Genomic DNA, 72089 nt, shown 5'->3' with positions numbered 1-72089 from the left:
CTGTACTGCAAAAAGCCAAAACAAAGGACTCATCTTGCTGTAGGTAGAAAGAAGCAAAATGTAAATTGATAAAGATAATCAGATAGTGCCAGGTTGTTTTAAATAGCTTTGGGGGGGGGGGGGGCTTGAATTCAAAAGAGGTCAGGCTCTCTTTCCTCCCAGGGCTTTGGAAAGGAGCAACTGGCATGTATAATCTTGTCCACATTAATTTTACCACCATGGTCAAAGAGCCCCACCCGACTGAAACTTGTGAAGAATTTTCTTTCTTTATTTGGCTTGATCAGAGAGGAATTAGCTCCCTTGGTAAACCAATGTGAAAAGAAGCTAGTTTGGGGAAATAACAATGTTCACAGGAAAGAGGAAGTTTGAGGCAAACATATGGTTGAAATGCTCTAGTCGATTTCAGATCAAGCTGAGAGAGTTGAGATCCGTTGGTTCAGGGATCCAGTTCACTGCACATTCCTACTGTGCCTGACTGCTAATTGCATCCTATGTTTGTCAATCAAATATTTGCAATTAACAAAAATATTCCCTTAAGAGACATAGAGAGGAGCTGGCGAAGGATCTGGTGTTCTACTAAGTAGAGCTGGCTGCACAGAGAAAATTTAAAAAAAAAAAATACGGTATGAAAAATATTCTGCTGCTGATGACACTGCTAGACACTCCCAGTCAAAACATTAACAAGCAGAGTAGGTGGCATGGGGGCTTTTCAAAGGGATTTTGTTCAAAGAACAGAAACTTTGATCTCAGTGTCTCTGACCCCTCCTCCACCTCTGATTCTTCAATCTACAAGTACATATAGTGGTTTAATTTAACTCTGTGCATAATTTGCCTAAGGATAAAAGTTGATCTAGATTTTTTTAACTCCAATTTTGCAAATGCTCTACTTTCTCGCTCCCCCCCTCCTCCCCACGCACATATTTCAAGAGGGAAGGCTGAAGAGGAAGGTGACTGGAATATTAAGAACCGTGAGACATTCGGAGGAAACTCTAATTTGTAAATTGGTAGAAATGCCGGTAATTTGTTGGGAATTGAAGACCTTCTGTATTCAAGAGTGAAGCTTGGCAGCTGTGCACTGTTGTTTTATAAATCAATATTACATGCGAAGGTGCCGTTTGAATGTTGGTGTCATTGGGGTTTGTCTCCAACATAGTTCTGTGATAAGAAATGTTCAAACAAAACAAACACAATCCCTTCCTGGTCCTTTAGGATGAAGTCCAAACATAATTCCACAACAGGGATAGAACATTCAAATCAACTACAGAACTTCTGTAATTATATAAAGCCCCTCGACCACAGAAATGCTATTGAATTGGAGATGCTTTGCAATATTCCCCAAGACAGGACTGTGTAGCTGTCAGATTAACAGAAGTCAAGAGGAGGTGAGACAATGTTCACCACGGCAAAAAGAGCTCTGTGCATAATGAACAGAATATGCCTGCCTGTTTAGGAAATTAAGGTGAATTCAAGGTGACTTGGGGTCACGTGAGGAGTCACGATGGTCACTAACTGGAAAAGTGAGCATTAAAAATTAGTCATTTGGTTTAAATAAATGCATCTCAATCATTATTAGACACCAAATAGGCTTAATCAAAAATAATTGCTTGAGTGAATTTTTCGGTGTTATCTGGTTATTCTCTGGCTCTGAGCTCCTGGGATTCTGTGCTGTGATTCTGGTTTGTTCCGTGAGAAAGGCCAGCTGAAGCTGAGCCTTTTCCGGATTGTTGTCAGTTCTCCTCCCCATGTAGATATGTCCCCCTTGCACAGTTACTACTAGCGTGAGCCATGAAGAATGGGGTGTTTGGTACAAATACATTGTTTCATTTCCTTGGGTAAATCCTGATATATGATCAGGAGGGAAAACAAATGAAATGTTATCGTCGTTCTTATCCTACTTAGCCAAAGAACTATCACTCGCACAGCGGTTATGAAGAACACAGGCCATACCAGGAGTTCTAAAAAATCTGATCCAAGCCCGTGTCTGGGGCCAAATGCCTCTACTGCCCTGTTTCAGTGGCTTCCAAACATCATTTTTATCACATCCCTGCTCAGGGAAAAATTTTTGAGCACACACTTCCAATATGTCTACAATTGTGCTAATAAATTAGATACATTGTAAAGCATTAGCAAAACAGAAAATTTTAAAGGAGAGGCTAAAAAATAATTAGACATCGGTGCTATCTTGCTGAACTCCATCTTCTGTGTGCCCTCATACCAACACACCCATTCCCATCAGTGGAGAGGCAGACTTGGTGAGGGACCAGATGTCCTCAAGTGCTCTGGGTCTCAGATGAACTGGAACAGAGGAGCAAGTAGAAAACCCTTGTTTGTCATCACCAAGCACCAGCACTAAGCTGGGGATTAAATGGGAAAACGGTTGTACTTAGGTTTGCAAAACTGTGTAGAGAACACTGTTGGTTCATTGTAATTCCATCTGCACAGAAACTCAGAGCTCACTAATAACCAGATGAAAACCGAAGAATTCTCTCAAACAATTCTTTTGATTAAGCCCAAGTGCCAGCTAATAATGGTTGAGATTGACTTTTTTTTTAAACCAAATGACTAATTTACTCAATACCCTTGGTATGGGGGAGAGGGAGGGCAATGTAGACAAGTGTGTGTCTAAAAAATCCCAGGAGAATCTTAGTGGAGACGAGGGAAAGGAAAACTAACTTGACTTTGGCAGAGAATCCTGGCCCTGCCACTTGCAAATTGTGCGACTTTCAGGCTCCAGCTTGAGTGGAGCAGATAGTGCCCACTCAGTCTTTTTCCTTCTCAGTGACTTCTCTGTAAAATAGGGATGATAAAGTTGATTTTTGCAGAGTCATTGTGAGAATTAGGAATAATTTATATAAAGCAACATGCATGGTGTTTTGTAGCAATAAATGCTACAATAAATGGTGGCCACTCTTATAAGGCTGGAAGAGGCAATAAATTTCAGGCTTTGCCAAGAATATCCATTCAGTTTTCAAGTGGATCGAATAATAATTTTGGCAGTCATGAGAACATTTTTCTTTTAGATTTGAAAGTCCTTTCATTTTCATTATCATATTTAATCTTCACAATGAATTTGGAAGATAGATAGGGCACATATAATTATCCACATTTTAGAAAGACAGAAAGGTTGATAAATCATGGTCGTATAGTGGTGGAGGTGAGAATTGAACTCAGGACAGCTAGTGTCCAGACCTGAGGTGGGAAGGAAGCAGGGATGTTTGGTACATACTACTTTCTATCAAATAACTGAACCAGATAGCTGTGTGTGTGTGATGTGTGTGTGTGTGTATTTGAAGATTTTTTTTCCATCTCAAGTTAACTTTGTTTTGTCTTTCCTCTATCTCTCTTTTCTCCATCATCCAGCAAATTCTTCAGTAATAAAATAAACATCACATATGAATAATTGAAAAAACAACAAAAAAAGCATCTGATACATGTATTCTTCTCCATCAAAACTTTGCTTTGGCTGTTATTTTGAGACATAATAAACAGTAAGTGTCTATATCTCTTGCTAAATATGGGGGTTTTGTTTGTCTTCTCTCTACCAAATTCAAAGTTGAATGATGTTAATATAGTTTACAATAAAAAATAAAAAGGAAAGGATAAAGAAAACAAAAACAGAAAAACAAACCAGAGGCAAGTGTCACATCCAGAGCAACACCCTTGGCTCTCCCATCTAACAAATTATACTGCAAACAATGCCGTGCACTTAAGAAACATTGACTGACTTCCTTAGGCGAGACAGGAAGACTGTGATGTGTTATCTCGATTTTGGGGTCTGAACTGGGTTGAAGAGCGTTCCCCAAACTCATGTTTACCAGGACCTCGCCGTGTGACTTTGTTTGGAAATATGGTCTTGGCAGGTGTCATCAATTACATTAAGATGAGATCATGCTGGATTCGAGTGGGCACTAAATCTGACTATGACTTTTGTCCTTCGAAGAAGAGGAGGGGACACTCAGATCCAAAGACACACAGAGGAAGGGAGGTGGTGTGAAGACGGAGGTGGAGAGCGGGGTGATGCAGATATAAGACAAGGAACACCGAGAATCTCTGGGACGTGCTAGAAACTGGGAAGACCCAAAGAAGGATTCTTCCTTCGGGCCTCTGGTGGAGCACCGCTCTGCTGGCCACCTGATATAGGACTTCTGGCCTCTAAAACTGTGAAATAAGAACCCTGTTGTTTTAGCCTCCCATTTTGTACTAATTTTCCCTGCTCTAGGTAACTAATACAATGTCCAAATGCATTGCAGTTACAGAAATAAATTCTGAATGAGTGCTTTGTGTCCCTTCTTAGCAATCTTTTATTTTTGTTTTGTCTTTTAAAGACTTTATTTATTTATTTGACAGAAAGAGAGAGAGAATACAAGCGGGGGAGTGACAGGCAGAGGGAGCAAGGGAACCTGATGAGGGACCCTGGGATCATGACTTGAGCCAAAGGCAGACACTTTAACTGACTGAGCCACCCCAGGCCCCCTGTGATTGTTTTAAATCCTTGAGGTAACTTCTCTCGTGTAATTTGATACAAACAATATTAGTAGGGACCAAGTGTTGGGGCTATTTCTGTTTTTGCTTTCATGTAAATAATATGAACTATCCTGGAGTAATTTGAATTGATTGACACCATCTCCAAAAAAAAAAAAAAATTGATTATTTCCATTTTTGTCTCATAGTGAAAGATTGAGACACCATTTTTCTTTTTTCTCCTCTTTTCTTTTTTTGAGAGGGGGTGGATGCAGAGGGAGAGGGAGAGAGGGAATCCCAAGCAGGCTCACGCCCAGCTTAGAGCCTGACAAGGGGCTTGATCTCACAACCCTGAGATCATGACCTGAACCCAAACTAAGAGTCAGAAGCGTAACCAACTGAGCTACCCAGGCGCCCCAAGACACCAGTGTTCAAAAGTAACTGCAGGCTTTGGAGTTTAGATTTGTGTGCTATTACTTTTTGTACAATATTTGAAAAATAATTTTATGGCCCAGCCTAGTTGGTTGAATGTTAACCCATACCCACAAATCCCAAAGAACTGTTAGGATGAAAATTTGATTTAGATCCTTGCTAGAATTCCTCTACCTACACATCATAATTTTGAACTCAGTCCTGACCAAGTCACCTTCCCAGAATGCATCCCTCTTATAACTTCTTAAACAGATGCCTTTGTGATACCCATTTGAGTGCACATGCCTGAAGCAAGGGAGGAGAGTCTGAAGCTGTCTTCTGAGGGTTTCTAGATCTATATCCACAGAGATATCTATTTTTAAACACAAACCATTTTCTGTGGAGCAGATGCTAGAAGTCTTCATGCCTCTGACACCCTTCCTGGAGCATCTCAGCACAAGATGAAGCCTCTTCCTGGCGTCCCATTCTGACATGGAGAAAAAGTCCTGTATGCGATGCTGGGTTTGCGATCTTTTGTTTGCTCTTATGTGGTTTTCCAGGAGACTGATCCCACACACTTTAATCGGGTGGTTCTTAGAATTTGCGGAGGGTCCCCCTGTCCAGCCCACCTTGGACACAAGATTACTAAAGATGAGGCTGGTAGTAGAGACTTAACATAGCTATCAAATTTTGGGTGTTTCCTATTCGCCAGTCAATGTACTAAGCTCTTCAAGTGTTTATCTCATTTATTTCTCACCTCTGAGCTAGGCATCCGTCAGAGACTTGGCCAACAGTAGCCCATACCTAGTAAGTGCTTAAGGCAGAATGAGAACCTGGATCTTTCTGAAATTCCTGAGCTTTCATTTTTTTCTGTTTTGCTTCCTGAGTGGAGCTATTAAAGCCCTGAAAGTGACAAAGGGATTATCAAGAAAAAAGTTTTAAATAATTAAAAATTAAAATATCACACACAAATATTGTGTAGGTGAGAAATTGGATGGTAGGACATATCTTTAAGTTTTTAACAGGAAATTAAAATTTAAAAATCAAATTAAAATATTAAATAAGAGTCTCAGATTTGCCAATTTGAGGTCAAATATTTTTTTTAATTTTCATCATCTGTTAAAAGCAACCACAGATATGGAGATAATTTTCCAGGACTTCTGAGATCTAAAATTCTCCGATTCTACGTGCAGGCAATTGGCCAGGCACTATTCCCTGGCCAGGCACTATTGTTACAGGATATCTGAAACGACTTTCTGCTTTCAATGTCATCTATTAGGTTACTTTCTGGATCAAGAGTCTTTCTAAATAATATCTAAATTAGTTGAAAAGGTTAACGCCAAATCAAGTCATATGCATTTGATTCCACTCATTTAGTTAGCCTGAGAAGATAGCTCCTTACAGCAAAATGGTGGGGTGGGACATGAGAAAAAAAAAAACCTTTGGGTAAGGGCTGCATGAGGCCAAGAGCCAGAGACAGGTGAGGGTAAGCCTCAAAAGCCCATGGTTAAGAAAAACAGCCCCGTGTGTTGATACTCATTTGGCAGTTCAGTCACTGAGGGATACCAGTGCTCACCGATGGCCATATTGGCCAGAAGAAACACCCAGAATGTATGTGGCAGCAGATGGTATCCCACTTGGGTGAGATGCTTTCAAGTTATGAGAAGTTCTCATGACATAAAGGACAGCGTGGTGACTGTAGTTACTAGCATGGTATTGAGTACTTGGGTGCTGAGTGACCTGTAGCGTTCTCACCGCACGCACACACAGAGTTAACTCGGTGAGGGGATCGATGTGTTCACTATCTTGATGTTGGTGATCAATCCCGAAGTACAGACACCAAATCAGCACACTGTACATTGAAATATATACAATTATATTTGTCAATTACTCGTCAGTAAAGTTAAAAAAGAAGAAGAAAGAAGAAGAAGAAACAGAAGAAAAAGGAGAAGAAGAAGAATGAGCAAGTCTGATTATTCCAGCTTTCTCAAGCCTCTGGTTGCTCCGTATCTGTAATTATCACTTTGGCCAAATAAGTCACATGGCTGGACTCAGGGAGAGGGAGAGGCAAGTCCAAGGTCCCATGGAAAAGTCTTGGGTCCAAGGAGGGGTAAATAACAGGGCAATTATGAACCCCAGGAGCTTTCACACAAACAATGGGACTGGTTAAGGAACTCAGTCTCAATCTCATTTGATAACTCAGGCCCCATAATGCAGGCTCAATAAATGCTTTCTCCTTGAATAAGTAAATACATGAACCAAAGAAACAGCCCTGTTCTAATGGAGGCTGAGCCATCTTCCTACTTTTTGAAGAAAACATCTGCTTACTTTAGTCTGCAAACGCAGGGAAGCATAACCATGTATTATGCTACACAAAATGGTTTTTTTTTGTTTTTTTTTTTTTTTTTTAGTCTTTCAGTCCCTATGCTTAATAAAACAACATGATTTCTGGGCACTGTTTATGTGAGAAGGAGGCGGAAACACCCCCCAAACAAAACAGCACTAGAATATTTGGGGGAAGATAACAGATCAAACTGTGCCGAATCCGGCTTCCAGCCTCCACCCAGTGCGGCGCTGGATTAGCTATGCCCCTGTCAGGCAATTATATGGGACCCGTAACATGTCTTCACTTCCGTGCTCATTTTCATAATAAACCTCTGGTTTCACTTTCTCGAGCACTGTTTTCTCTAAGATTTACCATTTGAGAATAACAAACACTAAACAGAACAAGTATTTCTGCTGAGTTAAAGCTCAGCCACTCAGCCCGCATTTTCATGGTTCTATCTCAGTGTCTATAGCTTCCCAACTAAAATCTATATTTCTTTCCAACAGTAGTTATAGCATCTGTCTGGCTCTAGTCTAATCCTATATTTTTTAGCAGCACGGTATGGAGGTGGGAATAGAAGCGGCCCATAAATTCGACTGGAAATGTGTCTTTCAGGGTGTTGCCTCCGTAGAAACAAAAAGAGTATTTTGAGTCTGTTACAAAACACAGGCACGACTGTCTGAAAAGGAGCCATGAAGGTGCGCTCTAATGGGAGGCTCCAACGACGGCGCTAATGAAGGAACCACGAAGTTTTGACTTAAAAAAAAAAAAAAAATTCTTGTATTAGTGTCTTTCCAAGAATTAGGTGGCCTGGGTCACACTAATCCTACGCGTTTCGACGCCGGGGAGTAGCTGGAAACCCCTCTTCTTTGCCAACTTGTGCTGGAAGTTTTGACCCTTGGGAGCCGGCAGTAGCGTGTGATAAACAGCAATCAGTGGCTTCACTCTGGGCCCTGTGGCTTGCCCGTGGGCTCTAATGCCGCCCACCGAGCTACTTTGGAGGTAAATGATGCATTTTTAAATAGCACATTAATATTAAAAAGAGTTCGGTGAGCAGATCAAGGACAAAGCCCGCCATTCCTTCCTAGGAATTGAAGCCTCGTGTAAAACGCATGTCGCTTCCTCATATGTGTCAGATGGTCCGGCCTCTTAAAACACAGACGCTGCCCACATGCATGGACATGAACCCACAGAGAAGTGCCCAATGGTGGCAATGCCGTTAAGATACAGACAGGTGTCTGGTTGTGGTGACCAGTCTCACCATTTTTTTTTCCTCGTGGCAAAAAAATTGTATATTTGCTTTAATATATAAATATTTTAGCCCTTTTCTTCAAAGACAATTTTGTCATCCTATATAAATCGCCTGATGCTTGAATTTCAACTGTGACTTATCTCCTGGGGAGGTGGAGAGAAAAATGATCTCTTTATTTCCCTCCACTTCCCCTCCATAGTCCTTTACAATTTTCTCAGTATTCTTTGTGTGTGTGTGTTTAAGATTTTATTTATTTGTCAGAGAGTGAGAGAGAAATCACAAGCAGGGGGAGTGGCAAGCAGAGGTTGCTGAGAGCCCAATGTGGGACTCCATCCCAGGATGCTGAGATCACAACCCAAGTCGAAGGCAGACGCTTAACTGACTGAGCCACCCAGGCATCCTTCAATCTTTTCAGTATTCTGTGCTTCCTTGACCACGGTTGAGAAACAAAGTGGGCTCCAGCTTACATATTACCCTTTGGTATTTTAGGTAGAACCCCCCCGAATCTATAAAAAGTCCCCAGTGCTCTTGAGTTAGGTGGCGCTGGCTTGAGTGTTGAGTGTTGGCTTTTTATCAACAGGAAGTATCTCTCACCCCTCTGTGTTTGTTGATGGAATAAATAGGAAAAAGAAAGTTACATGTGAAAGTCACATACATTTTAAAAATTCTATGCAAATTGGATATTAATTTGAGGGCTTTTACTAGAGACTCTCCACTGCTTCAGGGAATGTGGGAAGGTCAGACAAGTCAGTCTAAAGATGATCAGATAGAAAGAGAAGCTGCCACTGGGGAGGTTCTCTAGCAGATCCTGAATGGAAGTTTTTCTCTGTTTTAGGGCTTGAGACCTGTGAAAAGAAGATGGTAGATGCAGGACTGGGCAAAGAAAGGAATCTAACTGCTTTGCTTGGCGGGCCCAACAACTCTGTGGTCCCCCCAGGAGGGGGCTCTGGAGAGAAACCTGCCTGTCAGAATCCCCACTTTGGGCCAAAATGGCCAGGCCATGATGCCTGCACCTCACTCAGGCACCAACATGGGCGTCACCAGAGGGGCAGCATGTCCAGTGAATCTTGTCAGCAGAGCAGACCCTGAAGGAACTCACCCTGGAGGCGATCTGTCCACGGCACTAATCTGCTGCCCGCACTCCCTGCAGTGCCTCAGGAAATCCCTCCCTGAAGGGCCACCCTCCATCTCCATGTCAACCACAGGCTTCGGTGACTAAGCCTGAATACCCGAAGCTTGTAGAGTGCGTGCCACAGAACTGGGAGCTAAAGATGGCTGTGTTGGTAGACAAAGATGGTCCTGGCTAGTCCCCTAGAAAGCACCATCAACCATGATGTCTCGAGAAAAAATATTCGTGATGTACTTTGTTTCTGCATCTCAAAAGAAAATGGCAGTAAAGGCTGGGGTGGCAGTGAGAGGACATAACCACCCCCGCCAAGTCCAACTAGAGTTACTTTTGCCAAAAAGCAAAACCAAACCAAACAATGGAATTTAAAGCATCTTGAAGCTGGGACTGAACGTGTCCATCACTAAAAGTTGAAAGCTGGAATCTCTCAGCCATGAATTCCATAAGTCATGATGAACATGAATGATGGTAGGTTAAGGAATTAGCCTGTTTCCTTTGAGAGCCATGCAAAAGAATCTTCCATACATTTGATGTATATTTTATGAGCAAACTTCTTATACCTATATCTGTATCTATCTATATCTATTTTCTATATAGATATACTCAGGCACCTGAGTGGCTCAGTTGGTTTAGCCACTGACTCTTGATTTCGGCTCGGGTCATGATCTCAGGGTCTTGGGATCAAGCCCCATTTCGGGCTTCATGCTCAGCTGCAGTCTGCTTGTCCCCCTCCCTCTGGTCCTTCCCCTGCTGTCTCCCTCTCATACAAATAAATAAATAAAATCTCTTAAAAAAAGAATATATGTACTTATGTCTGCACATGAATATGGTAGATTATATATATCTCAGTGAATATTATGCCTGTTGGATTCTAATTAATAACTAAATTTCAAAAGGATTATTTAAACATTTTCTCTCAAAAGGGATATTATTAGGCATGATTGAGAAGCATTTTATAATATCTCAACCCTGGATTTACTTGTTGCTTATATCCATGACATTGGATCTTCATGGAATTATCACACATTGTTAAACATAAGCAGGAAACTCATCAGCTTGCTCATTTTGAGATATCAAGAACATGACATTTAAATAGTTCCTATTCCAGATGCACACATCAATATTTGTTGTACTCATTGTTAAACTAAATTTCGCCATCAATTCTATAAATGGTAATTTACTTTTAGGGAGACCGAGAGATGATCTGGTGAATTTTAGGCGTACAGAATGAAGGCTAACTAGCTTTCCTAGGTAGTATTAACATCTATGGTGTGTACCAGGGATGTTAAACATCACAGGAATTCCTAAAATCAGTGTTTGTAATGACAGTGTTCCATAAACACTGTCTTAGCTTAGGAGTCTGGATTTTTATCAAATCTCTTCCCTAGTTCCCACACACATCTTTTAAAAAAAAATTTCGTGAATTTCAGTATACATTGCATTTATTGGTATTTTGGAACATTTGCAGATTACATAGCCAGTATATTTGGAAATAACTCAGGGGAGCTTTGGTTAGTATCTGGGTCCTATGCCTCCTGGGCACTAGCTTGGCAAGTTTGGGGACTCAGTGGCTCTGACTAGAACATATGCTGTCTCAGCCTCAGGTAAAGGGTGATGGAACTGACCTAAGCCCATTTGTTTATTTGCAATTATTAGGAACTTCTGATACATATGTGGAGCCTCTAACAATTAAAGGAATGTTTGGGTTCTAAGTATCTATCATAGGCTAAATTGTGTCTCTTACTGCTTTCAGATTCATAGGTTAAGGTCCCAAACTCAGTGCCTCAGATTGTGATCATGTTTAGAGACCAGGCCTTTGAAGAGGTGACTACATTAAAAATGAGCCCACTAGGTTGGGGCCATAGACCAGTGTGACTGGTATCTCCATAAGGAGAGGAGGAGACACCAGGGACAAAGGCACAGAGGAAAGAGTATGTGAAGACATATCAAGAAGGTGGCCCTTTGCAGGACAAGAGGAGAAATCTCAAAAGTAAACTACCCTGACAGCACCTTATTCTTGGACTTGAAGCCTCCAGAACTATAAGAAACTTAATTTTTGGTGTTTAAACCACCCTGTCTGTGGTATTTTGTTATGGCAGCCCTAGAAAACTCCTTCTCCCAGGGTGATGTAATACAGACAGTGTGTTCTATTGAAAGCCAATCTCAAACCAAGTAAATATCAGATGTAGGCATAAGAACAGTTATTCAATGTATGTTATAAGCTCAGGGATTATAGATTTCTTTACATTGTTGCCTGAAAGGGTCCCAGATGTAGATGACACATCTCTTGGTTGGCACCTAACTTTCTAGATGGAGGCAAGCAACAACAACAACAAAAAACCCTACAGTGAGAGGCAGTTGTATGGACTTGTTTGGAATCCTAAGTTGGGGTTCCCTTACAATGGGTGAAGGCCTTAGACCCAGACACATTCTTACACTCTGTTCATGAAAGGATGAAAGTACTCTAGAGTATTTCCAGCCAGTCAGTATATCTTGAACACTACTTATATTAATTTTGATAAAACTTTTTAACATGGACTATGCTGATTAATTGTACCTCTGGGTTGATAAAAATGTAGTTACTAATATGTAGCCATTTGCAGATATAAGTTTCTTATTTGGATTTTTCAAATATTAACTCAGCATCTGATTTTGGTATTTAGATATTAATCAACAGTCCTTAAGGCATAGAGTAAAATTGACAGAATATATATATATATATATATATATATATATATATCTCACATGTCCTATAGTTTATGATCAAGTATTTCTTGATTTTAGTTTTTAAAAAAACTGACATGATTTCAAACGTATAGAAAAAAGCTACAAAAATAAGGCAAAATTTCTAGATACCTTAACCCTTCAGAGAGATGCATCCTTCCTTCTTTCTCTCTTACTGTCTCATTCTCTCTTTCTCATTTCTCATTCTCTCTCACCCCCACTGCCTTAAACACTACACAGTGTATTTTCTAAAAACAAGACATTATCTGCATAACCACAGTAAAAATAACCAAAACCAGGAAGTTAACATGAACAAATTATGATTCCTAATTCATCATTCCTAAAACAGTTGTTAGTTGGGTTTCTACTGCAAGGGAGAGCTTCCCTTTCCTACAAATATGTCTGTATCAGGAACTCAGAAATGCTTATGTTATCCCACAAGTTATAATATCTTACTATCTTTATCTATCCTTATCAATCTATCTACCTATCCTTATTTATGAGCCAATTGGCCAATAGAGGTCCCCTTCAAACAAGCTTCCATGTTCTTTGAACATGTCCTCGTCATTATTTATGCACGTCCTTCCTTTTTTGCATAAGACATTCCAGACTCATCTTGTATACACACCGACCCCCACACATATTTGCATTTCTGAACCTATATGGAGAAGTATATTAAAATAAATTGAAAACAATACAACGTGCCACTTGCCTGTAGCAACCAAGGCAGAATTCCTAACTGCTTTCTAAGACCTGATAACTCCCAACCAGCCCTCTTTCAGTGTGTTACTATTTTATCAAGTTTATCCTTTGGACAAAAAGTTCTTCTCTCTCTCTCTCTTTTAATAAATCTGTAATATATCGTTTGTGCCACAATATTAACAGGAGGAGAACTGGTCCACCTTTACCTGAGGGCATTGCAAATTAGCTTCCCAAAATTCCTTTAAAGTGTTTGGAGTGATGGGAAATAGGTCTCCACTGCCTCCCAAAGGCTAGAATCTTTTTTTTTTTTTTTTAAGATTTTATTTAGTTATTTGACAGAAAGATAGGGAGTACAAGTCGGCAGAGCAGCAGAGAGAGAGGGAGAAGCAGACTCCCCGCTGAGCAGGGAGCCCGAAGCAGGGCTCGATCCTAGGATCCTGGGATCATGACCTCAGCTGAAGGCAGCCACTTAACCGACTGAGCCACCCAGGTGCCCCTAGAATCTTTTTAATACAATAAATGAAAGGGGAGGGAGGAGCAGTTATAGACAGCTTTCCATTATAAAGAAGATTCAACATTCACCTTCTGATACGTATTATTTGATAATATTATTTGATATTACAGATGACAAGATGGAGAGGTTAACTAATTTCTTCACAGCCCTTCTGCTAGTTAGTAGTATATTTCAGATTCAAACTCTGGGCATTGGTTCTTTAGCCCAGCAGTGCTCAAAAGCTAATCAGTTTGGGATGTTCTCAAGACCCATCTGGAGGGTCTGTAAGATCAAAACTATTTTTACAAGTATACCAAAATGGTTTTTGCCTTTTTACTCTCCTTCTCTAATGAGTGTGTGGTGGAATTTTCCAGAGGCCACATAAAGAGTAATGATGATGGTATCACTCTGATGATTAATTGAATGTGTGCCCATATATTCCAGAGTTTCCTAAAGTAGTAGTTTTAAGGAATGGTATTTGAGTTTTAGTGGAGAGATATTCCATGTTCATGGATAGGAAGATTCCATATTTTCAAGGTATCAGTTTTTCCCGACTTGATCTATTGATTCAGTGTAATCCAATCAAAATCCCAGCAAGTTCTTTCGTAGATGTCAACAAACTGATTGTGAAGTATATATGGAAGGCTAAAGAGCCAGAATAGCTAGTACAGTCATAAAGGAGAAGAACAAAGTTGCAGGACTGACACTATTTGATTTGAATAATTATTATAAAGCTATTGTAATCAAGACATTGGTGAAAGTATGGTGAAAGAATAAATAACTAGATTAATGGGACAGAATAAGGGGCCCAGAAATAGACCCACATAAATACAGTCAACTGATCTTTGATAAAGGTATAAAATCAATAAAATAAAACAAATAGTTTTACATTTTCAACACATGGTGCTAGAACAACTACACATCCCCATTTAAAAAAAAAAGAGGGATGCCTGGGTGGCTTGGTGGGTTAATCATCTGCCTTTGGCTCAGGTCATGATCCCAGGGTCCTGGGATCTAGTCCCACATCGGGCTTCCTGCTCGGCAGGGAGCCTGCTTCTCCTTCTCCCTCTGCCTGCCACTCTACTTGTGCTCTCTCTGTATCTCTCTGTCAAATAAGTAAATAAAAATCTTTAAAAATTTAAAAAAAAAGTATGTAGACACAGACTTTACCTCCTTTACAAAAATTAACTCTAAAGGATCACAAAGCTAAATGTAAAATGCAAAACTATAAAATTTCCAGAAGGTAACATTGGAGAAACACTTGATGACCTTATGGTATGGCAGTACCTTTTTAGATACACCAAAGACACATCCATGAAAAAATAGGTGGGATTCTTTAAATTTAACAACTTCTGCTCTCCAAAAGACCATGTCAAGAGAATGAGAAGAAAAGCCACAGACTGGGAGAAAATATTTGCAAAAGACACATGACAAAGGACTGTTATCCCAAATATACAGAAACTCTTAAAACTCCACAATACAATTATAAAGTGGACCAAAGATCTTAAACAGGCACCTTGCCAAAAAAATATACAGACAGCAAATAAGTATCTGAAAAGATGTTCTATATGTTCTATATGTCATCGGGGAAATGCAAATCAAAACAAAGATGAGATACCACTACTTAATAATCATTAGAAAGACCAAATTCTGGAACACGGACAACACCAAATTCTGGAGAGAGTGTGGAGAAACAGGAACTCTCATTCATTGCTAGTGAGAATGCAAAATGTACCGTCGCTTTGGAAAACAGCTTGGTCATTTTTGAGAAACTAAACATACTCTTATCATACGACCCAACAATTGTGTTCCTTGGTATTACTCAAAGGAATTGAAAACTTATGTGCACATAGAAAGGTTTTGTGGTATTTAGATAATCAGGGATACACAGATATTTATAGCAGCTTTATTCATAATTGCCAAAATTTAGAAGTAACCAAGAGGCTCTTCAGTAGGCAAATAGGCAAGTAGATAAATAAACTGTGGTACATCCAGCCAATGGGATATTTTTCAGCACTAAAAAGAAACGAGCTATTGGGGCACCTGAGTGGCTCACAGTGGGTTAAAGCCTCTGCTTTCTGCTCGGATCATGATCTCAGGGTCCTGGGATGGAGCCCCGCGTCGTCGGGCTCTCTGCTCAGCGCGAAGCCTGCTTCCCTTCCTCTCTCTCTCTCACTCTGCCTCTCTGCCTACTTGTGATCTCTGTGAAATAAATAGGATCTTTAAAGAAAAAAAAAAAGAAAGAAAGAAAGAAAAATGAAACGAGTTATCAAGCCATGAAAAGGCAAGGGGGAAACTTCACTGCATATTACTAAGTCAAAGAAGGCAATCTGAAAAAGCTATATTCTGTATGATTCCAATAATATGGCATTCTGGAAAAAGCCAAACTATGGAGACAGTAAAAAGATCAGTGGTTGCCAGGGGTTGTGGGGTCTTGAAGAGGGTCCTGAAGAGGCGGGAGCTTGAAAATCTCCATTACATGTTTGCCCAGACCCATAGAGTGTACAGCCCCAAGATTGAATCCTAATATAAACGATGGATTTGAATCATTTTGATGTGTCAATAAAGATATATTAATTGTAAAGGTCTACCACTCTGGTGGAAGATATTTATACTGGGGGAGGTTATGTATATGTGCAGCAGTTGGCATATGAGAAACAATCTCTTTAAAAATGTGAGTTTTCAGAGATAAACTCGGTTTTTTTTTTCATTACTTCCCCCATAGTCTTACTGGCTATCTTTCTGTATACTAGCTATAGCATCTGTGAACCCTAATATTATCTAACATATCAGTATTTTGAAATTCAAAACTTGATTTTCTCTGGAAATCTCACTTTTTCTGGAAACACAAGAAGTTTGTATATGTTGTTGTCTTGTTTTGCAATAATGTATGTTTAAATTTCTCTATTTTATATGGAAGTATCACATATCACACCAAAGTTCTGCGAGATCTTTGGTAATTTTTTTAGAGTGTAAATGAGTCCTGAGGGGCACCTGGGTGGCTCAGTGGGTTAAAGCCTCTGCCTTCGGCTCAGGTCATGATCCCAGGATCCTGGGATCAAACTCTGCATCGGGCTCTCTGCTCAGCAGGAAACCTGCTTCCCCCACTCTCTCTGCCTCCTCTCTGCGTACTTGTGATCTCTCTCTCTGTCAAATAAATAAATAAAATCTTAAAAAGAAAGAAAAATAAAGGAGTCCTGAAACCGAAAAGTTAAACAACCACTGTTCTAGGACACAAATATGCTTGCTTCCAATTTCATATTTTCTTCCATCTACTTCTTGCCAAAATCATAAAGCTACCTTTAACTTAGAATTAAATTGTTTTCTAGAATGAAAATTATTCTGAGGAGAAAAATCAAGAGGAAAGAAGAACACTATCTGAGGGTAACATCAAGAAGGTGAAGGGAAATACTAGTTCAGCTAGTTTTCTAGTCTACTAGTAATAGACCGTGTAGCTGGGTGGTAGACTTCCTCTTGCTTCAAGCTACTGGTCCCCGCTTCTCTCTGCTGATGGCAGGGAAGCTCTCTCGCCAACAGGACTGCCACACTAAGGGAAGGGGTAATCCAGTGCTCAATGCGTCCTCACCTGTTTTGCCAAGAGGCAAATGAGCCTCCCTTGCTCCTGTTGTGTGATCAAATGGTGCTAATAAGCCAAGAAACTCTGCAGGTGTTTCAACAAAGCAGCGGCATTTAGAAGATGGCAATGCAAGGTGTTAGGAGGCAGCTAAATGGCCAACTGCATGCAGTGTAACTGTTTGATAATGAGCAGAGGAGAATAGGCTTTGCCTTCAGCCAAACTTTGCAGATCTTAGCTTTGGGACCAATATCCTGAAACATCATCCTGTCACAGCTGGCCTATTCTCTAGGAAAAGGAATGTCCGCGGAAGCTCACTGCATTTTGCGCAGTAAAGAGCCCAACATCAACCCATTTTGATGAGTTAAGTATAAATGGAGCAGACAGATCAGATTAAGTTTCCCTGACCTCTGAACAAGCAGTTCGTGTCTCTCTCCCTCTGTCTGTCTGCCTCTTTCTCACTCTTTCTCTCGTTTTATCTTAAGAGAAAATGTACTAGGCTCAGCAGCATTTTCCCAAGTGCCAAACATTTGCAGATACTTTCAGATGTGTGCTAAAGACAGAGCACAGTCGGTCTAGCTCAGCTGGATCTGCTAGCTCCGTAGCTGGGAGGCAAACACACTGCTAGTGGCCCTCTCACTTTCCAAATAATAGAGTGATTCTGCATGTTTTCTCCACTTCTTTCATTCCCAAACATCCAATAAATAGGAATGTTCTCTTTACCTGCCCATTTCCAAAATCCAGTCTTGGCTTCCCAAACTGCTATTGAGGTGGGACACCAACACAGAATGGCTACAGAATTCCCAAGGAACATTAAATTCCAAACGACCTGATCTACCAGCTCCTGCCAGCTTGGTTAAGAAACCAGATTTGATTCAGTTCTATTACACGCTCCCTGCCCCCCCTTCCTTCTCCAGCTTCTTGACTTCTGCCTTCTGGATTCCTCCCTACTTTTCCAAACAGAGCATATTCATGTCAGAGTCTCCCTGGAAATATGGGAAGGGGCAAGCAGGGCCTGTGAGGGAGAAACAGCTGACAGATTGGACCCTCCTTTGCACAAACGCCGGCATCTTCAGTTAATTTTTCTAGGCAAATTTCTTGTATTTGCGAAACTCGAAAATATTTCAATTAGTTTCCCTTCCTCTGTTCCTCTTGGGCCCTGCCTCCAGGATTGATGTTGGAAAGGTGTTTGTTTATATTTGGTGAGAGGCCCTGAGGCTCTACTTACTTCCACGTCAGAGTGAAAGATATGTGACAATGTCCAGCTTGGTTTGTATTTATTCCATAGTTCTGCTCACGGACCGTTCAAGCCCCGTTGAAGCTAAACCAAGTCTCTCAGGGGTCTCCACAGGCTTCATCTGAGCTTGGTATTTCAAAGTGTGGGTCCTTCCAGCTATCACATAACCAGGGACTCATGAACACATGAGCTACAACTCTGTGCTCCTGACTGAAGACAAACTTGAGTCAAATGCTTTTAAAGGCCCAGATATTAGTCATCAATGTCTTCTTCTTCTTCTTTTTTTTTTTAAGATGTTATTTATTTATTTGACAGACAGAGATCACAAGTAGGCAGAGAGGCAGGCAGAGAGAGAGAGGGAAGCAGGCTCCCTGCTGAGCAGAGAGCCCGATGCAGGGCTCGATTCCAGTACCCTGGGATCATTACCTGGCCAAAGACAGAGGCTTTAACACACTGAGCCACCCAGGTGCCCCAGTCATCAATGTGTTCTGTCAAAGGGCAACAGTGGGAATAAGGATGCTTATTTTCACCTTCAAATACTGACTTTCCTAGGCTTTCCTGCAACAAGGGGCTGCTATACAATGTACCTTTGACCCGTATCATGTAAAGAAAGTTTTCTGGGGAGTTAAGAAGCCCCTAGGAAAGCATTTCTTCCTTCATATAAAAAGACAATGAACAATCAGTCCCATTTGAAACTTTCTTCTTCTCACTGCCTTAAATGCTAACTTCTGGCCAGAAGTGAAGTGGCTATATTATGACCACAAAAGAAATTTTAAGAAAATGACAGCAGAGACAAACCTAACCTCATCAAGACAGAAAAACAATTCCAGTCACCACATAGCTTTGCATTCTTTGTTAGGTGAGAAAAGCAAATCTTGACTTCTTTTTATCTGGTGGCCATCCTGAATCTTGACTTTCTTACCTATGATATGCAAGATAAAGGTATATATTTCATAGCATGTGGGGAGGTTTTTCTTTTGAAGTCTGTGAATCACATTGTAAACTACAGAATTCTACACAAATGTAAAAAAAGGCATTGTTTGCTGAGGGTAGCAGATTGGATTTTTCATCCTTATTTGTAAGTGTTAATTGTGTGTCTACTAGTTGTTGGGTAATCCTCTAGTTTTTGAAAGGGCACAAGGGACTCAGTCCTTAAGGAGTTTACAATTTATTAAGTGACTCCTTCATGAAATCATCAAATACCTGATATAACATCATCAGAGAATAAAACAAGGAATTATTAAACTATTAATTGCTAGATTACACAAAAGTTGAGCTCTAGTTCTATCTGAATTCAATGAATAATCTTTCAGATAGTATTACATGCTCACTATGTTCCAAGCATTACTCTAAATAGTTTACATGAATTAAGTAACTAGATCCTAGGTTAACATTGTGAAGAAATATATTACCTTCCACATTTTGCTCATAATAAAACTGAGGGGTACTGGGGTTCTATGTGTTGACCAAATTCTCAGGTGGTAAGTGGCAGAGCCAGGACTGACTCTGGCCACCCTTGCTTAAACCCATGCCTCTCCTGGAAAGATCAAAATGTCAGATCACTTGATATAACCCTTGTTCTGTTGCTTACATAGTTTTGTGATCTCAGGCACAGCACTTATAAGTATATTTCCTCATCTTTAAAATGAGAATAATAGCTACCTAATGGGTTTGTTTTGAAGATTAAACCAATAATGTGTATAAAGCACCATATGAAGTAACTGGCCAGTAATAGAGCATTGTAAATGGTTTCTATTATTGACCTGGCAGAATAGACTGGAAGTCGCAGGGTCCTTTCCATTAGGGACAAAGAGGGGAGCCATCCATTTTGAATGTGTTACGGATCTTGAAATTTAAGTTCATCTCCAAAAATAGTCAAAAGTTTTTAGAAAAATTATTTCTTGGTTATTGTTTCAAGACGGGTAAGGTAAAAATCCTGCTAACTCTCTTATGAGACATTTTTTGAAAAAAATTATGACTTATTTGTAGAGCATAACAAATAGCATGGAGGACATAGGGAGTTAGAGAGGAGAAGGGAGTTGGGAGAAATTGGAAGGGGAGGTGAACCATGAGAGACTATGGACTCTAAAAAACAATCTGAGGGTTTTGAAGGGGCAGGGGGTGGGAGGTTGGGGTACCAGGTGGTAGGTATTATAGAGGGCATGAATTGCATGGAGCACTGGGTGTGGTGCAAAAATAATGAATACTGTTATGCTGAAAATAAATAAAAAATATATTTTAAAAAATTATGACTTAGCTTGGTGTACGTGATTGTTGGGAAAATCATGAGGACATTAGCTGTACCTCATACAAGTAGAGGGACTGAATAGAAGAGGGATCATAATTCATTTATTTGACAAATATTTACTGAGTACACACCCTGTGCCGCATTTGTTTTAGATGCTCTCATCCCCAACCCCCATCTCCACTGCAGAGTTAACTAAAATGCTAGCTTATCAAGGTGTTCCCTTTAAGATTATGTAGAATTCTGCCACACAGAGGTGCATCATTGCTCTCCTAAAGCAGAGAGTGCTGGAGTAGGAGTGTGTGTGTGTGTGTATGTGTGTGTGTGTGTGTGTGTGTGTGTGTGTGTGTGTTCACCCACATGCCCACACATGTGTGGTTAAGGATGTGGCAGATTTCATTAATTTACTTCTTTAGATTAGATAACTATTCATCCCAGAATACCCTGACACAGAGAGAGAGAGAGACAGACAGAGAAACAAACTGGATAGACTTGATCTAAGGGAACGAGTTTTTCAGCAGAGGTCTGAGATGTTTTCCAAGGACAGGTAGAGATGGGTAATAAGTACCAGGTGATTCAGAACATCTACAAGGAATCAGAAGGAGAATGTGTTCTGGAAGAAAGATCCCCAGAATGACAAGCTCAGCTACTAATAGGGAATAGAGAGCATTTGAATAAACTACCTGCCTCCTCATGTTAACTATGGGCTATCTAATAAGGAGGGGGAGGTCTGAGGATGGCCCAGTGCTATCCCTTGAGAAAAAGACTGATTTCCTTGGAGCACCATGGTGAGAGTAGCCTAGAACCAGCACTTGTCCACAGAGGGATAGAAAAGGAATGGCTAGAACCAGTGCTCCAGGTTCTCATTTGTATTTAATTAATTCATATCTTTTGCCTTCTTATGGCTAATGGGAAGGGTATCTGCCAGAGCTTCCTTCTCTTAATCTTCACATTGGGGGAGCTTCAATTATTTATATAGCAATTAACTCTGAATGTAGAATACCTCCACTTAATAGATGAATAGGAACTAAAATGGACCTTTTGGCAACAAGTCATAGTGCCAGATTAATAGAGGCCATCTTTGGGTTCTCCACCTCCACCTCCAGGAAGAGAAAAGTTCTTACATAATTAATTAGGGCCTCTTTTTCTCAGAGGCCTCCCTTTTCTGTGTGAGCCCCCATATGACTCCCAGCTGAGCCCCTGATCTGAGGAACAAAATTCTAGGCTGTTTCTTTTGCTGAACTAAAGCTCTATCTGCCCTCTCTGCTATGGCCCAATCACATTCCTTCATTCAGATCATGTGTTTAACTATCCTGGGGGCCACTGATCTAGCCTGTTTAGAGAAATGTATAGCCAAACCTTGCAACGAGGTGTCACCCATTCAAATGTAATACGCATTTTATTTTTTATCAACATGGAAACTTTTAATAGAAATGTTGGGGAGGGCGCCTGGGTGGCTCAGTGGGTTAAGCCGCTGCTTTCGGCTCGGGTCATGATCTCAGGGTCCTGGGATCAAGTCCCACATCGGACTCTCTGCTCAGCAGGGAGCCTGCTTCCCTCTCTCTCTCTCTCTGCTTGCCTCTCTCTCCGTTTACTTGTGATCTCTCTCTGTAAAAAGAAATGTTGGGGAGATGGGACAAGATGGCATAAGAACACAGTCTATGTATTGGTATTGAATAAATTTGGAATTTATTTATTTATTAGTACATTGGAATCAATGTACTAAAAAAAACACTATGACTAGTCAACAAGGAATGAGCCAACCGAAATATAAAATCATTTTCTACACAATTCTTTGTCTTTTCCCCCATAGAATATTACCAGAGATTTTGACAAAACTAGATTTAGACAAATCTGTCCCTCTGATTCATGCATTTAAGTGGCCATGCAACAATTGCTATTAAGCACCTACCATATATCAGACCCTTTCCTAGAATACAAGATTAACCCTTAGTGGTTTAGTAATGCTATTAAAAATTATATCTCTTATCTGCTATCACTTGTTTTTAGTGAACCTGTAAAGATTCAGTGCTCATGGATTTTTTTTTATTGTTTACAAGATGGAAATTTAAAAATTAATTTGCAAACTTCTAAGAAATGGATGTGAAAATTATTAACATGTAGTTTCCAGAATGCACACTTCCTATTTTTTGGTTCTTGAACTTTTGTCTGTTTCCTATTTTCTTGTACCATTCCCATTCCTATATTTAATTTCCACAAAATTCCCCAAAGAATACTGAGAATTCCACAGTCATTTTATGCATGTTTTCTCTCTGTTCCCATATAGTTGCCTCAAAACCAAAGACCTGAGAGCCTTGATCATTGGCATATGCTCTCAGAATAATACTACAGAAATAACACTTTTACAAATGCCACATCTCCTAAAAATTTATTGCATATGCTTCCTAATATCTCATGTATTAGTCTCAGATCTCACAGGCTGACTTACAAGAACTTCCAGAAATTAGTTTCTCCTTGACTGTCCAAATTATCCCCACTATTTCTCAATCCTCAATTCCAACATTATTAAGCTGGCTCGCATTGCCTGTTTTTATTTCTGTGCCTCCTCTCATGTTATTTTCCCACACTGAAATGTACCCCAATCCATTTTCCTGTCTATTTAAATACCAACACTTCCTTCAAATTTTTTCTCCTTCATGAAGTCATCACCTGCTATTAACAATACACACTGATCTATCCCTTCCAATACTGATTAGTCACTCACTGTGTGGTTCAACAATTTTCTAATTGTTTCATCTATGCAAGGCTCATTTTCTCAGTTACATGGTAAATGCCTCAAAATATCTTTGTTTTGCCCTCTGTGCCTGGGAGGGGTAGAATTCTGCTTGCTACAATAGCTTAATTGATATATAATCAAGTACCAAATATAAGCCATGAAATATAAAGGAAATCTGAAATGCAGCTTATCAGGATTCCTGAATATTTTAAAGATAGTCTCATGTAGATCACACCTTCAGATATTTGACTACAATTGTCAATTTCACCCAGCACTTTACATCACATTTGACAGAGCCATTTGCATAACCTATGGTATCCCTTTTCTTTCCTGGAATATGAAAACTCCCCTTGGGACACCTAATGAACCCTTTAATTCTGAAAGTCATATCCAAGCAGGAGGATAAGTTCTATAAGCCCCCAATAATTGTCTCAAAAATCAATACTTTCTTATAGTTTTTGAAATGCAAACAGGCAAAGATAATAGAAACATTTTTCATTGGATATTCAAGACCACTGTGTTCACTGGGAAAAAAGCTACATATATATGTAGCCTGGCACAGTATGTTCGCTCAATGTGCTATTAATATAGAAAATAAATTGAACTTCTATGAACCATGTAGACTGGAATCTGACAGTTAGAAACATATCTAATAAAAATAATTCCAAATTATTCAAAATGTCTCACCATGGAGGGCTTGAGGTGACCTTGAATGAAAGCTCTAGGCTTGTGCCCCTGCACAACACTATGTCATAGGTGATGATATGAGGTGACAGGAAAAAGAAAACTGCATTGCGCTGGTGGTCAAAAAAAAAAAAAATCACTGAGTAGCTTTAGAGATGGAATAAGTTGAATTTAGATATTACAAACGCTTAAAGGCAGAAAAGTTCAGTGGTAGCAATGACTGAGGCAGAAACTCCTGGAGAACATCTTAACCTTCAAATGCATTTTCAATCTCACCAGCTCCTTTGCCGAACTCTTGAAACCTTGAGTGAGATCCCCAGGAACTTACATGCCACATCCTTAGACACAAAGAGAGACATCTGTTTTTCCTAGTCAATTGATGAACAATGGATTGATGTTCAGATATTAGATCTACTCTCTTAGTCTCCCTCACAGATCATTTCTGGTTTTTGTTTGGTTGGTTGCTTGGTTAATTAGTCAAGGACAAGATTCAGGTTGACCTACTATGATAAGAGCTGATGAACTTGCTCTTATTTCAAATCTTATTTGAAAATCTTGTTTCAATATAGCACTGTCAACCCTTTCTTCTCTCCTTTCCAGTGTGTTTTAGTACATTCTCTATAAAACTGTGTTCAATTTCCACTTTGGAAATTGAAGTTATACTTTTTACATTGTAGATTCAAAATCAGATGAGAATTCCAAATTTACAAAATCCAGTGAACAGACCTAACACTCATTCTCATGGCAAATGAGATTTCCTAATGCATTATTAACATTAAAAAGAAAATAATGGAATGGGGTCAGGTGGTATAATATGGAAATTTACACTTCTTTGTGGAAACTAGGAATAGGTGAGTGTTGGTGACAGATCACTGAGGCCACACACACCTAAAAAACACAGATTTGACTTAAGGCAAGGATGGATTTATGGGTATGTCTGTGTGTGTGTGTGTGTGTGTGTGTGTGCTCATGTCCACACACATGTGGTCTGTGGTAAGAAGAGGGTCTGGAAGGTGGGAAAGAAACCAATATAGGTTAAGTACCCACTAAGTGAGAATTGTCAGTTACATACTCAATATCAGTACTCATAGCTACAAAGTCTGTCTACGTCTCAAATGATTACATCTTAGTTAATCTAGTATAACTCTAATACCAGTACAAAAGGATTTAGCTATGTGCCATCTAACCAGTTCCTTATTTTCTCCTTTCTTTTTCCAAGAATAAGTATTTTTGCAACACAGCAAACTCAAAACCACTGTGTGGGGTCAGTAACATATCCCCCACATTACAGAGGAGGAAACAAAGCTCAGAGAAGCTGATCGATTTTCCCAAGGTCAAAATAACTAGTGAATAGTAGAGTCATGGGTTTAACTTAGTTTCTATCAGACTAAAACCCACTCTTTCTAATTATTTCATGGTGACCCTAAGGCAAATATTCAAAAAAGACCCCCCAAAAAAGTAGGAATAAAAGGAAAAATAGGAAAATCCATCAAGCCTGAATCTTTACAGAGGCAGCAAAAATAAAGATAAGGGAGAGGGTGTTCAGATGAAAAGAATATTTGGATCTGGAAATTTGTCTTAAAGTCTCAAGTAATGCTTATTTCTTATTTCTACATAAGCAAAGTAAAATAGATCAACTTTTCATTTACACAACACTCTTCCAATAGCTAATCTTAATGGAAGAATGAGGTGGTGCTATTTTTCTTTTTTGGTATTTTCCTTAGCGTATTCTGGGATCTGTTTGTTCTAATAATTTAATTCACTTTGCCATTGTAAGCAAAGTCTGTACTCATACATAGATTTGGTTTGCTTCTATATAGTTTTTTAAAAAATCACATTAAACTCCAACAAATTGCTACATTTTTGTATCTTCAGAATGAATTTGACTGATGTCTTCACTTTTCAACTATTTCTCTTAGTATCAGGAATACACTCCAACAGTCTTAAGATATGTTACCTGCAAGTTTGCCCATCTAGAACCCTGAAAGATAAACTTCAGTTTTAGCCTTTCAAGTCCTTAAGGAGCTTAATGATATTTTAGGGATTTTGTTATTATCTAGGTACAGCCATGAAAAGTACCTTTAAACAGAGTACACAAACCTCTGTGAAGGCTATCATATTTGAAATATGAAGCTCCAAAAAATTAGCCTCTAAAAGGAATTAGACCTACCTGGAGTCCAGAAATCTTCCCTGGGGTTGATTTCAGAGCCTTTACTCAAGAAATATCTAAGCCCTTTGTGGGTGCGGGTGGGGGGAAAAATACTCAGGAATTCTCCTCCCCGGATTTAATGCCCCCAGATTTAAAATGTAAGTATTTGAAGCTGAGCCCTCGAACATCTCCCTTCATTTCTTGACATCTTTATGACAATGTATGGTGCAGTACCTCACTTTGCTGCAATTACTGAGCAGACAGCACTGTAGGCGATGTAAGGTGTTCTTAAGTGCAGCAATCCATTCTGAAGAGATGTACAAACATAAACTCTCAGTCGTGGCAGGCTTCTATGAAACCTGAGTATTATCTGTGAATTTTCTCTCTCTCATTTTTAATCATTCTGTTAGCTCACCTCTAGAACCCAGTGGCCTAATTTACTAATTAATAACAATTATTACTTAGTGGAATTGAAAACTGAAATTACTGCCTGCCTTAAACATAATAAAAATTGGCAATCCATTCAGAGTGTTTTGAGGGGCTGTTCCATTCACTGCATAGCCCTGGCAGCTGGGTAGATGTCATTGTCTGCTCGCTCCACGCCCTCCTCTCCAGATGGGCTGGAAGGGACCAGGGGGATTGTCTCTGACACATTCAGTCTAGAAGGGAAACAGTATATATTATGATATAGACCTGTAGGATCTGATAGATGATATTCCCTCAACCAATAATGACACAGAAACCATCTCCTTTACTCCACTTGTGCTTGGCCCTCTGAACCCCAGCCTTGTCTTCATACCTTCGCATGTGATTTCTAAACTCAAGCGACCCTTCTCAGAAATAGGTGATAAAAGTTTGTTGTCTCATAATATAACCAAATCAGTTAGTGACCAAGTTTAAATCCAGGCGAAATTAAGCAGAAATTATTACCATCAGCATTTTTTCTTTTTGTACATGCCCTCAGGGTTGGCCCAGTCAAATCTGTTTAAAACAATAAATTTTGTCCTTCAAACCTACCCTTCTTTTTCCTACTACAGTTTCCAGAAGATGTGCCAATATTACTTGTCATTGCCTTGATCTGGGTTAATGTTCAATCATCATTACAATATGTTTGCATGTTAATGCATATTTGTTTAATCTGAAGTCTAGTGTCCACATATGTTGAGATTAGAGACATACAAAAGTCCTGTTTCTGCTCTCAGGGAACCCATGACTTACCAGGGAAACCGAGATATGAAGCAACATGAGAAACACTATGAAAAAGTACCTCAAGATGCACAAGAGACCCTTGAAGAACTCAACACCTTTAAGAATTAAGGTCAAGTCTGGAAAGTTTGTAACTACGCAGAGAAAAGATCATGGTCCCTCAAACCACAAAATCTGATCCACATTTTTCATAAGGACCAATCAGGAAGGCAGCTTCCCACAGGAAGACAGGAAGTCAGCAAGAACACAGATGCCATGAGCTAGGAAGGTATGCGTAAATATGCCACATGCTTAGTGTGGGTCACTACCCAGTCAGCTTAGCAGATAATTGATGAGAATGTTAGTCAGTCTTCGAGGTTACCCCAGTCATTCTTTTCATACAACCAGGCTAAAGACTAGTGAGTTTGTTGAGAGGTTTTTCTTTGGACTTCCAAAAGGTGTTGTCATGTCTCTTAAACTCAAACTCATTCAAATAATCAATGAGTCATCTACTGAAGGCCCATAATTTCTCAGCGCACTGAGAGGTCCACCCATAGGGGACACTGCTCTGTTCTCTGTTCCCACTCTTGATCAGAAGTACTAGACAACACCCACTAAAAGAACAAGTCCATTCAAATAAACACTTCAGACTTGATCCATTAAATTTTTGCTCCATATTGTGTGTAGAAAAACAAAAATTCCCATGAACAGCTGACGAGTTATTTGTTTTAGTCCAAAACTGTATACTTTTATTTATTTTTTCAAAGACTTATTTATTTTAGAGAGAGAGCATGAATGGGAGGAGCAGAGGGAGAGGAAGAGAGAATCTCAAGCAGACTCCCCAGTAAGTGTGGAGCCTGATGAGGGCTCGATCTCACAGCCCTGAGATCATGACCTGAGCTAAAACCAAGAGGCAGACGCTTAACCAACTGAGCCACCTATGTGCCCCCATATACTTTTATTTCTAATAAAAGAAACACAAAGCTGAGCAAGTATGAATATGAAGAGAACAAATCCTCAAGTTAATGTTTTCAGTCACAGAAAAGAAGTGAACCAGAAGTTAATGACAATTACTTGTCATTACTGGAAAACAACATTTTGTTTTCCTGTTAAGATCATTAATGTGACAATCACTAACACCACTTCTTATTCTAGTCACTCCTTATTTTCAAATGATACTATCACATAATATTCACCAGGAGGTCAATGACAAGTTATAGTCTAATCCTACTCAGATCTAGGTACTGAGTACTATTCTAGACCTAAGTACTAATCTTGTATACTCTTTTCACTCGTGAAATTAAGAAGAGGTAACAGAAGGGGTATGACAAGCAGCAGAGGTTGCTTCCTCTACTCAAAAAAGTTCTCCCATTCTCCAAATATTAATTCAAAGAAATTATCGCAAACTAGTCAGTGAATTTGACACTCAGGGTACAGAATTAACACAATGACTATTATATATGGATTGGAGTTGGCAAACTATGACCCACAGGCCAAATCTGGTCCATACCCTATGCTTATAAATAGTTTTATTGGAATAAGCATAGCCTATGCTTATAAATAGTTTTATATGGAACACCCATTTCTGTATTATCTAAGGGCCAACAGCAGAGCATGGTAGGAGACAGAGACAGCATACCCTGAAAAATCTAAAATATTTACTGTTTAGCCCTTTATGGAAAAAGTTTGCTGACCTCTGGTATAGATAAAAAATCATATCTTTGCAATACTCAAAATCTAAAGTTTTAAAAAACATATTTGGTGGCAGAACTTGAACTGACTTGAAATCTTTTGCGAATAGGGGCGCCTGGGTGGCTCAGTCGTTCAGCATCTGCCTTCAGCTCGGGTCATGATCCCAGGGTTGTGGAATTGAGCCCTGCATCATTGGGTTCCCTGCTCAACAGGAAGCCTGCTTCTCCCTCCCCCACTCCCCCTGCTTGTGCTCCCTCTCTTGCAGTGTCTCTCTGTCTTTCAGATGAATAAATAAAATCTTAATTAAAAAAAAAAGAAATCTTTTGGTAATAATAAAGCAACCCTACCTAAAATGATATGAGACTATGGATAGCTTTTATTTATCCACTGGGGATATTTATATAATTCACTGTAGAAATACTGATAGGTCTTATTTCAGGGAGTTGTCCCAAATACCCCTCTCCTCCACCAGAGGGGTATTATAATACTCAGTGTACATCTCTGTAAATTCCAGAATATTCTGAATCCTGAAAAATATCAGGTTCCAAGAATTTTGGATTAAATTTAGTGGATCAAAGATGCCAAAACTCTGGGATAAAAGAATATTTTTTAAAAAAGCTTTATTATTGAACATTATCAAGGATATCAGATCTATCAGATGGGAATGAGAGGCACATGAGTGTAAGTGCTACTCAGCACTAAAGTTTGCAGGTGAAACACACAGGTGATCTGAATGGTGTGAATCTTATACTGAGGCTTACGGGCATTCAAAGTGTGAAAGCATAAACAGGAATACCACTGCCATTAACAAGAGGCCAAAATGCTAAAAGAGATTGGTAATACTGCCTCTATTATTATCTAAGAAAAGTAGCATTCTTACTCTCAAGGGTCCTGCAATGTTAACTTCCAGTTCCTTAAGAGCCTTCATCCTCTAGGAACACTAATTTTATAATATGAGGAGACAAACTTTCTACCTAAAGAACTCATGCATTTTGGGAAATGACCAGAGGACGGATTAAAAAGCTTTGCATTTAAATTGTGATTAAAATTTAGTCACTTTCCCAATGCCAACCTCAGGTGCATCTAGAGGGCATTGCATTCGAGCAACCGAAGAGTTAAGGCGGGTGCCTGTGTTTGTGTGTGTGTGTGTGTGTGTGTCTTCTTCATCACCTCACAGACAAAAAGCTTAGCCGGCAGCAGTGATGGTGCTTTATGGCAGGTAAAAGAAGTGGACATAAAAACATAATACATCAATAGGTGCACAAAGTAAGTAGCAGCCTGAGTCATCAGAAAACAAAGAAGAAGGTATTTTCACACAGAATATTTGGATTCCAGAAAGATTATTTCATAGTGCCATGCAATGTTCAGAAGGCCCCAAGGCAAACACTGGGGTTGGAGAAGCTCAGAAGCCTAGTCTCACTTTTAATTCACAGTGAAGTTAAAGGTGTTTAAAAAAACAAAACAAAACAAAAAAAACAAGTCAACATCAAGAGTCTCTTCCTTGAATGGCCAAAATAAGTAAGACAAAACCAGGGTTAAATTCGGCTTGCTGGTGTCCATACCCCTCCATGTCTGATTATGGGCAGAACAAAGGGGAATCTGGGTTGCCCAAGCAGTCTCACTGACTTTGCGAGTGGCTCTACCATGCGGTCATTTGGCACTACCAGCAGACATCACACCATTCCACATGGCTTCTGACTTGGTATTGTATTCATAGTCTTTCCAAATGTCTCCCTTTCTTTTTAGACCTCAAAAGTAATTATGAGAAATGCAGACATAGGAGCATTCGACCTCCGACGGTACCACAGAGCCAAACTGAGAAGTTACGCAGAATCGACACAGGCTGCCAAATCCAGGGTCTCCTTTATTTGCCCAATCTTCAAAGACGTCGCATGCCACACAGACTAATTTAATGCAGCATCTGGGTATAGTATACTTTGAAATCTAAGATGAGGCCCTCATGCCAATGCAATTGCATCGATGTTATATAGACATAGGGACACAGGCAGAGTTTTCCCCTCAGCTAGAACTCCTGTATAAAATATCTCCTGATGGCATTGTCTTGTGATATTTGGCATGTCTACCAAATATCTCCTTTGGTAGGTATGTGGATGTGGTGTGTGGATATGGGGTGGGCGTGTGTGTGTGTGTGTGTGTGTGTGCATGTATACGTGGCAAAAAGACGATCGACATTAGGGCTCAGGATGATTTAGGGCAGGAATAGGCAAATCTTTTCATTAAAGGGCCACATAGTAAATGTTCAAGGCTCTGAAGGCCCTAGTCTATAGTAACTACTCAAGTCAGGTCAAGGATGCTGAAAAGCATCCTTGGACAATATATAAATGGATGGGTGTGATCATAATTCGCTGACCTCTGATCTAGGACACAGAGCTCTCTTGGGTATGGGATTGAGGCCAGATCGTGACAGAGATCAGCATTCCCAAAACCACCTCTCAGCTATCAATGTCTCCATAGATAGGGAATACTATTTATGGGAATCCAATATAGGGAATCCTAAAACCTCAGGGTAGGTATGATTATGGTACTAGTACATGCCCTAAAGATTTACATAATTGCAAACCAAAAAAGAAAAAGAAAGAAAGAAAGAAAAGATTGAAAAGATCAAAACTCTGTAGGGTTTCCATTCATTTCCTATACAGTTCCTTTGGAATGTTACTTAACTTTCCTGTACTCCTAATCCTAGATTTGTGAGGTCTGGTATTAACCTCCAGAATAAAAAGCCAGAAAGACACACTGGAAATGAAAGTTGAGCAGTTTTAACAAAGGGTTATTTAATCATAGATTTAGATAAAGGACTGTAAGTCAGGACCCTCGTCATGACTTGAAATGAAGGTTTCAATATGTTTTAGATGTACATAATCCATCTGGATAGAGACAGAGATGAATGATAGATGGTGGCCCATATAGAGGTATACATCCAAACACATATTTCCCAGCTCTCTGCTGAGAATCAGCTATTCCTTGGTACCAGGAAACATTCCTAGAGGCCAGATCTTGCTGTTTCAAGGCCATTCTCCAGGAAAGGAAACCATGAATCCATGAAGGGATAGATAATGCCAAGAGTGAAATTGAGAAGATGTAAACTGATCTTGGGACTGCTTGTGAGCTAGAAATTAAGAAAATGCTCAAGGAATAACAGGTATTTGTCAAAAGGATTTAGAAGCAAATTGAAGCAGCTACCCCCTGGCCAAACTGAGAATGATCTGAAAAACAAAATAAACATTAGAATAAAATAAGAATCCATAGGTGTACACTGATACAAGTGAATGAATACGTAAATGAGGGAAGGAAGGATTTCTTACAAGTGGTACAATTGTGATTCATAGATAGAGAAGGAATGATCGAACTGACATCATAATCATTATTTTAGACAAACATCATCAGCAGATACAAAATTAGTAGGTAAAATTATGATGGGAAAAGGACATATGGATTGTCTCAATGTATTTCCCCACAAGACATTTATTAGTCTTGGAAATTAAAAATAGTGACTTTTTCAGTGGAGAAACCCAGCAGATAATAGCTCAACAAGTGGTCAGTTAGTATCGCTAGTAAGGGGGCAAATCAGTATTATGTGCTTCCTAATATGATGCACTTAGAAACACAGTATATCCTCGTGAAAGTCCTGCTGGAAATGGACATGCATGACCTGAATCGAATTATGAAGAAGCATCAGCAAACTCAAATTAAAGAATGTTTTAGAAAACATCAGGCCTGTGCTCTTCAAAACTGTCAGGGTTATGACAGTTTTTTTTTTTTTTTAAAGAAAATGTTTAAAAAGTTAAAGGAAATATAAGAGATATAGCCACTAAATAAAACACAGGACTCCAGCCTGAAAGAAGGCTTTGTTTCTCTTTCTTTACGAAGGACAATAGCGGGCTAATTGGTACAATTTTATTAAGGTCTGAGGCTTAGATAGTAATGCTGGGTTAATAATTTCTTCATTTTGATAAATACTGTGATATATAAAGAACTATAAACAAATGTATTTAAATGTTAACATAAGGGAATCTGTGTGGAAAAAGCATGGAAATTCTTTACACAATATTTGCAACTTTCCTGCAAGTCTGAAATTCTTTCAAAAATACAAAGTTGAAAAAGAAAAAAAAAGAAGAGAGATGACTCTGGAGTCAGAGAGCTCATGCTTGACCCATGGTATTATTACCTCGTGCAGTGTTATGGGCCAGGTTGTGTCTCCCAACAATTCACATGTTGAAGCTCTAACCCCCAGTACCTCAGAATGTGACTATTTTTAGAGACAGGGTCTTTGTTTTGAGTTTTTTAAAATTTTATTTATGTATTTGACACAGAGAGAGAGAGAGAGAGAGAGAGAGAGAGAAGCATAAGTAGGCGAAGCGGGAGAGGAAGAGGAAGACTCCCTGCCGAGCAAGAAGCCCCACATGAGGCTCGATCCCAGGACCCTGGCATCATGACCTGAGCTGAAGGCAGATGCATAACCAACTGAGCCACGCAGGAGCCCTGGAGACAGGGTCTTTAAAGAGGTGAGGGTAAAAAAAGGTCATTAGTCTTGGCCGTAATTCAGTATGACAGGTGTCCTTACAGGAAGAGGAAATTTGGGCACAAGAAGGGTACAAAGAAGAGACCATGTGAAAAAGACTTGGTTTTATATGTGATGAAAGATTTTGTATGTCAAATAAACAAAATCAAAGCAAACAACAGACTCGAGAGGAAAGGCTGTATATATGACATCCAAAACTTGAGAGAAAACTCTAAGCCTGCAAAACAAAACAAGCAAATTCCCCAAAGAGGAGACTAAGATGGCTAACAAATGTGGAAAAATATCTTATGTAACTATTAAGAAAGAAAGGTAAAATGTAAATAAGTGTTTGGGCTTTTGTTTGGTTCTATATTGATTTTTTTTTTTGGTCTGTATTTCTGGTAAATTTTCAGTAAATGGAGATATTTTTAAAATTCACTGTTGATAAACATGTGGTTACTTTCTCATACACTGTTGATTAGAATTAATTTTGCTTAGTATTTTGGAAGAAACCTTTTCTAATAGAAGTTAAAAATACAAAAAAGATGTCTATTCTCAGCTCACATATCAATTCTAAGAATCTAGCCTATGGAAGTTATCAGAAATGCTAATAAAGATTATACAAAAACACACACATTTCAACATGTTCTTAATAATAATAATAATAATAATAATAATAATAATAAAGAAGCAATCAAATCATCCATCACATTAATAGAGAAATGATAGGTAAATTCTTAAATATGTAAGCTGAACTATATGAAATTGCCATTTTTTGAGGTCAAAAATTAAAAGGTTAAATATCAGTGACCTCAAATTATTCAATTTAATATATACTATGGTGTTTTTTGCATTTGTTAAGTAAATTTCTGGAAAAATTGAAATAATAAGAAAATCAGAACACTATAAATTGTTATGTAATATGGTACCGACTATGTACAAAATTCATGGAAAAGAAACTGGAAGGAAGGATGATATCCAAGGCCTGGGTGTTGGGATTATGGATGATTTTTATTTTCCTAGATTTACTCTGCTTTCATTAATCTATATGGTAAACCCATTTTGTAGTAAAATAAGGAAAGATAAATAGAATAACTATTTTTTAGTAAGTTATTTTCATTCAAACCTTTTAAATATTATCCTTTAGATGGATGAAATACATTCTGTGGGCAGAAGTGTCCACACTGTGCTGACAGTTATATCATTAAAGAATTAAGGCCTGTGACTTCCCAAGGCACTTCTACAGATTTACATCCATCAAAGGGCACATAGGCTAAGGATAAGGATTCTGTCTAGCTATCTCCATGAACTAAAAGCCTGCTGATGTTTTGTTTTGATTCTGTGTTAAGGAACTTGTTCACAGAAAAGTTGGCTGAAGTGAATTTATGAGACTTTTCTATGTGATGATTGACATCTATACTCCTGTATTTACATATTTATGTTCAGATTGGAGATGTTCACCGAGTACATCGGTTTGAACTCTTCCTTCATTCCATCCTTGACATAAAATTATCGAGAATCTGCCATTTAAAGAAAAAGGACTTCAAGTGGTTATATACTTATATTGTTAAGAACTTGCCAGAAAGACTCACCTGGGTGTCATTGCTGATTTCTGTTGGTTTCACTTGGGATCTCTGATCATTCTACATGCAGAGAATCATCCATCATGATGCTCTTACCCTTTATTTTTTTCCAACCAAGTCTAAGGTTTTTCTTTTCACCACACTACAGAGCAAACAGAAGCACCATGGTACAAGGGACTGCTGTCAAGTTAGAATGAAACAATTCTACAAAGAAGATCTTACATTCTAAAGACGTAAGAACAGTAAGATTATTGTGCTTCTGTTCTTTCCTCTGGATACCATGAACTAATTCAAAGAGGAGTGGGCTGTGTATTTGGGAGAAGCTATGCAATACAAGGAAATTCAGACGGAAATACATAAAGGTGATTTCAGCTATATGATGAAGCCTCTTTGCGAGATTATCAAAGATGTCTCTTTGCACGGGAGTTCTTATGAGATTTCTAATACATAACAGAAGTTGAAATTGTTTTAGAGAGCTCCCTTGGAGTTGCTATGGGCAGGATCTACATTCTGGGTGCTCTTCTCTCCCAACTCATGCGGAATCTTGTTTCATGGATTAGTCCCTCTCCGTTATATCTTTAGTCTGGATGAGCAGTAAAACATACTCAAGTATCTCCTAATTTAAAAATAAATAGAAACTTCTTCTGCCTGTGGCTTTCTTTTAGCTACAACCTTCTCTCACTTCCTTCACACTCTAACTTCTAGAAAAAAGTGGTCGATCCTTTTACCTCTCATCCCCTCCGAAAACCACAACCATTATTTCAAGTCCCCATCATTTGTTGAAGGTCCTATATTACCGAAACAGACTGACACCTTTAGTCTTTAGCCATTTATCTTCCTGAATTTTAATTCATGAGGTTCAACCTAAATGATCCATATCTTTATTTGCTGAAAGCCATACAAAAGATAATAAAGGAGCTATGAATAAAAGAGAAAACTTTCCTTAATGTCTTTGTTTTCCTAGGGTTTTCTTCCCCATTCTTCTCATTCTTCAGTTCTGCCAGAAGCCAACTCTCTCTCTCTCACGCACACACACACACACGCACACACACACACACACACACACACACCCTGCTCCTTTTAGTCCCCATTTTTGTCATTTCTGAGTATGAACAAGGGTACAAGGATATATTTATCCCTTTTCCTGCTGATGCGATGAGCTGATGAAAGGAAGGAAGGAAAGACAGAATACCCATTTCTGCTGACAAGGGTGGAAATATATATGACCGACACCAGCGGTGATGGAGGGTGTGGGAGTCAGGGTGGGGTGTGCCCTGATGGAAGAACTAGAAGTTGGTCTCCTCCAGAACAATACGCATCCATGCTAAAGATATGCCACCCGCTCTTGGGCACAGGGAATAAAGCGATGAAAAAAGAAAAAAACCCATAACAACCCCTGACCGCATGGAGCTTATATTCTGATAGGAAATTGCTATTCATACCCACAGACCTCAGACATGCAGACCAGAAACCTGATTAGTGGGCACCCATAGAGCATTCATCTTCTAGAGCCAGATGTCAATAAACTAACCCCAGAGAAACTGATGAATGAAACCAGGAAGTTGATGCTATGGAAAATACTTTTTGCTTGGAAGGAAAGTCATTGTTCCAGCATGATCCATGCACCTCCTTTCTGTAGTCTATAGTAAGGCTACTTGAAAAAGTCAAACCATAATCAGAAAAATTTTTTTGAACTTAACGATTATCAGCATATTAATTTATAATAAAAAAAATGACCACCCTAATAACCATCCTCTTTCCTTATTAGAGAACCAAATCTAACCATGGTGAATACAAACGCAAAATAAATGAACCTAATGAGGAATCAGAGGTTAGTAGCATTGGACTTAGCCAGACTCAGCCATCCCACAAGAGAGATAATCCTGCTCAGAAGACTAGAACATCCAAAGCTGAACCGCCCACATTCCCTCAGTCCTAGATGGACCTTAGATTTCCATCAGCATCTCTTCTGTAAACCTTCTGATTAAGCATATTAACATTTCTGAAAACAGAAGATGGCAATTGTATCACAGTCCAGTCTTTTAAGCCTGGAAGCCTCTTGAAGACAACTGGGATGAATACAGCTCTGATCCTTATGTGCGGATTGGAAGAATAATAATCAGGGCACAGTCTTATTTACCTCATGTTTTGTAGGAAAACTTTAAGTCTTAGATAATATTTTAAAGATCTGGTTTTTTTTTAATATTTTATTTATTTCTTTGAGAGAGAGACAGTGAGAGAGAGCATGAGGTCAGAGGGAGAAGCAGACTCCCCTTGGAGCTGGGAGCCCGATGTAGGATTCGATCCCAGGACTCCAGGATCATGACCTGAGCTGAAGGCAGTTGCTTAACAAACTGAGCCACCCAGGTGCCCTGAAGATCTGTTTTTCCACCTTCAAATGAGCAGCTTGAATTATATGATCAGAGAGAGTTCCCTCTAGTTCTAAAGCAGAGGCAAACTGAAGCTTATACCACAGGTGAGTTCACCTGGGAGAGTGATTTATCCAAGACAGACAAAGGCACTGTGGCAAGATTGTGGCCAGAGAAAGAGTGTGAAGTGCCTAGTGTAAAGAATGTAAAAGAGAGTCAAGTTGGAAATAGGAGGTGATGGGGGAGCCTGGGTGGCATAGGGTGTTAAGCAATCAACTCTTGGTTTTGGCTCAGATCATGGTCTCAGGGTCGTGAGATCGAGCCCCTCTTCAGGCTTTGCACTTAGCACAGGGTCTGCTTAGGTTTCTCTCTCCTTCTCCCTTTCCCCCATCTCTCTGCTTTCTCTCTCTCTAAAATAAATGAATAAATCTTTAAAAAAGAAAGCAAAGAAATTGGAGGTAATCAAGTATAAAGAAAGATCTAAAGATGGCCAATTTTTTAAGGATTTTATTTATTTATTATTTGACACAGAGAGAGAGAGAGAGAGAGAGCACAAGTAGCAGAATGGCAGCCAGAGGGAGAGGGAGAAGCAGACTTCCCTCTGAGCAAGGAGCTGGATGTGGGACTCGATCCCAAAACCTTGGGATCATGACCTGAGCCAAAGGCAGACGCTTAACCGACTGAACCACCCAAGTGCCCCTAAAGATGGACATTTTGAACTAAGATAGTATATGGACAAATTGGATTTATTTGTTTACTGTTGAGTCTCAACTCCATTAAACCCAATACTTCTTTCCTAAAACATATATTTTATTGTGTTATACTAAAATAATCAGGTATTTGAAATTACATAGAATCATTGTACATGTCAAGTAGGTACACATGCAGACTGAGAAATGCAGGTGGCTTAAATGGTAAATCCAATACCCCAAGTAGGTGATCTATGTGACTATTAAATCAGTAACTAGTTTCCTGCCATTGATTCCAATGAAACAAAATATGTTTTCCTTTGACTTACATGGTGACAGTACTCTGATATGCTGAAATTTTGCTGAACACATAAATATTAAAAGCAGAGTTGTGCTCTGGGCTGGATTTTTTTTTTTAATATTTGTTTATTTATTTGAGAGAGAGTGTGTGAGCAGGAGGAGGGGCAGAGTCAGAGGCAGAAAATCTCAAGCAGACTCCCTGCTGAGCAGGGAGCATGATACAGGGCTAGATCTCATGACCCTGAGATCATGACCCGAGGTAAAACCAAGAGTCAGATGCTTAACCAACTGAGCCACCCAGATGCCCCCAGGTTGGTTTAATTGTAGACTTATTACAGGCAGCTGTTGTAGGGAATTCTACTGTTTTATGGGGTAGAGGGAAATTCTTCATTGTGCAAGATCCTCTAGAATCCTTGGCCATGATCATTGTGAGAACCAATAATACTTCCTAAGATTTCAAAACATGTTGTCCAAGCAAGAATATCCTCCATCTCTTGCCCATCCCCTCAGTTGGTATTGTTAAGCATATACGCCATGGGGGAGGATGGGTGTTTAAAGGAATCTTGCAGGCCTGCACACCCCTGAGCTTCAACGTGCCTAAGGTTATTGTTCTTTGCGACCGTGTCTCTCTATTGATTCTCAATCTCCACTTATTCTACTGCTGTCTCAATTTTTGAGGAAAAGGTATATTTAGGCTTTATTTGAACAAAGCAAATAAAAAAAAAATATCTGTTTGCTCTACTAGGCTTCCTCTAGCTTCCTGGGCCACTCCAAGCCACATGGGAGATCTCCCCAACTGACCGCTCAATGCTTCCAGCTCACTTGTCATTTAAGCCATAAGAAGTTGACAGTCTGAATTCCCCTACAAGTTGAGATTCTAGAAAAAAATTATATACATATATATACACACACACACACACACACACACACACACACACACACACATATATATATTTAGAGGGAGAGATGACAGAGGGGTAGAGAAAGAGGCAGAGACAGAGAATCTTAAGCAGGTTCCATGCCCAGCGTTGGGGCCTGACACGGGGCTCCATCCCACAGCCCTGAGATCATGACCTGAGCCAAAATCAAGAGTCACACACTTAGCAAAACTGAGCCACCCAGTTGCCCTAGAAAAAAATTTTTTAAAGGGAACTGTGGGTAGCAAAAAAGAATATAAGATGCTTATTTTACCATATTATTGGTTTCTTTGAGAGTCTGGCACATTGGCCTATGTTTATTTTCATGGCTGTTCAGCTTTCAAGTGGTGTAATATGTGAGGGGGTATGTGTCTACATGTGTGTTCATGTCAGTGTCTCTGTTTGCTATGCCATATATTTATGAGCTGTAAGGATAATTTAGTCTTATGTCAAAGAGTCAATCAATGTGGGGCATATTTTTTGCACGTTTGCAAATTTTGTCAGGTAACTCAATATGGAGATTTAAAATGAAAGGAAAGAAAGAAAAGATGATTAAGGGTGTTATCAAATCACCAGTCCCTCTATTCCTTCTGGAATGATCCCTGTTCTGGCCTTTTCCTTGTATAACCTGTACCAGGGCACTGTGATATTTTAGTATATACAAGGCAGCTCATTATGGTCCCAGTACTATACATTCCCAGACAACAGTATTAGATTAAAAAAAAATGTTTAAAATACAACTAATGATCTGAAGAGCAGGTGTTATTTTGGAATTTCTTGGGGTTTTAAGTAGAAACCAGGTGTTACAAGGAAGTGATAATTTGAATATTTGATACATCTTGGCATCTGTCTGCAAGAATCAGACCCAAGAGGTGCATTTTGCCCAGTAGAGAGAGTGCTAAAGCTCACGAATACACCATTCATCAGTGGAAGTCATCATTTCAATATTGTTAAATAGGGTATAGACTTCCGCATCAGGAAGAGAGGTCTCAGCATCTTGAGAAGTACTAGACTTTTTTTTTTTTTTTTTTTAACCTTGAGGGCTGTTCTAAGATACTTACACAGGGCTGAACAGGACCCTGCTCTTTGAGCTTTTAAAGATAAGTTACCAGGAGTCTTGCCACACCCACAAATAGCTCAGTGCCTTGGCATTCCCTGCCAGTCCCTGGTCATCATTATCTGAGGTCATGGCTCTAAATCATTATTGTCTTGTACTTTCTATGGCCAGTGCCCTGGGGAATGTTCTGTGTGCAGTAGATACATAATTAATATTTCTCACTGACTCACTGGCTATTCCCACATGCAGGGAAGCAAGTAACCTCAATAAAACCACACTACAGAGGCTGAAAAACTCTCTAGACTTAGTGTTAAATGCCCATTTTTAGTGTGCTTGCTAAAAATAAAACAAACTAAGCTGGCCAGTTTCAGAAGAGCTACCATTTCTCAGGGCTTTTTTGAAACTTTTTCGGAAGCTTTTCTATCATACAAACAGAACCTGCTTCTAAAAATACTTATTCATTCAAGAACATGAAAATCCCACCCACAAGTTCAACAGCCATTTTACTCTGACCAATAAAATCGCCTTCTGTTGAGTGATTTTTATTTTTTTTTTTTCCTCCTCTCTCCTGAATCACAGAATAATATTCCAGGAACCAGAATCCTTTGATTCTTAAAGAAGAAATATTCTCCTACAGAGAGATGCATAGCTTATTTCAGCCCTAGATAATCCTTCCCATTTCTCAAAGATTCATTGAGCAAACATTGTCGTCACTGTTTGTACAAGAAAACATTCTTCAGAGGACTTTCAAATAAATAAATAAATCTTAGGGTTTCTCTACAATCACTGAGTCAACTTGCCAAGTCCTCAAATGGTTAAGTTGAGCAGTTTACTTAGAAAGGCTGACAAATTTGCTTCACTTCAAAATATCATTAACACCAATAACACATTTGCCCAAGCCTATTTCTAAGTTGTAAAAAAAGATTGCTACAGATTAAGACCCTTGATATAATGCTATAAGCTCCTAACAATGGTATCTTTTATAGTGAAGAGCAACTGCAGACACAAATTGCCCTCTTTCCTGCACCTTTTTCACAAAAATCAATATTAAAGTAGTATCTGCCTTAACTCTCCCATACACTATATGAGAAAAAACCACAGCCGTGCTTAGGACAGTTTAGGTCAATAAAGAATCAATACTGTGGTTGAATCTGTAGAAAGATAAAAGACTTAGAACTCTCTACACAGGGACCCATTGTTTTCTCTCTATTCTGTGGAGCAGGAGAAGAGCAGCACTTGTCTGTGTGTTGCCGGGGGGTGGGCTGGATTTTTTTCTTCTCTTTTTTAAGATTGATGTGCATTAAGTGTTGGTGAAAAGTAAAGGAGGCACAGTCCACCCAGGGGGTGAAAAGGGATTGTGGACACTATTCCTTTTATCAGATTGTTGGTTTTTTGGTTTTTTGTTTGTTTGTTGTGTTTTTGTGTTTGTTTGTTGTGTTTTTGTGTGTGTTTGTTTGTGTGTGGTCCCTTCTCTGAGCAGTTCCTTCTAAGGGCCGGCGGCTGGGCAGAGAGGAGCTTATTACACAAATGCACCATGGTAAAGAGGAGGTCAGTGATATCAAGAGACAGTCCGGATTAAAAATCCTGGCTATGTTGAGTGCTCTTGGACGAGTTACTTTACTTTTCTTAAGCCTCAGTCTCCTCATCTGCAATGAAATAAAAGATGACAGTATTACCCAACTTACAGACGTTGTAATAAACTGTAACCGGCTTACCAGGGTCCTAGCATCTAAGGAAGCCAGGTTCTCAGCCCTCTCGAAATTGGAGGGGATCACATGACCAGTTCTGGCCCATGAATTGTGGGAGGAAGTGACACACGGTGGTACATCGCAGATGAGGAGGCAGATAGCCCTTACCTTTCTCTCTTTCCCTGGGACAGCAAATGTGGAGGAAGCCTCCTGTGAGAGGCAGAGCCGCCCAGCCCTGAGCTCAAAGCCACCTACTTCCTTGTCTGAGTCACCACACACGGAGGACAGTTGTCCTAAAGGGTCCCTCAGATCTGTGGTTTTTTCATGGGAAACAAGCATTTCTTATGTCATGCCATTAAGATTTCATACATTTAATTTCACATATTAAATGCCTGAAAATTTCTTACCACAATACCCAAGTAATAGCACCCAATGAATGTGTTCACTAAAAAGCTATATTCCAGGCAGGGGAGCAGAGGGGGGAATGAAATAGCACAGTGCATTCAGAAATTCTTCACATAGAGGGATTCTGAGAAAAGAATCATAACATAATAGAAATGGAAAGCATTTTTAAAAAATCCAATTTAGGATTCCTGAAAGGGCATCGTGTAGAACATCGTCCTGTAAAATGCAAGGAAATTATTCATTGGTTTAAGAAGTTTGGAAAATGCTGTCTGTTTAATCTCCCACTTGAAGATTCTTAACGGTCATTGAAATTACTAAAGGCTCTGAGAAGTCATACAATAGAGAAATCTGGTCCATTTTGTTTATTCCAAGATTTCTCAGGTTTGCTTGACCATAAAATGCTTTTTCCATGTGATACCAGTTAACTTCCTGTGGGAGGCCTTGTCACTGTCCTCAGAGAGCTTATCAGATAAATTGTTAGTAAACAGTTCCCACTTAGCACTAATACTCCTTAAGGATTAGGTTCTGCTATGCATAACGAGAAGCCTATATAACAGTGGCTTTAATAATATAAGTAATAGCTATTCTTATAGCCTTACTTTGTGATTGTCATAAGCTTTACATACATCTACCCACCTAATCCCCATAATGTCCTCTTACATAATAAGAGATCTGAAGGTGCAGGTTCAGGGTTGATGCGGTGACTCAAAGTTTTAAATCTCGGCAATTCTATTGTCCTTCCCTCATATTGCATTGCAAGAGACTGTCTGTGATAGCTCTAGACAGCAGGAAGAGTGAAGACATAAAGCTTAGAGAGAATCTCCAGAGTTCCCCTCCCTCTTCCGTAAGTTCCTTCTTAAGATACATCTTTTTTTTTTTTTTTAATTTCTTTTCAGCGTAACAGTATCCATTGTTTTTGCAGCACACCCAGTGCTCCATGCAATCCGTGCCCTCTCTAATACCCACCACCTGGTACCCCAACCTCCCACCCCTGCCCCTTCAAAACCCTCAGGTTGTTTTTCGGGAGTCCATAGTCGCTCATGGTTCACCTCCCCTTCCAGTTTCCCTCAACTCCCTTCTCTCCATCTCCCCTTGTCATCTCTAAGGATCTATTTATACCTAGGAGTCAGAATCATGCCCCCTCCCACCATGGCTCAATTATCTGCAAAGGAATCTGAGGAATGGGGGGGGGTGCATTTTTGTTGTTTCTTTGCACCTGAGCACATTGTTGCCTACAACCCAATGAGTGTGGAAAGGAAGGAGGAGAAAGACAATAAGGAGTTTCTGCCACCCCCAGGGCATGATCAGATCTCAGTCTCTGCTTTTAGGCAGTGCCAATACTGTGCCTCTCACTGACACGCACATAGATGAAAGAGCCGACATGATGGAGATGTGAGTATAGCATCTCTGGAAAAGACTGAACATTAAAAAAAAAGAATAATTGTTGAGATTGAAGCCAAGGAAACTCAGATTCTTCTTCATCTTGTTCAGAGCCGTCCCCCAGGGGAGGTCAAGCTCCGTGGGCTGCAGAATGACATGACTCTGGAGGTGATAGCCCATCTGAAAACTTAGTTTCGTCAGCTTTAATGTGGGGATCCTAAGAGTCCCTCCATCTCTACGTGTGGAGTGAAGATGTTCAATAACTTAATCCGAGGGAAATCCTCACATTAGAGTGTGATCTAGCAAGTGATCAAAAAAGGTGAGCTAAGTTAGTTCTCCCCACATTGGATTTCAAATACTTACAAATTACTTCATCACAGAGTCCAGTTCAAGGATGGGATACAGGCTCCACACATGGGAAATAGCACCTACTACTTCTGGAAAAAAGACCCTAGCGAGCCCAGACACATGACCTTGCTGAGGTAGTGAACCAGAGTAGCCAACGTGGGCATCGTGGCACATATTAGAGTGGGAATTAGAAGTAGGAACACATGCTCCTCTCCTCACCTTTAAGGGAGGGGACTCTCAACACACCTCCATCCCCCCCCCACGGGACATCAATGACATTTAAGTGTCCCCTAAGATGTAGGCCTGTGGAATTTCCTGGTCAGGATTGGTTTTTCCTTTTGCCTTCTTCCCCAGAGGCTTCTTAAGCAACATTTCAGTCCCAGAGCATGCAACATGCTTTTCCTATTGAATGCCCAAACCTTAGAATAGATTTTCTTTAGGTGTCCATACACTTTCTCCCCCAAGGCTAAGATTTGCAAAAATGTCCCTCACTACCACTCTTATTCTACGAACTATAAACACAGAGGACTATCCTTCCCTGCTACGTTACTGTTTCAGCATGACTCATCAGAGAAAATTGCAACATATTGTTTAGTTATCTAATTAGACAGAATTATTGATTAATTTTCAACTGAGGGTTTGCAGCTCTGGTGGTACCCACTTCCCCACCCCTTTCTTTTACCTTCTCTAGTTTCCAGAGAAGTTGAGCTCCTATACGCAGGGGAGAAGAGAGCTACACGTGCTACACGTCTCTGCACATCCTTTTGTTGTCTTGTGGGCCTCAGCACTCAGCCCAGGGTAAGTATTTGCTTCCGAAACGGCCACTGCCACTTTCCTGGGCGCTGGGGCGTCCCAGCCGAAGCTCTGTTCCCGCCGCTGGAACCACAGTGGGATAAGCCCGTCGGCACACCAGTGAGTTGGGTTACATGCAGAGCTTCTGCAACCTCTGTCCCAGGAAATGCCTGTCAGAGGCTGAGGTTAAACAGATGGAAAACTAGGACAAAACTAGACATCAGTTTTGTCCTGGGGAAAGCAGGAATTAAAGTTACCCTTGGTATGGGCCCCAGGAGCTTAGAGGTGGACTGCGGGCTTCTGAGAGACTTGAAAATGGATCCAGGTTGAACTGCTTTCCAATTCGGTGGCCTCTGGCAACTTAGCTCCTTTTCCTCTCTTAGTTTTGGTTTTCTCAGCTCGAAACTTGGGTTAGTATTTGTAGCCTCATTGGGCTAGGGTGAGGAGTAAATGGAAGTGTTAGAAGTAAAGCCTAAATGAGGTGACAGGAAAACTGTAGCTCTTCACTGGTTGGGTTTTTGGGGGGTTGCTTGTCTGTTTGCTGGAGGACCATATACCTACAGTGACACTTTGAATCTGGGCTCCAGGGAGGAGAGAGAAAAATCGAAAGACGAAAAGTATCTTCACGTTTATGGATTCCTGTCTTATGTGTTAGGTAACCCTCATCTTGAGAGAGAAAGGGAGAGAAAAGAAACAGCGCATGTACAATAGCAGACTCGATATATTTCTGCAGAGGGAACGAGGGTTGTGTTCCGTGTAGCCATGCAGTCCATTGCCTCCTCTTCTCCTGAAGCCCCACTCTGGTCCTTGGGGGCTCCCCCAGGGTCCAAGGGAGTTGGGGCACACTTCATCTCCTTTGGTTTATAAGTTGCCTGTGACTCCTGCTCCCTTTCTGGCTCACCACTCTGCAGAATCACGGCTCTTCCAACTACCCCACCCCCTGCTCCCATGCAGCCCTTGCATCAACCCTGCCAACTGGTTTGGGACAGACTTAACATCAAAGTCTTTTATTTGGATTTCCCCTTCATCTCCAACTGACTCCATCCCAAACTCAATTTCCTCTTTCCTCTTTTTCAATTAACTACAGTTGCCCAGAGCTGGGGAGATAGGAGGAGATACTAGGGGCATACATCTGTCATCATTTATCTGGTAGTGTATGGGGTATGCTGGCATTCAGATCCCTAATATAGCCTCTTGGACTCAAATAATTCTAGACATATTTGATTTTTGTAAAAGATAGAAACAACACACAATGAGCCTTTACATCAACCACCCAAGGGGGCATTTAGAGAGAATTTCCAATCTATTCATGATCTGTTATTCCCAGCCCCAAAAGTTTCCATGTTATAGCAGAATACCTAGGGACTCCATATGTTATGGGAACACAGCAGAACCAAAATGAGTTGAAAGAAGAATGCATTAGATTCAAACATTGGATGAAACAGTGCCCAAGGAGCCCCTGTTTCATTGTCTCTACCTGGGACCCTGGGACAACGCAGCCATCTCAGCCCCATTCAAGTGTGACATTTCTTTTGAATATGACAGTGGCGGCGACCTTGTCATTAACTGATGCTATGAGCAACATTTCAGCTTTCATAATTCAGTTAATTTTCAAGCCACTGGTTACTGAACCCCCAGTATAATTTTCATATAATTAAACCACACACACACTCTCTCACACATTCTCACCCACACAAAACATCCATAAAATTGACAAACAGCAGAGGAAAACAAAACTGAAAACCTAGAAGCAAGATTCAAATCTATTTTTGTTTTGTTTTGTTTCCTTTAGTCCAGGCATGTCCCCATGGCAGGGAAATGGACAGAAGTCAGTTGGGTTTGAAGAGCATGCAGAGGGGGTGAGGTTTATTTTTCACTCTCTTTTGGATTAGTATGAAAAGGCAAAGGGAAGCTGGGCACTCTTTCTTTACTGACCGGTTACCTGTTTCACATACACACGAGGAAAGCCATTTACTGGGTAAAAGAACCTACATTTTCAGTTTAGATGTGAGTTTCAAAATTTTACAGTAAAGTCTCAGGACATTCAGGTTATGTCTTCATTCTGGAGAAGATTTCAATGACCGCTTAAAATTTCGACAGAAATACTTAAATATTTGGGTCACTAAAATCCATAGAATGACTTTTAAGGAAAACAACTAGTTGTTTTGATTTGTAATAGCAGAGGATTGAATTAATGCTGGAAAAAGCAGTATATTGGAAAATTTATGTGTTTGTTTTCATATATAGGTCAGGTGGGGTCTGTTCAATATTTGTCTTCACCACTGTGTTCTCTGAGATTTTTAGTTCCATGAAAGACAATCCAAATTTCTGAAAAACTCCTTTCTTTCCTAACTGGATACGATCTTTCCTCTGCTATGCAATCTGATTTTTCTCAAAGTGACTTGTCACATCAGTATATGCCCTTCTTTCTCTTGACCTTGTTTAAATAACATCACAATTTTAGGGTATTTTACCCGTTGCTAAGAGAGATTCAAATTAACATTAGCCTTATGCTGATATTGTGTTTCACACGGAAACTACATATGAAACTCAGGGATTTGAGAGGATGGAAATATTAACCAGATTGTAAATCCCTTGAAATCAGTTTTATTTCCTCTCACTGTTCCTTTCTCTTTGTTTTCCTCTTCAGTATCTCTCTCTTTTAATCTCTCACCTCCGTAGGCCCATCTACCCTTTATAATTCCCTATTCACGTTCAGTGGATAGAAAAAAAAAGTGCAAAATGGGCAATATTTAGAATTAGAATTGTTATTCTAAAATCTTGTGGTCCTCTCTAGTATGTAAATAATTTAAACAGAATCTGGCCAGGATTCCTGCAATGGGTCAGTTAAAATTCCAGTACAAACCAGGAACTCTGTTTAGGGGCAGGAGGCAATCACGCGGGCCTGGCTTCACGCTCTGCTTGTATTTGGAGCCAGCAAATACGCAGTGTGGTAGAAAGTAGAAGCACACCAAACCTGCAGGAATTAAAAAGAACTGTAGAGTAGTGAGAATTATTTAATGCATATATGATTGTGAAAAAATGATACACACAGACTTATGAACATTATTTAGTTTTGTCCATGGTATTTCAGGTGATTTTTTTTCTTTTTCTAATACCGTCCGGAGCATCGTATCTCTCCCAAATCAGGAATGAAAAGTGGATATTTTCTTCCTCCACTTTTACCCTTATTTTCTTTTTTTAACTTAAAGGACCCCTGGGGCCTCCGGTAGGTTTTGGGATTCTGGGAAGAGAGAGAATCTCTTAAGAAGATAAGGTGGAAGAACCCGTAGATCCGGGTCTCAGGCCCACCCACCATTCAGCTTCTCCTTTTGATTCTTTTTGGTAGGGTTCTTTGCCTCAAAGAATGGCAACCCGGCAAAAGTGAAACAAAGAACCAAACAAAAGGAAGCTGCCCATCTCCCAGATATTCAGCCATCTAAAGGATCCCTGACATACGGCTAGCTCCTTGGCTGGGCACTCCCATCTCAGAGGATGGGACCTCCACTTCTTCTGAGAGATGAGCCCACCTCCTAATGGATCTCAATGTCGGAAAGACTTCCGAGATACCCATCACACATCCTCCTCTCCTGAATTCCTTCACATTACTCTCAGTTAAAGCGCAGCTTCTAGGTGAGATAATTCTCCCCTGTCCTCCAGTCCCAGCCCTTCTTGATTTTAGTAGATGACTATCAGGTGTCCCTGGTCTCTGCTTAGCCAAGCTCTACACATTTAGCTCTTTTAATCTTTCCCCATAAATCAGTCTCTCCAGCTCCTTAATCATTCTTGACAGATGATTTACCCAATAGTTTACCATCAGAATGTGAGATCGTTGTCTTTGAAGTGTATCAATATAAATTATTTAAAAAAACATTATTAGTATTGAGTCCTTGGGGAAGGCGGGGGAGGGAGAGAGAGCGCTCACAGAGAGAACCGCCATAAGTCTTTAATGAGAGAGCTAGGACAAGAAGTCCAGAGTCTCCTTAAATGAAAATACACAAATGACCGCCGTGTTACTGAGAGCTCTGAGTCAACACAAGGAAAAGGGTCTTCCCTACTTCATGGAAAGTAAATGCTATTTCTAAAAGGGGATGGCTGACCATTTACTACTTCATGTAGTAGTTAAGCCAAGCAACTTTTAAAAAATTTTTACTGCAACTCTGTTAAAGAATGAACAAGTCTAGTCATAAAAGCCAGCTATATTCCCAGGCAGCGCCTGCCTTACCTTCATGGTTTTGGCTGGGCTGCTTGTGAAGGAGGTGGAGGGAAGAAGAAAAAGAACACTGTAGTTTCTGTTCAGCATTGCATATAAACTTCCCAACATGGCCTAGGAATTTTCAATAGCTTTCTGATCTTTTTACAGCCTGACATCATATTCCTCTACGGTGACATCATGGCTTTTCGGGCTAGGAATCCAATGGCACCAGTATCTAAAAATGTTCCCAACCCATCAAAACTTGGCATTTAATACTTTTCCTTAACAACCTTAAGTTTCCAAAGTTTTCTTTGGGTTTTGAAGACTTCAACCCTAGATCCCAAATAAGTTCCTATGTGTTTACAAACTGTGAGGCCAACCCTGTGAGTAGCACCTTATAAAAGAGGCCTGGCTGGGAAGGTGGCCTGACTGGAGGGAGGTTCAGCAGAGTCAGAAAAGAGACAAAACAGTCTGGGCTCAAGAAGTAATGCTTTCTTTTTCTTTTTCTCCAAGTCCAGCAATTTGCACCTCCTTTCCTATTCCTTGTGAGCCTACTCTGACCAATACTTTTCACCACAAGAACCACCCCCCCAAAATTCCAACCTTTCTCATGATGCTACTGCATGAACTTCCCAAAAACAGAGGCATTGGTCCTTTGTTTCTCAACTACCAACTGCACAGATGGAGATGCTGTATTTTAGGATCTCACGGAGGCAGAGGGAGATTACTACCCAAATTCTCTTCCCAGAGAGGCAAGTGGGGCTAGAAATCGGAATAGAACACTGACATCTTTCTGCTCAGGTCTTTGCCCCTGCAGCTGTCTATGGTAGAATTTGTTGGTTTGTTTTTGGTTGTATTTTTGGTTTTCAAATCCATCATGGACAAATATGTATCCAACCAAGCACAACCAGTATATCGCATTACCACGTGTAAGAACCCTACATGAAGTCAACAGCATCTGAACTTACCTCTTCTGTTCCTGCGCTCAAATGTTGTGGCAATGCCAAATTGCTGCTCACCATTTACTTTCAATGTTGGGACTGCCATGTCAGGGGGCAACTCATGGGACATTCCTGAACAGTTTTGAATGAGCAGCTGGATGCCATACCCTCTCGCCGTACAAGAGCAGCATCCGCAAACTACATCCATGGGCCGAATCCCACCCGACACCTGGTTTTGTCAATAAAATAGAGTCACATCCATCTGAATTTTCTATGGATGCATCCCACTCCCACAGCACAGTTGAGTCATTGCAATGGGTATGGAGCCTGCAACTATGATATATTTACCATCTGGCCCTTTAAGAAACAGTTTATGGACCCTGTTGAATGAGGTACACTAAGTAACAAAAAGATGGGGTCCATTTCAGCCAAGCTGACCACCTATGCTCACATCACCCTCTCCTCTTTCAAGAAGAGATGAGATCTGACACTGGTCACAAGCTTCTTGTCCCGGCCTGGACTACTCTTTACCCAAAGGAAGATACTGAGGTGTTAGCTTTATCTGCCAGTGCACTAGGGAGGATTTACATACTGATTATGAAGAAGAAAGCCTTTCTGGGCCTTCCCTGTGGCCCCGCGCCCCCGCCTGTGTGTGTGTGTGTGTGTGTCCATGTGTGTGTCCTCACCCACATGTGGTATACAAAAACCATTCCAAGGCTGAACCAAATGACCACAAACTTGCTGTGAGAATAAACAACTAGAGCCCACTGACCATGTATATAAAGAAGTCCTTTTGTTAAAGAAAGCCACTCAGAAAAAGGGAGGGAAGGGGCGGAGAAGAGGTGCACCCTGCCTTTAAGTGGGTCTCTATTGCTCTAATCAGAAACAGCTGTGGCCAGTTTAATGCTATCATAGGGCTCATATAGATGTGACATCACGCAGAACTAAAGCTTGGCCAAGGAGTTTTACTGGCAAATACCTTCAACTCTAAGGATTTGGTTACAAATTTGTATGTGGCATGTGTTTTTTGAATGAATTCACAACTGGGAGCCAACACCACCACACATCCCCTTCTAGTAACTCCGAGGGCTGTAAACAGGGTGATGGGGGTTTTTTAAGCTTAGAATGAAAATCTTTATTAATTTTAGGCTGAAGAAAAGTAAATGAATTTGCCATCATTCCAGCTTATTACATGTCTAACTAGAAAGACTTTCATAATCAGACCAGTATCCTGGCCAAGGAGGAAAATCTGGGAGACACTTTATATTCTAATTTCAAACTACACAGTATCCCAGGTGTACTGTATAGGATTTCCTATAATTTACCAGCAAAATAAGCAGTATAAAGGAATATGTTTGCCATACTGTACGTTTGTATTAATTACCCAGCAGGATAACGTGATTTTTTTTGTGATAGAAAGAGATGTGGATCTACAGGAAAATCATTATACCAAACCAGGAAAAACAGACACTTTTCTGTTATTAAGCAGTTTGGCTGGATTCAGGATCAGAGTCTGGGAGTGTGTAATTGGTACCATTTTTCTCGTCCTCACTCAGTTTTCTCCAGGAAAGGAGAATGGCCTTTCCAGCTGAAACTAGCAACCAACCCTGGAAGAGCTGTGCCGGTGGGCTGAGGGTCACCAGGAAGTAGGCGACATGGTGCCTCCCCTCAAGCAGTATGATCTTATTTAAAAAAAAAAAAATCACTCCACAGATGAAGGACTGCACTTTTCAGGATAAGTACCGGGTGATGTATGGAAATGTCAAATCGTGATATTGTACACCTGAAATTAATAGAACATTGTATGTTAACTATCCTGGAATTAAAATAAAAATTTAAAATTAAAACAAAGGAAAAAAAAGGGAAATCACTCAGGGGAATTGCAAAAATCACAGCAGAGTTGAGAAGGAAACAGTATTAAGCAGAAAAGATAATGGGTGCCAGAGTTCTGAGGTGGAGGGCGTACCCCAGGCTGAAGTCACAAAGGAGGGCTTTAAGCATAGGGCAGAGTTTGGGCAGGCTCTCCCACGAGGAGTACAATCCTGACAGGTCTGGAAGACGGGGCTTCCAAGCAGTGAAAGGCAATGGGGAAAGGAAGGGTGCACAACATTTGCCAGGTATACGCAAAGGGCTTCTGCAGACAATGGGTGGTGAGAGAGGACTCAGCGTGTGGTTCTTGAAAAGGCCTGAAGGAAGAGGGGACTGGGACATTGACAGCTCTGAGCACAGATTCCACACCAGATCCTTTAAGAGTTAATTTAACTATCACAAGTCTTTGCCATAGGTATCATCATCACCATTTTAGAGATGATGAAACTGATGTTCACAAGAGCTTACCCAAGGCCATAAGGCAGATAAGTGGAAGATTCCAGCATTCGGAATCAGACTTTTCACTCCAGAGTATATTTTTATGTGACCTTAAGAGTTTACGACTCTACTTGCCCATGGGAATCATGCTTGGAAATGTAAAACTATAATTAACATTCTACAACCTAAGCCAAGAGATTCTGAAGCCGTGCTTCTAGCTGGGGGCTTGAGTGAGTCTCACCAGGTGTTTCCAAAGCCCAGACAGTAGTGTGGACCCTGTCCTGCACATGACCGCCCAACCACCAAGGCGCTCTCTGTATCTATCCTGAAGTCAGCTGTTGCCATCATCAGAGAGCTCTCCCCTCCTTCTCAAATGTTCTCGATAAGCTAGAACTTCCACCAACCATGGTCTAAGATGAACCTAAGAAAGACATTTCTTACCTCTGCTCTGGTGTAAGATAGCACCCTAGCCTGGACTTCACAGAACACAGAGCCTTGGGCAATGGTGTATATGCTTCTCTTTGATTAGGGAGGGAAGCCTGGGAAGCAAAATGAATGAAAAAAAAAAAAAAAAAAAAAAGACATGAAGGAGAGTGCTGAGCTGGCCCTGCTCGGGGGCAAGGGTCACTGCTTGTTCCGTGTGGTGGACTTTATTCTACAAGGATGCCCTTTGACCGCTGCATCATATGACACTTAGTTGGTGAGAGGCGGGGTAAGTTGGATCTGTGGGCTTCTGCCTATCATTAGTCAAAGGTTCACTCTGTGGGACATTAGCTTCCCCACACTTTTGAGGCTGTGCACAGGTAAGTTCTCCATTGTCCCACAGCCTAACACACACCTTTGTGTCAGTGGAGGTGGTGGTTGTGTCCAGAAGCTTCATAAGAGAGCTGAAATAATCTGATGGTACATGGAGGTGTCTGACTCATATGACAAGGCTTCTCTCCTAAGTCCATGATGAGGTCAGTTTTTAATCCACAGATGGTGATCTTAAAAACAGCAATAGTGAAAGAATGAACAAGAAGACATTGAACAAAAAGTTCTGGAGATCAAAATTCACCTTCTCTTGCCCTCCCAGAACTTCGCTAGGATTTATCAGGGCCTGTTTCAACTTAGACAAATGCGGTAGTCTTTCCTAATGAAATAAGAAACTTTGCTATAGAAAGATCAATACTAGTCTTGTGGAATAATTTGTACTCCATTACAGGGAAAGGAAGGCCTGGAATAATGTCAGAATGTGCTTTTTCCCCATTCCACATTTTCCTATCTCCTCTGCTAAGTAAAGATGTGGGCAGTGTGTAAACAGAGGACTAAACATATTATAGAGATAGATTTGCAGAATGTTGAACAAATGAATGAATGAATGAAGGAGCTAATTCATGATCCAACCAACCAACACTTAGTAAATATCCATAGCACAAACCAGCGATTCTCAAGCTTTAGCTCGCATCAGAATTACTGGAATGGGTTTGGTAGAACAGCACCTAGAGGTGCTGTCAGACACAGAAGATGGTTCCCAAATGTTACTGGTGTTTCTCTACCCTAGGATCATACTTTGAGAACAGATGCACAAGCCAACCTGAATCTGTCACTTTTGGTTAAATAACTACAAACCCAAAGGTTATGGGAATAAGTAGAGATTATCTAATTTTTCTGTAATTTAGGTTTGACCCTAAAATCTTTTGGTTGAGGGTTTTTGCATGTGTACATTAACCCTTTACTACTCAGGTGTGGTCCAGGGACAAGCAACACAGGTGTGTACATAATTGGCAAGATCCTGCAGTCACTCTGGGTCATTTCAGAGATCCAGGACCAAAAAAGGATCTGTAAACATTACATTAATTCTAAATTGACCGCCAAGCATTCCAATATTATTTTTTTCTTTCTTTTTATGTAAATTAACTAGGTATTTGTAATTGTGGTTAGTCCATAAGAACCCAAATATCACCTTATTTTCTTGTCTCTTGTCTCAAAGTCCAGTGAGGTCTAGAACCAGAAAGGTGTAGTTTAAAGGTCAAATCCTATCTCTAGCACATATTTTTTGGTGACGCTATTTAAACCAGAGGCTGACACACTTGTTCTGTAAGGGCTATCTGGTCTCTAATGCTCTGCTGTGGTTGTGTGAAAAAAGTCATAAATGGTGCACACACTTACAGGTGTCACCGAGGTCCTATGAAGCATTTTTTACAAAAGCAGTAGTGGGCCAGTTTTGGTGCATGTACCGTAATTTGCAGGCCTCAGTTGTAAACTCTTTAAGCCCCAGTTTCCTTGTCTGTCAAATGGGTTTAGAAAAACAAGAGGGCAGGGTAGGTGTGAAGATGAACTAGAATAATGCATCCAGAAGCATCTGGCAAAAGAGTTCAATATCGTTAAATCCTTTCACCCTTTCCATTTCTCCTTAAATTCAGGTGCAAAGATTAATGCACCATTTTGATTAGACAAGTTCCAGTGAATTTGCTTCCTACACACACATACACACGCATGCACACACACATGCACACCCATAAAGTCCCCTCCCCACCCCTACTCCGTCATACTTTCTAGAAGCCAGCATATTCCTCCACGCGGTGGTTTGGAGGCACATCTGATCAAAGAAAAAAAGAAAGAGAGAGCTTTTCGGGTCGCTCGGGGTCTAGGGGGCCTTCCGCCACTCTTGCGTGCTGAGCAAGCTAGGAAGAACGCAGCAGGGGGCTACGTGAAGGTGAACATTTGCATGCTACCAGCCACGGCCACATTCCCTGGAGACTGGAGGCAGATGAAGCTGGCGGTAATGTGGTGACTGAAGGTGAGGGAGAAAGGCCAGGTTAGGAGCGGGAGACCAGCAGAAGCTCAACAAAAAGGGAGAGAAAGAACAGAGCAAGACAGGACAGGAATGAGCTAAGACATAAAAGCCTTTTTCCTTAGGGTTGAAGCCTCTCTGGGTGCATATGCCAGTTTGACTTTCCGTCCTGAAACTGGGTGCTTGGGATATCTCATTGGTTCAGAAGTTATTTTAAATACACGGGGCAGAGATGGAGCCTCTTCTGTCTTATGATCAGACCAGCTCCAGTGAAGGGTCAACACGAACTTTTCGTCCCGCCCAGAAGACAACACTTGGCCCAGCGAATTTACACAGATAAGGACCTGAGCTTTGTCTCGTGGCTTCCTCACAACCCTCACTGAGGGCGGCTCAGCACTTCCCCCGGGAAAATCCGCCATGTGGGAATCTAGACATGTGACCTGGATACCCTGCACTCTCCTAGCCATGTTTGACCAAACAGAAGCCACCTGACTTTTAACATTCTGATTTTGAGACACCATGTGCCCCACACTCATGCCTCCTCTCCCCCCTTTTCTGGAGGGGCCATTTTATGTACTTCTTTTCAAGGTCATAAAAGAACGAACCCAAAGCCCTACCTCCTTTCCCTTTTCATGTGCCCTGAACAGTTCTAGAGAGATTTTCTAGAGAAAATAGAGCTTAATTTCTTGGAGGTGTTTTGTTGACAAGAAAATGGAAAGCATGTGTCCCCGCTTCGCTTATTGTACTTCCAAGTAATGAAAGTATTTAAGAAGGTACAATTATGATCTTGGCAAGCACCTGGGGCTCTTGGAACTGTTTTTTCACACTGAATAAACACTGCAGATAATCTGTTTACGTTACACTATTCTGAAAAGCTATCTACAACAAAAGGCCACAACCATTCTTTAGTTTCCTTTTCTTGAAAGGAAAAAATATATCGCACTAATAATTTGCTGAAAATGATTTCATTGTCTCCATGTTCACTCTAGCCAGAGAGAAACGGATTTTGGTAAAGGAGTTTATGGGTTTCTTTTTTTTTTTTTTTTTCCCCTGCCACTTTCAACTGAATAGTGTAATCCAGTTTTTTTTCTAGTTACCTGGAATTGTTCTTGTTAACAATCCCTGGTGACTAAAGATTAGTTACTCACCCTAAAAAAATTAACTATAACCCTCTTTTGAAGAATGTACCCCACATTCATTTCATCTCCTCCATCTGATTGACTAAATTGTATCCTTAGTTTCATTCAAACCTGGTACAGAAAAGAGCAGACAATTCATTTCTCTTTGGGCCAAAAAAAAAAAAAAAAAAAATAAGAGGTGGTCACAAGCTACCAAGTCAGGAATCATAGTCCCCAGAATGCATGTCTGCTGCTTGATCTGGTCAGAACCTTTAGGTTGAGAATTAATCTGCCTAATACAACAGAACACATTAGGAAAGCTGGAAAGAGGACATAGGAAGAAAAGAATCAATGGCATGTTCATCTGTTTTGCAATGTGAGATTCAGTGAGCAAGTTCCAGAAAAGGGGGTCAGGGGAGTAAGTCCTACACCATCACATCTGGGGGCGGGGGCTCCTCCTTACACAGACCTATATATGGCCAATATGCCTGCAATTCAAAACCATTGTTTTACTTCTCATTGCATGAGTTTCAAGGTGGGTCGTCTCCTGCCCTCATATTGCAGCAGTTGGGAGTGTTCTTAATCCTTTCTGGGTGGGAGTGAGTCACTTTTTGTGATTTGTGGTCCATAAGCTATCAGGATTTGAGAAACAGTGAAAGTAGTCATGTGAAAGTAGTCTTTTCTGTAAGTTCACTCAGCTAGGTGTTAGAAATGGATTGTCTGCCCTGCTCAGTGTCCCCTCCCCACTCACTTTCAAGGGCATTCAGACAGGGCACAGAGGATGTCCGTGAAGGACAGAAGCTTTTGTTCCAAAGGCCACCACAGGTTCATCCTCCCGGGCTGCCTTTAATCGAACTTCCTTGAGGAATACATTCTCTGTCTTTGCTCTCACTTAGATGTAGGGGCCACTAAAGGAGAGACCACTGGGACTTAAACTCTGCCTCTGTTGCCCTCAGGAAATACGTGGGGGGGGGGGACTCCCAGGGTCATAGGTTATGTTTCTAGAGTTATCCACCAGTAAAGGCAGAAAGAATTGAATGCCTTGTGATCTAGTCCATTCTTTTCAGTTTGCCTGTGTGGGGACTGGGGTCTTGAGAGTTGAGGTCACAGCCCCGGGTAATGCTCTGTGGACCCAGACCCAAAGTAGTGTCCTTCTTCTTCACCCAGCTGCTGTTCTTTATTCAATGGTGAGGACTTCCCTGGTGCTGAGAAGCATTGAGCTCCAGGGTCCCTAGGCCTCTAGCCGCTAGAGGGCAAAACCAACCAGCCCTGCAGTCCCAGTAATTCATCCCAGCTGAGCGGCCGGGTCCCTCCGGCCCCATCCCAAGGAGTCTCTTTCCAGGGATGTTTTGAATTAAGAAGTTGCAATAACATTCTCACAGTCCCCTTCAGCTCTGTGGGTTGGCCTCACTGAAGGCTAAAGGAATTCACAGCAGCCCCCTGAACAGCCTGGGGCCTGTTTCACCAAGGGCTCTAAAGAGAGAAACCTGTTGTCAAAAATGACAGTCTGGTTCTCTCCTTCATCCTAACATTTACTGCGTCCCAGACCATTATCAAAGCCGAGAGACGCAGGAGACTGTCTCTGCTTCCTGTTCCTTCGGGTGTCTGTGGAGTGGGAGCCATCCGCTGTCCCTGCCTTTCAGAGCTGAGATAATTAATGCGACCACGTGTACTGTTAGAAGAGCATGAGGAAGTACTTTCAGAAGGAAGGTCAAACTGGTGATGCTTTTGTACACTTAACGTGGTCCCTCGGTAAGTGCCTGGTATACTTCTATGTGATGAATAATGAATGTGTGATGACTGAATGATAGATTTGTTCTCAGGACATGGGTAAGGTATGGAATGAAGACTTTATTAGCCCATCTTACAGATGAGAAGCGAAGCTGAAAGTAGCTCCTGTTAGTCTTATTACTAGTAGACATTCCCTGAGAGCAATGGACATGTCAATGGGCCTTAATTAGAATGACTCTGTTTGCAGCCTATTTTCTCACCAAGAGCTTCCCCAGTGTCCTATGTGGTCATAACAGCCAAGCAGACTGCGTGCTTCCGTACTCGGACATTCTAGTCATGCCAGGAGACACTAGTGACACAACATCCTCCCCACTTGGTGTGCAACGAGGCACTCAACTCCCATCTGCTTCCTCGTCTTTTCAGAAGTTGACAACTGCACCGCCGATGACTCAGGTGAGGAACGCTATGGCATGGCCGCTTGAAAAAAAAATGGTTGGAAGGAAGGACTTAGTTTTATTGATAATAATTGACCATTCTTCAGTTATTGGCAACATATTTTCCATTAGATAAGGTTTTCTAACTGCGTTCACCATCGGAGGGATGTGTTTTCTCCCTATGTGGCTCTTGAGGCTTGCCTAGCAAACCTTATCCATGTGTTCTGGCAGGGGGTTAAAGATTAGTGCAGAGCTCAGCCAACCTTCATCCTTGATCAATGATCATTTAACTTATAGGGTCTGGAATACTGGCCTATACATCTGGTTAAAAAACAGAATGCTGACCTTCTTCTTCTTCTTCTTTTTTTTTTTTTTTTTGGGAGCTTATTTCCCATCTAGATTATTACTAAGCTAGTTCTTTTGGACAAAAATACTTGGCTGCTTACTTCAAACTCACTGTAGCTTCATTCAACCTCCAATGAACAGCAACAACAACAAAAAAAACATAGCCTTTCAGCCAAATGAATTGGTCTTGAAGTTTGAGCCATAAGTCAATTCTGATCAGTTTCATTGCTGTCATAGCATAACCTAGCCTAAACCGACAACAAGGTAAACATGGAAGCAAGTAATTTTCAATGGACAAGAGCATAGAAGAGGAAGTGATGAGTGTTGTGTAAATTGAGAGAGATTGGTTAGGGGAGATTTCTCAGGGCAATAGCTGGCCTGGGGTAGGAAGTGGAGAGCATGAATGGAGATGTTCCAGGTACAAGGTTGGCAAAGAAATTCTAGGCCAACGGATGACATCTACAGAATCATGTTTTGTTTGGGGGAATTTTAACTATTTTTATAGACACAGAATGAAGTGTAAGTGGGCAAGTGGAAGGAAATGAGATCTAAAAGGTAGTTAGGACTTAATGCATGCATTTCAATTTGCTAGGGCACTTAGGGTTCTCCTGTCATCCTGGTGTAGTAATAGTTTTCCCTTTTACTCACAAAGATATCCCAGTTTGGATGATAAATTATATGGCCACCCTACTTATATGTCATGATTATAAGGCTGGTGTTTATCTGATAGGTGGTGGGGTCAATAAGGAGACAAGCTTAGACTCAGGTTATAGAAATAATCCTTTCACAGCCAAGTTTTGCAGAGACAGCTACACGCCTCCCAAGTTTCTCTCCACTTCTTTAAAAATAAGAACCTTGATGCTTAGCAGTTCCAAAAGTATCTAGCTAAAAGATGTGCTTCCTTTGCAGTTCCATGAGGTCATGTCACTAAGTTTTGGCCAAAGAAATGTAAGTGAGTGTTACAGGGAACATCTGAAAGGTGTCTTTAAGGAGTGAGGGGATACCCTTAGATGGATCATGAGCATAGACTCATGACATTTGCAATGCAAAACCATAACCTAGAGGGACTCTAGGTCCTTCATGACTTACTAGAGCCACTAGGAGCCCTATATTGCCTTCTTCAGACCTCTTTTATGTGGGAGATAAACACATTTCTATTTTGTTTAGGCAGTGTTATTTTGGATCTTTCTATAAATGCTGCTTAATGAACTGCTAACCTATAGGTCAGTTCTTCACTGAGAGTCCATCACCATCAATCCAGTGGTGAGGTATAAGAAGCAATGATTTTGGCCCAGATCTCAGTCATTCTTTAATTCAACATTATGAAGGAGTCCCATATTTTGAGAGTTATTGGACCCTCCCTGTTAAAACTGACCATTCTCCATTTGTCTCCTTGGGACTTTCCTCCATTGATTAGAACCTGGAAGAGAGGTCACTCCTTTTAGTCAGAAAACTCTCTTAGAAACTTGGCTCTTTGGATTTGGTTTTGTGCATTTTAATAATTCAACTAAAAAAAATCTATTGTATTTTAAAGTGCTCTCTGTTGGCTATGGAGTGAGAATGATTTTTAATGGGATGGGGGTGGGCGTGGAATACAGAGAAAGCAAAGAGGGAGAAAGAAAGGAGCAGACATTGACTACTGAAGGAACAACAGCTTTCTCAACTAAATGGCAATCACCGGCAAAGTGCTCTCCTATGGACAGTTCCACATTCTACCTATGTCACTGGACTGACTGTGTAAAAAGAACAAAAGCAAGGAAGTATTTCCTTTAAGTAAGACTCTTGGTCAAAGTAAATGTTGTGTGTGTGTATATGTGAGTGTGTATACACAAGTTAATATATACATATTAAAGCAGCCGAAAGAAGAGCTTAACGCAGGCAAGCAGTGAATGTAAAGAAACAAAAGTGGATCTAGCGAGATTATATATTAAATAAAAGGCAATGAATAAGCACTGAGTGAAATTTTATATGTGCACATTACACCGAACCAGTCAAAGATTCTGACCCTTTGGCACTGCAGAAATGATGCAGCCATCTTCTTCGTTCTGATGCTTTCAATAAAATCATTCCCAAGAGAGTTGGGGAAAAAATTCGCTCTCTCAATAAAATGTGAAACCGTCAGTATTATGAAAAAGCATACTAATAATTGGATAGTGTTCTGAAGTCACTTTCATAAAGCCTCCCTTTTCGCTTCCCTCCTCAGGTTTTAATATTGCCCAGTGAGTCCATCAGATCACAGGGGTTTTGTTGGAGATAGAAAGTTGTAGCATTGATTGGTGCCTGTGTGAGGTGCAGGTCAACAACGCGCATATCAACAGAGGTAACATGATGAATAATGCGCTGAGTTCCTAAACACGGCCCACCCATAATGAACATGTGCTCGGCAGCCTCTAATGTGAAGGAGGGAGTAGAGCTGGTGCCTGGGCCCTCTCCACGGAGGGAAGGGTAGGTCCCGAGGACCGGGAGTCTTCACCTCCCGTTACACTGAGCTCTGCAAATGCTGGGCCACCCGCTGAAGCACTGATGGGAAGGATGTTGTGATGGCGAAGGAGGAGGTTCTGGAAGTTAAAGTCTTGTCCGTGGCGAGGAAACTGCACAGGAATGTGGGATTGGCCCAGAATGTTAAAGGCAAGGGAAGTGTGCAGCAGCATCCAAGATGAATGAAAGTTTGCAGTCACAACAATTAGTACCAGTTGACAAGGTCTTTTAGAAACATGTCAGCAGAGGGAGTCCACATATGGTACCTCTTTTACACCTTTCCAAAGTGGGGAGAAGAGTGGGAAGAGAGGAGGGATGTTGACAGTAAACATTCAAGACAAGGGAGGTGAAGAGTTTTTTAAAAGCAAACGTGCGAAAGGCGTCTCTTCGGTTTCAGGATAAGGCAAAAGGAGTGAGCACTGTTGGTCTCACCAGCTGTCAGCCTCACGGGTTCCCTGCGTCCCTCTCCACTCACCACTGTCCTGCACGGCAGAGTGCCCATGGCATGGCCCAGTCAGTCACTGATTCAAGCATCTTGATGATTTGGCCAATGGTTTCCCTGAGCTCTTCCTTCATCTTCCACATCCTCCTCCATCCCTCAAGGGATCCACTCCAACATGCCCCCCGCTGGTCAAGACATTCATTCAAGGGCAGGGCTGAGAATGCACTGTTACACTCTACCCCATTTCCAACAGATAAAATCAAGATGAAACACACCTGCAGGAAGTCTGAAAAGGGAGAGGGATAGATGTGACGGGTGTGTCGGGATGAGGGCATTCTGACAATGGCAGAGACGCGGGAACAGTAGACTACAGACCTAGCAGACATGGGAGAGTCCCAGGCTGGTTTCAGCTCTCACAGTTTCAGTCAGCTGCTCCCCAGGAAGGATGGACCTTCTTCCCATGTCACACTCCCAAGGGTGGGGCCCAAGTTGGTGTGCTCCAATTTTTGATATTTTGATGATCATGATGGTTTCACTACCAACAACAATAGTGAGTTAACAAATAGGGCAGCTGGGTTAGAGAAGTTTGGAGACAGAGAGGAGGAGCAGGAGGAGGTGTTTGTGGGACGAACGGAAACACAAGCCATTTCTCTCTCTCTTCCCAACCACTCTGCTGCATGAAGAATTATGCACAGGAATCTCCCCACGCACTGAAGTGTTGGCAAAGAGTGGAAGCATTAGGTGAAGTACTCTTACATTTTTAAGCCAATAGTGCGGTTAGATTTTGGATTCCAAGTTATTTTATTCCTTCTACTCCTGGGGTCACAAGGTCTGTTTACGCCTCTTCCTTGCAGGTCTCCAGGGTATTTGTCCAAGTCTATAAACTCTGACTTCTGAAATAATATGTCCTTGAGGGAAGGCTTTAATCAATGCTTCCATTGAAACTACAAGAACTGAACTGATAAACCTTTGAGTAGAAAGAAGGGCTGTTTAACATGACGCCACTTGTTTAAGGATGCACTTACTCTTCCGGAAGAAGACCTGAAAAAGTGCCAACAGCTCAACTTCTTTCCTTGGTCTTTACTTTCCTTGTCAGCTCTGAAGCCCAACCAAGAAACCCAGGGAGCATAATCTTTTTCCTTACTGATCAGAAGACTGACTCATCCACTTGTGTGAAGGAAACCAAAGTGAATGCCGGGAGGAACGCCAGGCACATGACAGGGTTTGCCTGTGACCTAAAGGAGAAGTGGTTGTTCCCAGGGAGGAGGGGTTGGAACAAAACCCCTCTGTTGTTGGCCGTCTCCACCAGTGAAAACTGAAGTCGAGCACTCTCTGTCACATAGACCCTCTGAAACAGAGCAGCCATGAGAGGAAAGTTTTTACAAGGGTGCCTCTCAAGAAACAGCTGTCCGTGAGAGTCATGGGGGACCTGCATGGAGCCTGAAGAAAAAAAATCTTTTCCTTTGTCTTTCCAGGTGACGATAGCTACTCCTGCATCAGACCCAGCAGAGGGCCACGTGGACCTCCGGGTTTTGATCCATAAGACATGGCATTTGGACAAGGGCAGTATCTCTGAAGTTATGTTCCTCAGAGCAGCAGTCCTACTGGATGCTTAGTGGAAAAGGAACACAAAGATTATAGGACCTGAGGGGAAATCAGAGACCTTCTTCTGCTGTGTGACAAAACCAAACAATTTAGGAAAGTCACCGAAACTTTTAGCTCTGGCTTCTTTTTTCTGAAAATGAAGTTGGAAGATGGAAAGTGAACATTAATTCACTAAGGTCCCTTTGTAGGTAGGTGCCCATGACTAAAATGTTGTCATTTGCTCCACAGATATAAGTTTTGTCTATGTCCTTGGGGGAGAATTAAATGCTTTTCCTAGGAAAGATCAGTACCCTCAGTGTACACTTTGGTTTTTGCAGATCTTCTCACCAAGAAACCCTGAGCCCGGGCATTCAGGGAATATGTAGGCAGGGACTGATGCTTTTCAAGGGATAGCAAAACATCTGCCTTGTTTCCTATTATAAAATGGAAAATAAGGAGTCTACCCACTTCAAGAAATGTTTGTTTGGTTCCTATTGTGTTCAGGCTCTGAGTCAGTTCTGATGATGCCATCTTGCATTTTCAAAGCACTTCAAATGATCTGAAACTATGTCAACATTAGGTCTAGATAGGATCCTCAGAGAAATTCTCTGAGGAGGAAGACCAGGGATTATGACTCCATTGTTACCTGGGGAAGCAGAAGCCCACACCCAGGAGGGAGTCCCCACAGATCTTGCCCGGTATGTGTCTGAGCTAGGGCTGGTCTCCAGCTCACTTGGTTCAAATCCACTGTGCTTTCTTCTCTGTTGCCCCCTATTCAGATCACCATTAGATACCTTTCTGGGAGGGGGTAGTTTACAAAAGAGTAAATTATCCTCAAGCTAAATTTGAGTCAACCAGTCTTTCTTATAATTTTTGTTGCTGTTTTTTATTAAAACAAAAACAAATGTTGTTGTTGTTTTCATTTGTTTGGTTTTTCTAAATGGATTCACTTGGACAGAGAGTCTGAATTATTCAAAATGATTTAACCCAAGCCCGAGCTTCCTTACTATCTACAGATCAGAGAAACGTGGAATGAGGGGGCTTGGAGAAGGCAGATAATCCATAGGTGAGGGGGGACCCGGGGCAGGGGCCTGCTATGGCTCAGCCACTTTAGCATCAACACGAGAGCCAAACTCATTAGTCTGATAAACATCACAGCCACCCAAAGAAACAGAGGGAGGGTCGGCTCGCCCTGGGGTGACAAATAGAAAACCCAGAGACAGAGGCTTTCGGAAGACATGGGCCGTTGATAACACAGCCAATGATAACAGTTGAGACTTCCACCTGGCACCCTTGGAGCTCAAAATAGAAACCCAGCTTCATTTCCGGAAATGTTTTGCTTTCTCTTTAAAAAAAAAATAAATAAATAAAATAACACTCTGGGCCTTTAAAAAAAAAAAAATGAAATCAAACCATCAAACCGCTTCCCTCTAGGCAGGTGCGTGCCCGAGTAGCAGCACACTTACTCACACACACACACACACACACACACACACACACAGTCATTTAACAAGGATGAGAGGGCATGATCCCAAAGGCTTTCCAACCTCCTGTCCAAGGAGAGTTCCCAGCTAGCCTAATCACTCTGGCAACAGCACACCTGAGCATTTCCCTCTCGGCGCAAAGGAGGAGAAAGGGACTGGGAAGCTAGTTCTGTTGGGCAAACAGTATCCGAGGCTACTCTAGCCCATAGACACTCTCCCACTGAAGGGGCCTTCACAAGCAAGTTGGAGAAATCATCCCTTCGAAGGTTCAAAAGTGACTCGTCACTCCTTTGAAGTAGCTAAGTTGTAGAGTCTGTTCTCCATCAAATTTTTTCAAATAATAATAATAAAATTTGAAAATTATGATAATTATGTGTTCCATACGCTGGATAGGGGCAGACTACAGCGAAGCATATTTTCTAATGTAATTAAGGCTTTCAGCAGATCCCTCCCAACTGCAATTGTTATCTCAAAAATGAATTAATAAATCATGTCCAGCCTGCTCAGAATAGAAATCTGTCTTGGGTATTCTTGTTGCAACCTGCAAACTGGGACTCAGAGCAGAAAGAGAGAAGCTAGGAGGAAGGTTTATCAGGTTGGCCTGCGCTGAGTTCCAAGCTTGGATAAACTTTTGGGAAGAAGGTTTCAGCTCCGACATCTGGAACCATTTCTAAGCTTTATTGCAAACAATATGCAAATAGTCTTTCCCCCATGTTCACTTATGGTTCCCTATGCTAAACTCGAAGCAATTAAATCTGACTCCTGGATGCCCAGGGGACTGAGATCTCCTGTGGTTTACACAGAGCACTTTAGCTATCATGATGAATTAGTGTAAGGCCTGGTAATGTACCTTAGAGTATGAGAGGCCTTTTAAGGCTTTTGGAGGTCAAGCCTGTGGCTGTATAAAGCACATTTTCCCTTGGCAGACCAGAGACTCTGACGGCATGCACGGTTGTATTTCTAGTCATCACAGGTTCCAGATTCTAAATGTCCAAAATCACCATTCTGCTTCTCTGGACAGCGGAAGTTTCGGGCCTGTGACGATGCAAGGCAAATATTTACTCATAAGGCCTGGTAGGACCTCTGTGCACTTGGTGAAAGAGGGATGTGTCAGTTCCGAAGAGATGTATCATTTTTCTTGCTGTCTGAGCATGGAGAGGGTGCAAAAACTGAGGGCCAGGTACCACTGATTGGAAATCTTCCTCCCTGGACCTGGGTGGGTTCTAGGCAGGGGGTACTCTGCTGATGTCCCATGAAAAGAAAAGGTGGGGCGAGCACACATGTGGTCCAGAAGCCTCCCTGGTCACCGCGATTTACACAGGTAGGTGGTGGAGTGAAGAGATACTGAACAGGGGCCACAGGGTATTGTCTCTTGTGATGATCCCGCCCCCCTCCAGCTGTTCGGTCTTATGCAACTTTGTATTTCTTTTGGGTATTAATTTACATTGCTCAGATGGGAGAACTGAAGAACCATTTTGGTGATTTTTTTCCAGGAGCAAAATATGGGACTCCCTTTCCCTCAGCAGTGTAGTTTTGCTAGTCTTTGACTTGTGTTTGGTCCAGAGAGATGCATCAATGAGGGAGACTGAAATCGGCACCCTGCTCCCCGGCTCTTTCAGTGTCTCCCTCGTTGACCTCCTGCATCCTCCTAGCTGTGCGACCTTTGGCAATTTCCTTAGCCAGTCTGAATCTCTATTTCCTATCCATAAAATGGGATGACGGTGGAGCTTGCCTTAGAGAGTGGTTATGAGCTTTAAATGGAAGAACATATGTGTTCAGAAAGTACTAGATATTAATGGTATCTATAGACTTAGCATTCCTTAGGATCTGCTCTGTACATTCTTGCCTCTGTATTTTTCACTGTAGTAGTTTCCTGTGGCTGCTGTGCTACAAACTGAACAGGCTGAACAGCAGAAATCTATTGTCCCACGGCTCTGGAGCCTGGAGTCTGAGATCAAGGGGTTGGCAGAGGCCACGCTCCCTCTGAAAGCCTTAGGGAAGGATTGTTCCCAGCCCCTCTCCTAGCTTCTGGTGGTTCCTTAGGTTGAGACAGCAGAACTCCAGTCTTCACATGGTATTCTTCCTGTGTGTGTGTGTATATATATCCAATTTCTTTTCATAAGGATACCAGCTATCCTGGATTAGGTGCCCCCCCCCACACCAGTATGACCACTTCTAATCTACTTACATCTATGAGATCCTTCTTCCAAATAAGGTCACATTGTAAGGTACTGAGGATTAGGACTTCAACATATGAATTTGGGGGATGGGGACACCATTCAACCTGTAACAGGAACAGTCACAGCCCTCATCTTAAAGTGAACACCTCTCCCAATCTTCTTCAACTTCTAAGCTCCTTTGAGATACCAGTTAATTTCTTCAGTCTTCTCTGTGCATGCCCATCAGGGCTTAAAGAGTCTGGGTTGAAGGCAGGTTGAGGCCTGCCTGCATTAGAGCAAATGTGATGAGCCTCCAGGTCAACCAGAGCTCCCAGCTTGAGGAGGCCACAGGAGCTGAGTCATGGGGAGTCTACTGAGGTGACCCAGGAGAAGCTGCTGCAACCCACTAAATATCAAAATTTCCTTGATTAGTCATTACACAGGTATGGGAAATGAGGGACCCTGGGCAGCTGCCATCCTCCTGTCTGTATTTAATTTAAATTGCCATCAAGTGCAAAACAGACGCAGAGAGGAGAGCTCTGCTTCCTCGCACAAATGTTCAGAGGAGGTATTGGTTGGGCAGCACTATTTAGTGAGAAAGCCTTGACATCAAATCGCTCTGATGTTTAGCGCTAAATTATTGATCCTTAGAGCATCAGAAGCTGCTGACAATGAAGCCATGTGAGAGTCATGTGAGAGCTGGCTGGCCGGCCCTAATAGAGGCAACTCACAAGAATCAGAAAACCTGAGAAACACTCACCAGTAGATAGTCAGCCACCTAAGTGGCCTAATGAAGTGTTTGGCTGTAAGATCCTGCTTTAAATTAATGGTTTATTTCCTAAACACGTTGTCCAATATAGAGATACATATGCATGTATTAGACAAAGTATTTAGACAAACTCTAGAGATAGAGACACAGCTACATAGATAGAGATGTCATTGTTGATGTTTTTTATTAAAAAAAAATACTGGCTCTTCTATACTCTTAAAAACAAAGTGTGCTGAAAAATTATGCAAGAGGTACCTGCTCTCTCATGGGGCACCATCATTAAATGGTATCTATCTCAATGAAACCCAGGGAGAGCTGGGGTCAAAGCTGAAAATCCTGTGAGGATGGGGCCAGTCCAATCAGACATCTAGAAGAACATACTATAATCTGCTGCCCCATGGGGGGTCACAGTTCCACACCAACATCAGCCATTTCTCCTACATGCTGGAACAATGAGCCTTTCCCGTCTAGTAAAAAGAGATAGAGTCTCAGGGAAACCTCATGGCAAGCCAAGACCTTCGGGAGAAGTTCGAGGAGAACAGGTGAGAGACAGTGAATGAGCACTGGCTTTAATTTATAACAAACCCAGGATGGGAGGAAAATGGAAAATATCAGTAGGCTCCTTCAATTATGTTTATGACTTTCTTCCTTTGTTTTTTGAAGTTGATTGATTGAAAACTCCTCTGAGCCATTTAACAAAGCATTACTTACATTAAGCTTGGGAAAAATACCAAAGAGAATAGCACTTTGATTCCACTAATAACCTCTTACCTTATTAAAGTAGAAATTAAAAAAAAAATCTAATTACCTCTTTGCCAGACTTCTGACTTATTCATGTTTGCTTTTTGCCCTGTGTAAAGTGTTCTCTGACATTGATACAAGATGTTTTTAGCTGTATTAATGTAGTATAAGTTTAGTGGTAGGATCAGAAAATCAAAAGCAACAGATAAAAATTTCATTTTTCTCTGAGACAAAGAGATATGTTTATTTCTGTCTCAGACAGCATCCTGAAGCTGGTGTGAGGTCATTCAAAGCCAGAACGGTCCTGTGCATCAGAAGTCCTGGTTCCTTTTCAGTTGTCTCTTTGCTGTCGAGGGTTTTGCTCTTGTTCACTGTCCAAGGAGACTTCCACCACAGTCAGTAGGGAGGCAGAAAAAGAGAAGAAGATGTATATCTCTTTTCTTTAAAGACATGTCTTGGAAATTGTATGCCTCACTTTCCCTACCATACAGTTGGTCAACATTAAGTCACATGGCCATACTTCATTGTGAAGGAGACTGGGAGGTGTATTTTTTTTTAAAGATTTTATTTATTTATTTGAGAGAGAGAGAAAGATAGAGTGTGCACATGAGTGGAGGGAGGGGCAGAGGGAGAGGGAGAATCCCAAGCAGACTCCACACTGGGAGTCCTGATTCAGGATTCAATCCCAGGACCCTGGGATCATGACCCGAGGCGAAGGCAGACGCTCAACCTACTGAGCCACCCAGGAGTCCCAGGGAGTAGTAGTTTTTATTTCAGGCAACCAAATGGCCAGCTGAAAATCTGGAGTCTCCTCTTTATCTCTGTTTTTTAGTCATTTGATTATGATGTATCTAGGCACATTTTGTCTTCCTACTTATCCTTCTTGAGATGTTCTAAACTTCTTGATTATGAAAACATGTGTCCTTTGCCAAACTTCAGACCTGGTCAACCGTTATTTCTTCAAATAGTTTTTCTAGCTCTTTCCCCCTATCCTGAGACTACAACTACATGTATGTTTGATCTTTTGTTATGAGAAGCATACCTGGGAGATACTGTGGGTTTGGTTCCAGACCACTGCAATAGAGAGAGTAATCACCATATAGAAACTCAGAATTTTTTGGTTTCCCAGTGCATGTAAAAGTTATGTTTACATCATACTGTGGTCTATTAACTGTGCAGTGGCATTATGTTTAAAAGTGTACATATCTTAATTAAAAATACCTTGCTGCTAAAAAATGCTAACCATCATCTGAGCTTTCATCAAGTCATAATCACTGATCACAGACCACCATAACACACTTAATCAAAGAAAGTTTGAAATGTTGCAAGGCATGGAGACATGAGGTGAGCAAATGCTGTTGGCAAAGTACCTCAATAGACTCACTTGACACAGGGTTGCCACAAACCTTCAATTCGTAAAAGACACAGCATTTGCAAAGTGCAATAAAGCAAAACAAGGTATGCCCATACACTATCTGTGCCTGAGACTTATTTTCTAAATCTTTTGTTCTCTCTGTTCTTCACACTTGATCATTTCCAATCCCCTGTTTATCAGTCCACCAAATCTCCTTCATTGTCCAGTTATATTTTTCTTTCATATATAAGAATTTTCTTGTTCTAGAATTTCTGGTTAGCTCCTTTTTACGTTTTTATACCTCTGCTGAACTATCCTATATTTTATTAATTATAAGGATATTGTCTTCTTTATGATTGTGCATAATTATAATTTTCTATTCCAGAATCCTGGTCATCAAAGGGTTGTTTATTTCCTGGTTCTTTGTATGTCAAATAATTTTGAAATGTATTCCAAATATTATAAATATTCTATTATAAAGACATTGGATTCTGTTTTATCCTCCCAGAAAGATAAGTTATTTTTGTTTGCTTTAGGAGGCATTTGAGTTGGCCAGATTCAAACCGAAAATTCTGTCTCTTGAGCTCTTGAGTACAGTTCTTTAATATTTGGCTGGACTCTATTTTGCTCATGCCTGGTTCAGAGGAAAATCAGGGATTTGGGCAGATTCTAGGCACAGAAATTGAAGTCCCTTCTTCCTTTCTCTTTTCTGGGATGGACCCCTACTTTGCAGTTGCTATGTTTGCCTCAAACTCTTTCTTCTGTTCGAAAACCGGTAGGTTTTCGACTAGAGTTTAAGAGCCTTACTCAGTGCCAACTGTGATTTGTATTTAGTCTAAAAGCTATTAAAAAAATTGTCAAATCAACTTGCTATTCTCTTTTTCACAGTATCAACTTCCCCCGGCATCCACCTGCTTTGTTCAATCTCCAGTGCCTTTGAGTCATTGTATGTATATTTTGTCCATAGTTTATAGTTGTTAACAGAGGGAGTCAGCCAGTAGAAGCTTACTCAGCCATCCCAGATATGGAAACACATCTGAAGTTTTGACTGGAAGACCGGGGGAGCATACTTATTGGGGAATAGCTACCAGTCTCTACCTACAATGGTCTTCCCAACATTTGTGCTTCTTCTATAGAACACTCTTTCACTTTTGTATCATGCTCAATTTTTCAAAGAAATTTACCACTAAGTGCTTTATAATGAAACACAAAGGCTTGCTTTGTGATGCATATGTTTCCTAAATTTGGTACATAAAGCTTATTATTTTTGAAGTAAAAACTTCATATAATTATGAATGCATTATGCTACTGGATTATCACTCTGAAAAACTCTACATTCTTCTTGGAGAAACTGATAATATGTTTTTAACTTGCAACCATAAAGAGTATAATCTATTATAAATTTCAGTTCTTAGGACAAAAAGCACCATCTAGTACTTGGTGTGATACTTACAAGTGTCCCAAAGAACTACCTCCCTGACTTTCTTCTTCCTTGTTGTGAGAGCTGCAGGGGTACGCAAGTGCAAGTGTGAAGCTCATTTTCATAGGAGATATAAATCCAAGGCTAAAAATGAAATGAAATCTTTTTTTGGTGAAATGTTTCTATTTTACTATAGATTTAAGAGCCTGTCTCTGTCCTGGTGGGAGTATTTCAAAATATGAACAGTTGAAATAAAAAGTATTAATTTCATTTCAGAGAAAAATAGAGTATTTAAGAAAACAAAAACTAAAACACAAATATGAAAAATGTAGATTAAGAAAAACATTTCTGGTTTCCAAATGCTTTTAACCCCATGCTAATCCAACTTTAGGAATTGGAGGACTATAAACAACTATAAGCTTCTCAGAGATCTATAGGTTTGACAAGACATGTATGAATAACTAAATGTACAAATAGGAATCTGAGAATTCTGAATGTTACAAAAGTACCTATTTTCAAAGAGAAATAGGACTCACTGCACTAAAGAATAGCCTTTTATTTGGCATAGCCAAGATATGAGTTCTTCTAATTAGTAGGAACTTAACCTATAGATTTGTCAAAGACCAGTCTTGTGTGTTTTTGTTTATTTGTTTTTAATTCTAGTATAGTTAACATATTGTGTTCCATTGGTTCCAATATAATGATCCGACAATCCTGTACATAGCCCAGTGGCCATCATAATGAACGTTCTCTTAACCCCCCTTCA

This window comes from Mustela erminea, chromosome 7 (assembly GCF_009829155.1).
Source record: "Mustela erminea isolate mMusErm1 chromosome 7, mMusErm1.Pri, whole genome shotgun sequence".
NCBI lineage: Eukaryota > Metazoa > Chordata > Mammalia > Carnivora > Mustelidae > Mustela > Mustela erminea.
The sequence above is the reverse complement of the archived record's forward strand: the minus strand, read 5'-3'. Positions refer to the sequence as shown.